We start from the raw sequence: 72,089 nt of genomic DNA, 5'->3' as shown, positions 1-72,089 counted from the left end.
TTTAACCTGTAACATAGCAACATCTAAATCTTGTCTCTGGGAAATGTATGGGATGCCACTGGCAGTTTGACTCATTGTGTAGGTATGTCAAACGGACTGTTCGTTACTCTATTACTATACAGGCTGGATCAGGAGAAAAGGTACATGAATTGAGGGTGGATAGTGATTCTGAACAAAAAGCATCATATGAACATGTGTTCTGTTCTTAACACTTTTTGAGGAAACTATTGAAGACAGTGGGGAAGAAGAGAAATGCAGGTGACAGTAAGTGAAACATTGTGATCTAATGTTTTGTTTAATTGTGTGGCTTTCTTCACAAAATACGTTCAAAATTCCACCATCAACTGCAATGCATTTTGCAGATGTGGTAGACAGTTGCTTCCTTGCTGATCTCAACTCATTCGTGTGGTCCTTTACTTGAGCACACGCATGTAAAACACGAGTAAGGAGTTCCATTTAGTAAGGAATGTCTTGACTGTTGTTTCCGTCGAAATGTCAGTAAGTGGAATAGCGAAATGGTTCAAATGGCTCTGAGCACTATGGGACTTAACTTCTGAGGTTATCAGTCCCTTAGAACTTAGAACTACTTAAACCTAACTAACCTAAGGACACCACACACATCCATGTCCGAGGCAGGATTCGAACCTGCGACCGTAGCGGTCTCGCGGTTCCAGACTGTAGCGCCTAGAACCACTCGGCCACTCCGGCCGGCGTGGAAAAGCATCAGCGCAACTGGTGTACATGTCAACTGCCGTGAAGACGTATCGGAACACTTATGCTGGAAACAGCTGGCCCATTAATTCATTGTGTACGTAGGAAAAACTTGTGCTTTCAGAAGGACGATCTGTGGTCAATAACACAACACTATATAGCCTAATGTTGCTTTAGCTGTATGCGCATATGAGTGCTAGTGATTTTGAAATAGCTGTATGTCGGATGCGGTTACGAAAAGGGCATACGTTCATTTGAAGTTCTTTGTTCAAATCACCAATACTATCATCCCTCAAAGCATGTACCTTTCCTCCTTACTCACCATGTACGTCGCGTCACAGTTTGAGAAGGTTCCAACTCCTGGAAAGTACTTCTTTTCCGTCTTGATCTGGACTTGGCTCTTCACAACTCGCACAAAACTCGTGAAATTAATTTTTCATCGCAAGAGGTTGACAGCCGTTGCATGGGATTTATTTTTAAAGACTAATCATCTGAAACATCTTTAGAGGGTGCCATTGAAGATCGACATGTGGTCCGATACAAATCTGGCATATTAAAATTCGGAAATAAATACTATGCAGTTAATGTCGACTTTTATCTTCAGAGCTGAAGGTCCTACTACCACCACTTTTCGCGTGATACAGCTGCGTCCACACATGAAGTACATATAAACTTATCTACAATATATCACACCCGTGCTCTTCTTCTCAATCACGTTGCCGTGTAAAACTAGACGTAATCTCAAAAATCCTAGACCAGTTTTCTTTGTCCACAGGCAAATCGTGAAGTAATGAATCAAAAAATAAAACACGCTTCAGTTACGTTTTTTCATGCAAAGTACGATACGTTTCAATAATTTCTTCCCCTTTTATGCACGAAAAAACATAGCTAGTGCAGTGCGTCATTATTAAAATCATTATGAGGCAATTTTACACTTTCTAAAAGCATCGATTATGACGAATGAAATGAACTAGTGAAGTTCTGTTACGCTGGCGTTGTTTAGCAGTGGAGGAGAACCCGAAACAGATCTTGGGCTGGTGTACTTCAGCCATATTTACTTTGTTCTGGCTGCTGGAACTACATTGTTCAAATCATCCATGACTGCAAAACAATGCCAAGGAAACGGTACTATTTACCGTCAGCTGACTGAAAACCAAAGGAATCCAAGTTACATACTGTGTGATGAAGCCGTAGTGTTTCCTCGCCAATGCTAAATATGTAGTTTACACTATCATTACTAAGAGGGTGTGAAAACTGTATTATGAATGAAAAGTCTGCACTCCAAATTTCCAGAAGGGAGAAGATGTCCCCTCTTGATCCCTCCCATACCTAGTCAGCTCCAATGCTCACAGGTATATAAAAAACATTTGGCGTCATAGCGTTTATTTACAAGTCCAGCAATGTACTAAACTATTCTGTTATACCCATTATAGTATGCGAAACACTTTTCCATTTTAGTAGTACGTTATTGCATTGCAGGCCATCCCACCGTATTTTAACAATGTACAACTAACGTGGATTTTGACAGGTAGCTACGTAAATCCCTTTTTAATTTTATTTTTATTTAATTTTTTATTCTCTCCACTAAATAAAAAAACGTTTGTTTTATATTTATATCTTCAGGATGTTACTGTTACATTTAATATGTGTGACTTTACAGCCAAAATTATGCATCATTGAGGAATACAAAATTCAATCATATTTTAATCAAAATAACGACAGGCAGTTCACCAAATTATTGACATTCAGGTAATGCATAAGAATGTTTCATGTAACATTGCGATGGGTGTCAATATTGTTTCTCCCGACAATTTTCGGTGATGAAAAGATGCACTGCAGTCGGTTCGCTTTCAGGCAACTTGGTAGTAGAGTAGACGTTGCTTGGACTTCAATAGTACGTGCACTCCTGCTGGTATCAATGTCGGTAGCTCTCAACGGAGCCATTCGTCCACTGACACTACATGTTCATTGAAGAGGGATGCTAAATTGGCCGTTTAAAAATACTACCTTCTTGATCTGAAACGCAGATTCTTCTTTAAGCTCTGACCTGTGCTTCTCGCATTTGTGTTATCATCATATGAGATCTGAGTTTCTCACGGCGTATAAAATCTTCAGCCGGGTGAAATCGTCGACAACCGCCGATATTTCGACAGGAGATCATCCTGCAATTTCAAGGCATAACTGCAGCAAGTAAGCGCTGTGCAATTCCCTTGCACTTGCTGCAGTTACGCCTTGAAAATGGCAGGGTGTGGTCCCGTCGAAATATCGGCGGCTGTCGACGATTTTAGCCGGGTGCATTCCCGTAAGTGATTTGAACAGTTCGATCATATAATAGAAATGTAACAAACATACAACTATTTAAATGTCATTCCTTCACTTTCTTTTGTTCCCTTTACCACAGTTCGTGTTTTTGGTTTTCAAGCTCTTAATAGCAGTAATTTAAAATAAGATCATTACAGTAGTAATAGCAAAAGTGTTGGTCTGACTTTTGAATCAATCAAATATAAGTTTGCACTTACCGAAAGGAAATAAAATCAAGATCTCCTGATGACGGGAGAGATACGCCGAAACATATGTAAATAAAGCGAAAAGAAAAAAATTGTATTTTGGTAACATTGATGGATTGCACTGATTTTGTTTTTTTCGTGAGCATTGTGGAACATCAGCTGCGACATTCAGGAATAATTAACTGCTAGGGGTAGTAGAGAAGAAAAATACGGGGGCTGACTGCCTGGAGTACGAAAAGCATATCGCAGAGAATGTTGGAGGTGATACTCCTCTAAGGATGGGATCAGTACAAGTTTGGAAAAGACGGAGAACAGTTTGTAGTCGCTCGAATGACTGCTGATTTGGAGCAAACTACGGACACTGGAAGAAAACACAGCCGATTGACGATAAAGATTTACACTGCTGGGCAAAAAATTGCAACATCATATGGATTGCAAATGACGAAATTTTGCTTATTGCCTGTATACACATCGAAGAGCCAAAGAAACTGGTACACCCGCCTAATATCGCGTAGGGCCCACCCGTGAACACGCAGAAGTGCCGCAACATGAAGTGACAGGATGTCTGAAGTAGTGCTAGAGGGAACTGACACAATAAATCCTGCAGGGCTGTCGATAAATCCGTAAGAGTACGAGGGGGTGGAGATCTCTTCTGAATAGCACTTTCCAAGACATCCCAGGTATGCTCAGTAATGTTCGTGTCTGCGGAGTCTGGTGGTCAGCGGAAGTGTTTAAACTCTGAAGAGTGTTCCTGGAGCCACTCTGTAGCAATTCTGGAAATGTGCGGTGTCGCATTGTCCTGCTGGAATTACCCAAGTCCTTCGGAATGCACAATGGACATGAATGGATACAGGTGATCAGACAGGATGCTTACGTACGTGTCACCTGTCAGAGTTGTTTCTAGAAGTATCAGGGGTCCCATATCACTCCAAATGCACACGCCTCAATCAATTACAGAACAGTCTCCTGCTGACATGCGGTCCTCCGTCATCGTACTGACATAGCGACACGGAGACCCCAAAGACAGGGCGCAGTCACCGAAATTAACCTTTAAAAAGTGCAACGCCAACTGTCCTAGTTACCGATTATGCGAACCATAATTGTGTACTCAATGGAACCTATAATATCATGACACAAACGATGATGACGAAAATAGTCAGCTTTCGTTCTCTTTGGTGCCTCCACACAGAGATACGTCCGTCTTCATCCTGTATGAAGAACCAGGACTTGGGAGAAGACTGTGTGGTGCCAGTGACGTCACTGGGTGCAGCATTGTCGGCGCGCCTCCGCCTCCTCTTCGTTGCCGCGTCAAGGGATACTGCAATAGCTGCCGCTGCGCCGGCAGTTGGCAGACAGTCCGCGCGCATACTTGTCTCGCTGCGATTTGGCCCATTCTCTCACTTCAAGTACGCGACACGATATGACTGCACGATTCAGACAGGGTCAATACAGCACAGCGAAAAAATAAATCACACTGGCCCAAAGCTGCTAGCTTGACAAAATAGAGCGTGTGAAAAAATGATTGATACATGACGCCCCAAGAAACGGCTCCTGAAGTAATCATTAAAGAAGACTTAAACTTCATACGGAATATTCAAACATATGTGGACATTGTATCTAGATTGTTAGATCACATATATTTAAGTGGTTAATATGACACTTAATACTAGTTAACTCTTCTGGGAAACAGCAACGCTGCAGCTGATGATTGTTAGAGAATATCTGCTTTTAGACACTGTTCAGGGAAGATATTTTAGTTGTATTCCGCATCTGGTACACGAACTTGGTTAATGGTTTACGTCTCCTTTTTCATTGCATACATCGCAAAATGGAGAGTCCTTCAATCCTTTTGGGAACAGGATGGATGGACATTTGCCATTTCTTAAGCGCATCTGTGTAACCGTCGTTATGAATCTTATGCTTCTAATCCAGTCAGTAGACCCAGGACATAATGCACTCGTTTTGAGATGTTGGTTGAATTCCGTCTGCCATTCGTTTCACCTTTTTTCACTCATTAAGCTAGGCATTTGTTTATTAGGATTTTTAATTTAGGATTTCGCGTAAGTTCATTTCTCGCTTCACTAATATACCTGCTGTTTCATTGTGAAAGCTGCCACAGCGTCCTGAAACTCATAAAAAATTGTTACCGTTCCTTTCTTATTTATTTGTGGTCACTTGAATAATGTCTACATGAGAAATTTCTATATATAACTGAGTTACTGACTCGTCGTCGAACAGCCCAGATTGCTAGGGAAGAAACTTGAAATCTGGAGAAGGTATGGATCTTATACTGTAGGCGCTGTTTAAGAAGGGATTTTTCGAGATTCCTTAGGCAGTGAATAGGGCATGAACGGATTGTTTGAAAAATTTTGCTTTTAAGGCAGTTTAGAAGCCAGACCTACGAAAATTAAAAAAAAAACGTGTTTCAGCAATTTTGGAAATTTCACATATGGGGTGAAATGGTTGGTGAAAGCTTTTATTTGGTAATATATCATTATTAAAGAACTACTAAAGTATTTTTAAATGTACTTCTCAGAAAACTGGTATTCGAGTTCACGGTTGCAAATAAAAAAATACGTGTTTCAGTATTTTCGGAAATTGAACCCCGAAGGAAGTGACATAGGAGATGAGATTTCCTATGAGAATATTTTATTATTAAAGCATTTTTAAAGCTAAATCAATAAAAATTTAAAATCTATTTCTCTGTTAGAAATAAAAAATACTTGTTTCATTGTTTTTGGATATTCAGCCCTTATGGTGGTGAAACAGTGGATGAAGTTTTTATGCGAATACTGCATTGTGCAAGGATTTTTTAGGCTAAATCTAAGAAGATTTGTATTTGGCTTCCCTGTTGCAGATAAATCATACGCATGTCACTGTTTTTGGAAAGTTAACAATGGATGAAGGGCAACAGGCAGATTCCATATTTCTAGATTTCCGAAAAACTTTTGACAAGGTGCCCCATTGCAGCGTGTTAACGAAGGAACGAGCATATTGAATAAGTTCACAAATATGTGAGCGGCTCGAAGCCTTTTTAAATAATAGAACCCAGTATGTTGACCTCGATGGCGAGTGTTCTTCAGAGACAACAGTGTCATCAGGAGTGCCCCCGGGAAGTGTGATGGGACCGCTGTTGTTCTCTATATACACAAATGATTTGGTTGACCGGGCGTACAGCAATCTGCGATTGTCTGCTGATGATGCCGTGGTGTACGGTAAGATGTCGTAGTTGAGTGACTGTAGAAGGATACAAGACTTAAACAAAATTTACAGTTGGTATGACGAGTGGTAGCTAGCCCTAGGTATGGAAAAATTTAGGTTAATACGGATGAGTAGGAGGATCAAACCTGAATGATCGGATACAGTATTACTAGTGTCCTGCTTGACACAGTCAAGTCGTTTAAATATCTGGGCGTAACGTTGCAAAGCGACATGAGGTGGAACAAGCACGTGAGAACTGTGGTAGGGAAGACGAATGGTCGACTTCTGTTTATTGGGAGAATTTTAGGAAAGAGTGGTTCACCTGTAAAGGAGACCGCGTACAGAACTCTGGTGCGACCTTTTCTTGAGTACTGCTCGGGTGTTTGGAATCCGTACCAGGTCAGATTGAAGGAAGACATCAAACCAATTCAGAGATGGGCTGCAAAATTTGTTACCGGTAGGTTCGAACAACGCGCAAAATGTTACGGAGATGCGTCGGGAATTTAAATCGGAATCCCTGGAGCGGAGGCGACGTTCTTTCCGAGAAACGCTATCGACAGAATCTAAAGAACCGGCATTTGAAGCTGATTGCTGAACGATTCTACTCCCGCCAACGTACGTTGCGCATAAGGATCACGAAGATAAGATACGGCAAATTAGGAATCATACGGAGGCACACAGACTTGTTTTTCCCTCGCTCCGTTTGCGAGTGGAACAGGAAAGGAAATGACAAGTATTGTTACGGCGTACCCTCCGCCACGCACCGTAATGTGGCTTGCGGAATATCTATGTGGATGTAGATGTATTTCGTTGCGAAAGCGTTTTTAAAGCCAAAGTTCTTGATAATAGATGTTCAGCACCTCGGTTAGAAATGAAAAAAAAAGTGTTTCAAAGCTTTTGGAAATTCAACCCCTAAGGAGACGAAATACGGCTAGAATGACTCACTGACTCATCATTGCCAAGACCAAACCTCTGAGGATAGAAACTTGAAGATTGGAGAGGGTGTGGATCCTGTGCTGGTAGGCATTGTTGAAGAAGGGATTGTCAGAAATTCCACTCCTAGGGAGGGGGAGAGGTAATAGGGGATTAAAGGCTTTTTGAAAGTATGTGGCTATTTTGTAGCTAGAACTGCGAAAACTGGTATTTGCTTTCTCCGTCAGAAAATTAAAAAAACGCATGTATCAACATTTTTGGAAATTCAACCACTGAGGGGGTAAAATCGTGGTTTAAAGCTTTTTTGAAAATAAATAATTACTGGAGAACTACCACAGGGATTTTAAGCCGACATCTATGACAATTGGTTTTTGACTTCTCTGTTAGAAATAAAGAAAATACATATTTCAGTGTTCCTGAAAATTCAGGGAGTGCAATAGGGGACGAAATTTTTAAGAAAATATTTCGTTACATAAAAAAATTTTAAAGCTAAATTTATGAAAATTGATCTTTCACTTCTTGGTTAGATATAAAGAAATATTTGTCAGGGGATGAAAGTTGCTATGTAAAAATCTCGACAAGAACGCAAAAGGCATGATTACGAGTAATAACGCTCCAGCTACCAGAATCGCTTTTTAGTCAGAAGCGTATTCGGAAAATATCGTGATTCTATGGACTTAATTAGCGTGAAAAGCTTACAAGGTGTTGCAGTTTTTGAAGAACATAAAAAAAACGCCATACAGTCTACGCGAGCGAGGCAGCGGGCACTAAGCTAGGGGTATGTTGTAACGGTCTTTTAAAGCAAAAACTTCACATGAATATATGTTCTATTCCAATTGCTTTCCGAGACAGAGCACATTTAATGTACATTGTTGTTTATTTTCTATATTATTCAATACATTCTCGGGTTTATACATGTAGATATGCAAAATAATTATCATTACAACATGCGTCTCACAAAGGATCAATTGAAAAATATGTATTTTTAACACATTCAACTCTAAGCATTACCATACACGTCACATTACAGCTGTCGTACAGTTTACAATTAATGTTCTAATATCCCACCGTCAACTTCAGTGATTTGTGCGTGCTTGGGAGAACACGTCATGTTGCTTTTCTGATTGCCGCTGCACGTTCACCAATGGCGGGAACTACGCCCACGATATGACCAAGCAATTCATCTCACGTATACTCCTTTCGTTTGTACACCGCAGACTTCATCCACCCCGAGCAAAGAAGTTGAAAGCAACAATGTACATTGGGCTGGAATAAAACGTCATAGAGGTTGGGTGAGCAAGGCAGATACGTGCGCATCACTAGCTCAAAAACAAATGTACATTAAATGTGTTCTATGTTGCACGCCCTTCAGAATAGGGCATATGTCAATTTGAATTTTTTTTGTTTCAGATGAGTGTTCCTGTCATATCCCAGAATATTGATCATTCCTCCTGGGACGTCTGTTTAATTTTTATTAAAGCACTGTACTTAAGATTTTATATTTATTTGCCAAATAAATATAAAATCTTAAGTACAGCTGGAGGAATTTCATCTTAATAAAAATTATACCAGCTGTGTCCCATCTTCATCCAATTTAAATATGGATGTGCGAAGATCTGTGTAATTCTCTGTGACACTCTTCGCTTTACTTCTTTGGGCCTTTAAGAACACTTCGCGAACGGCCTAACATCACGGTGGTGCTTCGTGAGCTAGAGCTGTCGTATTATATTGCTTTCCTAATTGCGTTGGCTTCAGCATAAGAAACTGTTGGCACCTTAGCGAATATAGGGCGTAAGAATGTTTTCCAAAATCGTATATTGCTCTCCTTGCCTTGTCGCCGTCGACGAACATCGATGCATCAGTACAAATCTTTGTCGAATTTGGGGAAATGATATTTGGCAAAATGTTGAGCACAGTCTTCAAGCTTGGAGGATGTTTATATTGTATCATATTATCGAGAATTGGGTGTCTTCATCTCGGTTGTTGCATAGGATTAGAAATTTTAAGATTTCGTATTTCTGTGTATTATTTTCATACAAGGTCCATCATTCAGCCTTGCATGGAGTTGAGTATGGTCCTCCTGAAAGCTTGGATTCCGACCAACGTGGGCAGCAATACTGTGAATGATATACCACTTTCTCGATAGACCACGATCCTGTTACTGTCTGCATTTACAAGAGAATAGCTCGATATTCTCACAAACAAACATTTTCAAATGTGATTGCTGAACGAGAAATCCACTGTGCAGTATTTCGTTATATATAGAATGTAGGTAGATCTACTTTTACCTGTTTTGTCTGACTACGCTGAAATACTAATCAAATGTATATCCTAACATGCAGAACACTGTATTTCAATTTGAAGCTTATGTCATGTCTTATGGTGTTGCAATTTCAACTGCCAGTAGTATGTGAAATCATATCTCTACGAACAGTTGTGGTGCTAAGTTCTACTGTATTCTCGGCGCTATGCCGAGTCCGAGACAAATTGGCTGGGTGTGGTATTCGGCGGCGGCAGCGATTTGATAGCGAGCTAAGTTGGGGAGGCTGCGAGGGCGGCCGCCGTCCGCCAGGCGCCGCGTGGAGCCCGTCTTAAGGGCCTAGGGGCTGTTAGATGGCCGGCGGGAGCGGCGGAGGCTGTGGGCGGGCGGCGGGGGCGGCGGAGGCGGCGGGGGGCGGCGCCACGGCGTCACACTCCGGCTCCAGGGCCACTGTTCCAGACAGAACTCCGCGTCCCTTGCGCAGGCCAGGAATAGAGCGGCGGGCATTCAGAACTACTACACTACTCCCTTCTAGCCTATTGCCCTTCACTGCTCGCCGGAGTAACCTTCCCAAGTTCAGCACTTCCCCTTATCTCTTTTGGATGTCGCGCACGTCTCGCCGACAACTTACTCTTCTTCTCTGTTCTGCTAAAGGCTGGTCATGCACCAGGGTGCTCCGACAAACAAGCTGCAAGCGTACGCTGAAGTATGTTATGGAGAGACCGTATTTGCTACTTCAGTAAAAGCGATAGTGACTAGTGTGGTTATACCACTGCAGACAATCACTGGTAGCAGTCACATATCTAGATGTATATGTACGGAGCGATTAAAAGCGGAACGACCACATAATGCTAATAGCCAGTAGGCAGATGTCAGTCAGAGATTTACTAGATAAATCTTAAGAATATACAATCCACATAGTACTCAATAATTCACTCTTATGTGCTTGGCAGAAATCACTACAGTTCCACTCTCAAATCGCACGTGGAAAACACGAACACCTAAATCTTTCCACGCTACTTCAGATTTCTCTTATTTTTAGATCATTTCTCTCTCCATGTAGGTGGTCGTTAACAAGATATTTTCTCATTCGGAAGAGAAAGTTAGTGATTGAAATTTCGTAATAAGATCTCGCTGCAACTGTAAAAAGTTTTGTTTTAATGGGTGCCACCCGAACTCGAGTATCATGTCTGTGACACACTTTGCCCTATTTCGCGTTAATACACCACTGGCCATTAAAATTGCTACACCAAGAAGATATGCAGATGATAAACGCGTATTCATTGGACAAATATATTGTAATAGAACTGACATGTGATTACATTTTCACGCAATTTGGATGCTTAGATCCTGAGAAATCAGTACCAAGAACAACCACCTCTGGCCGTAATAACGGCCTCGATACGCCTGGGCGTTGAGTCAAACACAGCTTGGATGGCGTGTATAGGTACAGCTGCCCATGCAGCTTCAACACGATACCACAGTTCATCAAGAGTAATGACTGGCGTATTGTGACGAACCAGTTGCTCGGCCACCATTGACCAGACGTTTTCAATTGGTGAGAGATCTGGAGAATGTCCTGGCCAAGACAGCAGTCGAACATTTTCTGTATCCAGAAAGGCCCGTACAGAACCTGCAACATCCGGCCTTGCATTATCCTGCTGAAATGTAGGGTTTCGCAGGGATCGAATGAAGGGTGAAGCCACGGGTCGTAACACATCTGAAATGTAACGTACACTGTTCAAAGTACCGTCAATGCGGACAAGAGGTGACCGAGACGTGTAACCAATGGCACCCCATACCATCACGCTGGGTGATACGCCAGTATGGCGATGACGAATACACGCTTACAATGTGCGCTCACCTCAATGTCGCCAAACACGGATGCGACCATCATGATGCTGTAAACAGAACCTGGATTCATCCAAAAAAATATGACATTTTGCCATTCGTGCACCCAGATTCGTCGTTGAGTACACCATCGCAGGCGCTACTGTCTGTGATGCAGCGTCAAGGGTATCCGCAGCCATGGTCTCCGAGCTGATAGTCCATGCTGCTGCAAACGTCGTCGAACTGTTCGTGCAGATGGCTGTCGTCTTGCAAACGTCCCCCGTCCGCCGCTCGTGGTCTCGCGGTAGCGTTCTCGCTTCCCGAGCACGGGGTCCCGGGTTCGATTCCCGGCGGGGTCAGGGATTTTCACCTGCCTCGAGATGACTGGGTGTTTGTGTTGTCCTCATCATTTCATCATCATCCAGGAAAGTGGCGAAATTGGACTGAGCAAAGATTGGATAATTGTACGGGCGCTGATAACCACGCAGTTGAGCGCCCCAAAAAACCAAAACATCAACACACAACACCCAAACTGCAAACGTCCCAATTTGTTGACTCAGGGACCGAGACGTGTCTGCACGATCCGTTACAGCCAAGGGGATAAGATGCCTGTCATCTCGACTGCTAGTGATACGAGGCCGTTGGGATCCAGCACGGCGTTCCGTATTACCCTCCTGAACCCACCGATTCCATATTCTGCTAACAGTCATTGGATCTCGACCAAAGCGAGCAGCAATGTCGCGATAGGCTACAATCGGACCTTTATCAAAGTCGGAAACGTGATGGTACGCATTTCTCCTCCTTACACGAGACATCACAACAACGTTTCACCAGGCAACACCGGTCAACTGCTGTTTGTGTCTGAGAAATCGGTTGGAAACTTTCCTCATGTCAGCACGTTGTAGGTGTCGCCACCAGCGTCAACCTTTTGTGAATGCTCTGAAAAACTAATCATTTGATATCACAGCATCTTCTTCTTGTCGGTTAAATTTCGCGTCTGTAGCACGTCATCTTCGTGGTGTAGCAATTTTAATGGCCAGTAGTGTAGAAAATGAGCTTCCCGTCTTTCAACTTTTTCAATGTACTCCGTCAGTCCTATCTGATGTGGATCCCACACCACGCAGAAGCGTGGTGTAGGCAGACTCTTTAGTAGACCTGTTGCATCTCCTTCTGCTAGTAAATCGTAATCTTTGGATAGCTTTCCTCCACAACGTTATCTATATGATCATTCCAATTTATATTATTCGTAATTGAAATCCCAAAGTATTTAGTTGTATCGCAGCCAGATTTGTGTGATTTGTTGTGTAACCGAAATTTAACGGATTCCTGTAAGTGTTTATATGGATGACTTCAGACTTTTCACTATTTGGAGTCAATTGCCACTTTTTGCACCACACAAATATTTTGTCTAAATAATCTGTCAATAGGTTTTGATCTTCTGATGACTTTACTATACGGTAAATGATCGCACCATCTGCTAAGAATCGAAGGGGGCTGTTCAGATTGTATCCTACCGAATCCTACAGAGGTTAAATAAAAATACTGAAAGACCGCGAGAAATGCAGTTGCGAGGCATCTGCATGTTGCGCTGTGATGTTTGACCACGAACGGCAACTGTGCAATGCTCTCCGTAGGTTGCATGAGTCAGTCGAGGTCGGAATAGTGGTCTTGTAGTTGCGTGTGCGTTATATAATAGGTAAGTGATTTCTAACATGGACAAACTGTTGTTAAGCCTATGATGGGCGCCTCCGTAATCTATGTAACCGAAGTGTTTGGTATGAAGAGGCACCGTATCGAAAATTTATTCCGCATGCAGGGAAAGCGGAAAAACATCACACGCGAAACCAGAATGCGGACGAAAGAGTGGTCGATTTATCTTGTCGGACGGTCAACACTAAGGGAGCTCCCTAAGCAGGGGTTTTCAGGGTGTGCTGGAATTCCAAAACCACTCATCAAAGATGTACATGCTCGTAACAATAAATGTGTCAAAGCCATAAAGCCTGGTCTGTGGAGCAATGAAAGAAAGTCATTTGGTCGAATGAGCCTTGTGTCACACTGTTTCCAAATTTTGGACGAGTTTACATCCCGAGAGGGAAACATGGCGGGGGTTTCGGTGGTGATTTAGGCAGCTGTACCGTAAAATTCCATGGACCTCTTGGTTGTCTTGCAAATTGCTACCAAGGATTACGTTACTATTTTGTCAGGTTCATCTCATGGTACAGTGTTTGTTATCTTCTGATGATGCTGTGTCGGACTGTGTTGCAAGAAGGTAGAGCTCCTGTTCATATACCTCATATCGTCCAGCACTGGTTTTAGCATCACGAGGATGAATTGTTGCATCTCCCTTGGCCACCACAGTTGTCAGATCTATTGAGCCTTTGTGGTCCACTTTGCAGAGAAAGGTAAGTCATCGCTATAGGGGTTTCAGAAACTGATACAAATACATCGAACCCGTGTTTGTTTTCTGATTCGTGTATAACACACTATCTCTGTATCGTGCTGTTTCATTTTGGTAATACACTTCTGGAAGTGTTTTCAGTCGCCGGTAAGACGTCACGTAATTTATTCTACTGATCTAATTTCATGTTGGACCTACAGAATTCTTACGAGAGCATTGAGGCGGCGCAACGGTTAAAATTCTGGACTTACAAATAGGATTTAATATCCCAATAATTCACAGTAACTCTGGTATTGTTAAAATGTTGTTAACTATATTAATGTAAATGCTTCTGTGGAGAAATCAGCATAAAACATGAACTACTGATCAACATATACACGTAATGTAGTACGATGAACCTGCTGTAGACTTATTTCCCATAGTATATGCTTACGTATTGAAAGCAGCAGAATTCTAGAATACAGTCTGCGTTCTTAAAACATTTAAACTCGTTGAGATTAGACAAAATAATTTGGCAGTGGGTTAACTTTCGTATGTAGCTTTCAATAACGCCCACAATTACCCGGAATGTGTAGGGAATTGGGAAGATATAAATGGTTCAAATGGCTCTGAGCACCATGGGACTCAACTTCTGAGGTCATTAGTCCCCTAGAACTTAGAACTAGTTAAACCTAACTAAACTAAAGACATCACACACATCCAAGCCCGAGGCAGGATTCGAACCTGCGACCGTAGTGGTCTCGCGGTTCCAGACTGCAGCGCCTACAACCGCACGGCCACTTCGACCTGCTGCGAAGGTATAGAAAGTCGTCTTAGATGAACATGTATAGTCATTGGTATTAACAATGTTTCCGGCAGTAGATTACAGGTTTCAATGTGGTACTATCCTCAATCGCACAGATGACTGTCATTAGCAAGAGTATGAAATAACATAGCTTGCTTAAAGTGCAGTTTTTCGACTTGAATGTCAAGGAATCAGTATTATCTGCAACGGAAAAGAATACATGTGTTAATGAATTAGAACAGGAGTTATTTGCAAAGCCTGTGCGTATCAGTCGCTAGGAAAATTAGGTTGTGTTTAAAGCGAAGGCATCATAGTATTTTCTCAGTATACTTCAATGCGCATTATGCCAATCTGCGTCTTCCATGTTCACGAACCACTACAGGACATAAAGGCCTTGATAAAGAATACTGTGGATGTAGTAGATGAACTATGGACTTTTACTCTGGTACTTTCCAATGGAACCAGCAACTGGCTGAAACTCTGAAATTATATTTGGGAAATGATGGGAAAAGTTAAAGCTCCTCAATAAATGGCTTTAAAATTCCGAGTAATAAATTATTAGGTCGTAGCAGCCCAAAGCATTCGGAGGTTTTAAATAAATGTTTCTTTTCTTAATTGTGCAAGCTCTTTTATTGTTAACAACTTTGGCTCCAACTGAACTTTAAACTGTAAACTTGTGAACTATCTTAATTCCTTACTTTAATTTCATTTTCGCAACGTCTTGGTGCATCTAGTCTAAATCTATGCTTTGCAAGACGCCGTACGGTTTGTGCCTGAGTGTACTTTGTGTACCACTGTCATCTTGCCCCTCTTTCTGTTCCAGTCACGAATGGTTCGAAGGATGAACGATTACTGGGAAGCTCCCGTGTGAGCTCGAATCTCTTTAGTCTTACCTTCATGGTTTTCTCTCGAGGAATATATCGATTGGCACTTCTAGGAACGTATTGTCTCGAAATTTTAACGGCAATCAACACCTTGATGAAGAACGCTACTCTTGCAGCGTCTGAAAACGGATTTGGTTGACCACCTCTGTGTGGCTTCGTACCTAATAAATAAACCTGCAACAAAATGCGTTGCTCTTTATTGGATCTTCTCTGTTTCCTCTATAATGCTGCCCGGTACAGATCTCATAATGACGAACAATATTAAAGCATTCGTTGCCCATGGGCTATGTTAGTTACCTCTACTTTAAAAAACAGGACACAAATTCACTCGATACCTTTCTAAGAACAACACTCCACTCCTTCCGAACTGATCATGTAAGTGTAGACCAGACATGGCTTGAAATCAGAGAAAAAGTACTGACGGCAGCTGAGAGATTTATAGCAAATAAGTTAGTAAGAGCCATAGGAGATCCCCCACAGTACACTAAACAAGTCATAACTCATTTGCTGAAGTAACGAAAACAACATGGCAGATTTAAAAGAACACAATGTCTCCGAGATTGGCGACGTTCTATAGAAGCTCTGAATTTAGCTCAGACTTCAATGCAAGATCCTTTTAGTAATGTCCACAACGATACGCCGCTTCGAAATCTCGCACAAAATCCTAACAGATTCTAGTCGTATGTAAATTACTTCAGCTGCAAGACGCAATCAAAACCGACACTACACGATAGTATAGTAACGCTACCGATAACGGTGCCATAAGAGCGGACTTACTAAATCCTCTTTTGCGAAATTCCTTTACCAAAGAAGACGAAGAAAATGTTCCAGAATTTGAAACAAGAATAGCTGCCAAGATGAGTAAAGGTACATAGCTTCGATGAAGTGAAGCAACTAAAACCAATAAACGCTAGGTCTCGGGTGCAGCTTGTATACCTATTAGTTTTGTTTCAGAGTATCCTGACACAATAGCTCCATACTTATCACTGATATACAAGCGCTCATTCGACGAAAAATCCGTACCTAAAGATCGGAAAGCTGCACAGGCCACACGAGTATTCAAGAAAGAAAATCCCCTGAAATACAGACCTATATCACTTGCGTCGATTTGCAGGAGAGTTTGGGAACATATATAGTGTTCAAACGTTATAAATTACCTGGAAGAAACAATAATCCATTGATACCTAGTCAGCACGGATTCAGAAAATATCGTTCTCTTGAAACACAGCTGGCTCTTTATTCACAGGAGGTAATGAGTGATATCTCCAATTGACTTCATATTCCTAAATTTCAAGAAGACTTTAGACACCGTTCTTCACGAACGGCTTCAAATCAAATTCCGTGCATGTACAAAAATGGTTCAAATGGCTCTAAGCACTATGGGACTTAACATCTGAGGTCATCAGTCCCCTAGACTCTGCGTTTATTGATTCCCACGAAAATGTCCACTATAGATTTTTCGCATTTTATTTACTGTTGCTCAGGATACCGCGTCCCTCCCCTAAGAAACGTCAGGTGCCTTTGGTTTTTCGGTACACGTTTTGAGATTAATTTCCGAGTCAGATGAGGCTAAGACTGCTCATCGTGGTGAGAGTTGTAATGTGCCTCTTCAACGCTGCATAATCAATGACCTAGCCTCAGACTGGACGTTAGTTATTATTTTCAAATGTGTTGATCAAAGGACACATCTACAGATAAAAATGTGTTTATTTAGCTCATTACATTGACCTTTGCTTGGCTGTCTTCTTTGGAGGCGTGAAAACATCCGCATGTTTTCTTCTACTATGGAGAAAATTAACTGAAGATATGATTGTGAAAATCGGGTAAGACTTGAAAAACTAAATGAAGTAAAGTATCTGAACGTTTAAACGACTGTATTCTGCAACATTTCACATAGTATGACGGTACAATGTGAAAAACGTTACATCTGCTTTCTGCACCTTCATATAAGACTTGACTTTCATTTACCACCAATTCCCATCAAATCCCTACACAACGAAGATGAACAGAGGTGCCATACAAGGCTAAGATTTTACATCTTTCTCAGAGACAATCACTAGTATATTAGTAGAAATAAAAAATTCAATTTCATATTAAATTTCACCATTATGTTAAATACAGTAAATATAAATTTTAGGCATTAAATAACTGATCTACATGGACAGTTTTTTTATATGAATCGGAAGCTGATAGTGGCTGGTATTGCAGGATTCCTAATGTATCTTTGGCTTGATTACATCGTAGGGAACTGACAAGAAATTTCGAACGTGGCATTTGACTTGTGCAGCAGCCTTAGTCGCCCGATGCTGGGACTGATTACTCTTCGTATTTTACTTTCACTGCTTGTAAATGTGCTTTAAATGCGTGTCCCGTAAATGCGATAATAGCTCGTGCTACCGACCATCACATAATGTTAAACTTTAAACAATTTGTTTGCAATGAGAACTAAAAGATGTTTTACATTGACTATGATCGTCGTATTAAACACAATGACCTCTTGCTTAAGCTGACACCACCTACAAAAGTAAAACTGAATACCAACCCAGGAGAAGCAGAGACGTCCGGTATATACCCCGAAGAGCCAAAGAAGAGCCAAAGAAACTGGTACACCTGGCTAATATCGTGTAGGTCCCCCGCGAGCACGCAGGAGTGCCAAAACACGAAGTGGCATGGACTCGACTAACGTCTGAAGTAGTGCTAGAGGGAACTGACACCATGGATCCTGTACGGCTGTCCATAAATCCGTGAGAGTACGAGGAGGTAGAGATCTCTTCTGAACAGCACGTTGCAAACCATCCCAGATATGCTCAATAATGTTCATGTCTGGGAAATTTGGTGGCCATCGGAAGTGTTAAAGCTGAGAAGAGCGTTCCTGGAGCCACTCTGTAGCAATTCTGGACGTGTGGGATGTCGCATTGTCCTGTTGGAATTGCCCAAGTCCGTCGGAAAGCACAATGGACATGAGTGGATCCAGGTGCTCAGACAGGATGTTTACGTACGTGTCACCTGTCAGAGTCGTATCTAGACGTATCTGGGGTCCCATATAACTCCAACTGCACTCGCTCCACAGCCCGCATCTCGTGGTCGTGCGGTAGCGTTCTCGCTTCCCACGCCCGGGTTCCCGGATTCGATTCCCGGCGGGGTCAGGGATTTTCTCTGCCTCGTGATGGCTGGGTGTTGTGTGCTGTCCTTAGGTTAGTTAGGTTTAAGTAGTTCTTAGTTCTAGGGGACTGATGACCGTAGCCATTTGAACCATTTTTGAACTCGCTCCACACCATTAGAGAGCCTCCACCGGCTTGAACAGTCCCCTGCTGACGTACAGGGTCCATGGATTCATGAGGTTGTCTCCATACCCTTGCACGTCCATCAGTTCGATACAATTTGAAACGAGACTCGTCCGACCAAGCAAGATGTTTCCAGATATCAACAGTCCAATGTCGGTGTTGATGGGTTCAGGCGGGGCGTACAGCTTTGTGTTGTGCGGCCATCAAGGGTACACGAGTGGGCCTTCGGCTCCGAAAGCCCATGTCGATGATGTTTCGTTGAATGTTCCGCACGCTGACACTTATTGATGGCCCAGCAGTGAAATGTGCAGCAGTTTGCAAAAGGGTTGCACTTCTGTCACGTTGAACGATTCTCTTCAGGGACTGTTGGTCCCATTCTCGCAGGATCTTTTTCCGGCCGCAGTGATGCCGGATATTTAATGTTTTACCGGTACAGTGGTGAAATGGTCATATGGGAAAATCCCCACTTCATCGCTATCTCGCAGATGCTGCATCCCATCGCTCGAGCGCCGACTATAACATCACGTTCAAACTCACTTAAATCTTGATAACTTGGCATTGTAGCACTAGTAACCGATCTAACAATTGCGCCGGACACTTGTCTTGTATAGGCGTTGCCGACCGCAGCGCCGTATTCAGCCTGTTAACGTATCTCTGTATTTGAATACGCATGCCTATACCAGTTTCTTTGGCGCTTCAGTGTAGAAACTCCAGTAAATATCGTTTTATGTTATAAACTTCCGGCGTCGAATACAGCGAAACTAAGTATTAATATTGCAGCGTGTAACACCCCAGAATTTTCTACGTATTTAGAATCACGTTACCAGAAGTTAATTGTACTTGATGGTCTAGGGGCGTTTGGTATGTTAATCTGTTACTTTCCTCCAAGTGATGTGCGCCTGTTGTTACACATTCATAATATTTTCTTGGGATCCCCTAATTGCTACAGGCATTTTTATTATCGGTTTCAGCATATTTTTACCATATTCAGGTGTGATAGAAAACCATTAACAGTTTCTTAACGATGTATAGTAATATGAATATTCAACATCATGAAAGTGGTATGAAATATTTCAATAATATATGCATCATGCCGTCACGTGGTCAGTGTATATAAAAGTAAAGTCGTATGACGTTGTTGGCTGAGAGGTCTCAAAGGGTAGTTCGAGGCGCCGAGTCGGAAACAGTTTTCTTCCGCCGAGTACATTGGCCTCTTTCCTTGCAGATACGTGTGAATGGTATCTTATTTTGTTGAGCGTGAGTGAGTGTAATGTATGCTTTTATAGTGTGATGTTACGTTTGCATTGTATGATGATGATGATGATGATGACGATGATGATGATGATGCAGATATGTGTGAATGGTATCTTACGTTGTTGAGCGTGAGTGAGTGTAATGTATGCTTTTATAGTGTGGTGTTACGTTTGCATTGTATGATGATGATGATGATGATGGTGAGAGAAGGAAGAGAGTGAAACCCGGTGCCAGCACACAATCTACTCCTCTCTACTAATACCGTAGGTAGTGCTGGGCTTAGCGTCCTCATCCAACGGACGGGTCACCATCAACAGTGTCACATGTCCTCATTCCATGAGACATTGCAGACAAGTTTGGAACTTAGTTCACGATAATGGCACAAAGACTTTTGATCACAAACTTTACGCCACCGTATCCCCTGCTCCCGCCAGGCAAATTGCCAGTGAAAATTTCATTCACCACCAGGAATCGAGCCGGTTGTGATGGCCGAGCGGTTCTAGGCGCTAAAGTCTGGTAACGCACCACCGCTACGGTCGCAGGTTCGAATCCTGCCTCGGACGTGGATGTGTGTGATGCCATTAGGTTAGTTAGGTTCAAGTAGTTCTAAGTTGTAGGGGACTGATGACCTCAGAAGTTAAGTCCCATAGTGCTCAGAGCCGTTTGAACCATTTGAACCAGGAATCGAATTGGCTTATCTCCGAACCGATCTTCACATTGAAAGAGATACGTCTTAAAGTTTTAAACATGGCTGTGTGGTTAGCGACCGTTTACAAAGCAAAATCAAAGCAACAACAGCCCTTGGTCGCGAAATGTAAGTCCTTTGACCTGGTTTCGGCACCACTGTGAGTGTCTTCATCAGAAGTAAAACATTCAAACTGGCCTATAACACAGGTACAAAAATTATGGGAATTTTTTTTATATGTAAGTGTAAGTACTGACTGACAGTACAAGAAAGAAACAGTACTTACTTGTCACGTCAGTACTTGCACCTACATAAAGAAATTCCCATAATTTTTGTACCTATGTTATAGGCCAGTTTGAATGTTTTACTTCTGATGAAGACACTCTTAATGGTGCCGAAACCAGGTCAAAGGACTTAAATTTTGCGACCGAGGGCTGTGGTTGGTTTTGATTTTGTTTAGAGATACATCTTTTTGTCTCCTTTCAAATTTTTTTCGTGCTTTAATAATGTCTTAAGAATATTTTGGCTCTCTAGTCTAGCATTTTTCGGTACTTGGGAAAAGATACAGCGCTACTGCTCTATTTCTTTTAATATCAGCAACCTCTCACATTACATTTCCCGGCCCTTAATAATCTCTGTACAGTGTAAAATAATAGTTGAGTTTTTCCACAGGTACAGGTGGATGCGACAGAAGTTTCCATCCCTCGGAGTATAGCAATACCAACCTCTCTGGGTCCATTCCGTAGATATCCAGCATCATAGCATGATGCTAACTCAAAACATTTTCCATTTTTTTTTTGTCCGATCTATTGTCTGGGTTCGCGGCCCTGTCTCATAATGCCTTCTGGGTGCTGTTTTTTTATGGTTCCGTACCTCAATCGGTATAAACGGAATCCTTGTGGGACCACTTGTTGTCCGTCTCTCTATCTGTTTGTCTGTCTGTCCGACTTTCCAAAACGCTTTCTCTCAGGAAAGGATAGACGCATCGAGTTGAACTGTATGTCACATAGTAAGGTCTACGGTCTCTTACTCACGTAAAAACTTGAAGCTCGTACGTCGATGCAATCGAAAGAAAAGGCTATGTACGTCACATACTTTCATACTCGCTAACTCACTCATTAAAGCCTATAGGTTACTTCCCCTTGACGTACAATCGTGAAATTTGGCAAGAAGAAAGGTTTCACTGTAAAAGTATATCAGGAAATTGGTAAATTGTGTTCATATCACATGAAAAATGTTTCTTGTGTTCTTTGTTTTTCGGCTTCAAATTTGAAATTAAAACGTTATCGAAAGTCTTGGAGTCCCTGCGATCAATATCTTGCCAATATAAATGTCTATAAAGACAAAAATCCCCGAAATTCTCGATTCCCAGAACGGATGGACTGTCTATATACTGTACATAATTACGTCTGTACGGAACCCTCAGTACGTGAGTCCTACACGCACCTGGCTAACTTTTTAAGACCCTCCAGCTGGGATCGTCGAATTCTGAGCATGTCTGTTCTTCAGAACATGATCTTTTGTAAATGTGTAAATGCTTTGTGTAGGCTAGATTGCGTTTACATTCAGTCTAGTAACCAATAATGCTTTTTGTAAAAATAGCGTTTTGTTTACGGTTAAATTCGCTTAGGCCATTTTATATGAAAATGTGTGTTTTGTCCTCAGTACCAGTCAGACCACTTGCCGTTAGCACAGTGCTTTGATTAACATGCTGTCCGCACCTCCATGCCTAATTGGCTAACGCGTGCGACTTCATGGAGTGCTAATTAGTTGCAGAATTTAGTTAAATGAATGAATTTGATCAGATGTAAGAGATCTTAGAACGATAAACCCATGTGCTGATTTATATTAGTTTAAATGTCACTAATCATTCTCATTTAATCGCCCTAAACCATACATTCAATCGTGTTTCCCATCAGTTTAACATGTTTTTAATACCACATGTCAACTGGGTCAAACTTGCCCTTTATATGGTACTGACCGCTAAGTGCATGCTAATCGGTGATTTCTGGTTAGGAGGTCTTGCCATTAGAATGAGCCCAATCTACTGAGAAAAACGAACCACCATATCGTTGGTAACAGTTTCATAAGATGAATTTTATCCAGATTACTGTAATTTTATGTGGTGGCTCTGATCCTTTCATTTGTCCCTAACCACCTCTAATCACCTGACGCTAAAGTTACCGAGTGGAATGAAAACATGCAAATATGGCAATTCTCTACATGTCGAGTTTGTTAGACTATTTGGGTTTTTGGCACAAGTAATGGGTTTTGGTTTGTCATATGTGATGCTCTGTAACCTTTTAGTGGTATAGCATGCTGTGATTTCGTTGATCCCTACCTTGTGTGATTGATTGATCAGACCATTCAGTCATACACAATTATAAGATTCTCAGGTGTTATATCCTGATTCCTCTCCAAGAGGCCTTTGTTGTTGATCAGACTGATGAAGTGTATAAATTCTTCTATAGTTTCGTACGACGTTGCACGTACAGTGAATGAAGACTCAATTGAGAAATCAGAATGACTAAGGAAAAATTCAATCCGTCTTGTGGAAAAGGTGTTATCACGAATTTCGGCAACCTGCGTCACGCAATTATAGAAGCCCCACGGCTATCTTAGAGACCCTCTTTTTACCTGTAGTCTCTTGAGTGAAAATAGGGGCCACTTTTAGTTGGTGATGCATACGAATATCGAGCTTCTCAAAATAACGTACCTCTTTTGACTGCACAGGCGTGCGTTAGCGATCTAGTCTACGAAGACGTGTGGCTAGTCTCATCACTATGTGACATCATGATGCAAATTGTATTGTAATATTTTACCCGATTCTCATGATGTTCGGTATGCTTATAACGAGAGCACATACGTCATGACGAAACTGATTGTAGGTTTGGGTTACGCTGAAACTGGTAAGGTGAATGTTTGTAGTAATTTGGCGATCTTGGCGTGACAAATTGTTAAATGAACGTTTAAAACATCGCATGCTTCCATTTGACAATTTATAAATTCTTTAAAAAAATTCTGGCTAGTTTTAAATTTTTTGGTATCGCGTTGTGCAGTCTATAACTTAACACGCAGTTTTTCCGTGATGGCCGCTCAGCGGACATCTTCACGCTAAAGAAAACTGTCGCGCAAGGGCAAAATGTTGGCTTCACCGTTAACAGCAGGCCATACATTGTATGGTAGGTCTTCTGACACGGAATCACGACGTCGAATATAATCTATGTACGAGGTGGAGGAAAGGACATCACACCCGGTAAGCATTCCAATACAACGTTCTAATTCGTATCTGATCATTTTGAGTTAGGATGGCCATGCTTGCCCTAAATCGATGTACGTGTTTCCAGAATGATTTCTTGAACGAGGCCAAACCCGGTTTACGTTAAAAGTCTTGTCCAGTATAAATTTATATCTCAAAACCCCCGTGTCGACGACACTTTAAACTTTTCCTGTAGTTATTCAAAGACACTTATGTGAGAGACTGAAGAAGTTGTGTTGCTCCAAGACAATTTTCAGAACTTCGTTTCTTTAATATCATGTTGTTGTTGTCGTGGTCTTCAGACCAAAGACTGGTTTGATGGAGCTCTCCATGCTAGTCTACAATGTGCAATCCTCATCATCGGCGAGTAACTACTGCATGAGAAACAGAAAAGAAAAACACATTACCGCTATTAATTTCTTACACCAGACGTAGCATGTTTTCTGTCATATAATCGCTAAACGTCCTATTCAATCAACAACTGCATATGCGATGCGACGAAATACAATTTATATCGGCCGGCCGTTGGTGGCCGAGCGGTTCTAGGCGCTTCAGTCCGGAACCGCGCGACTGCTACGGTCGCAGGTTCGAATCCTGCCTCGGGCATGGATGTGTGTGATGTCCTTAGGTTAGTTAGGTTTAAGTAGTTCTAAGTTCTAGGAGACTGATAACCTGAGATGTTAAGTCCCATAGTGCTCAGAGCCATTTTATAATTTATATCGTTGCAATCCACTTAACAAGGATAATCTTTTATCATTTATTTTCAATGTAGCTCGTTACCTGGTATAACTTTTTCGACTGTAAATCAGTTCGGCAGGATGCGTTTCCAGTATTAACAGAGATAACGTACTGAAAACAGAAATTTCATTTTCTCACGTGGACGTACCCAGAAAAGATAGCTCTTAAAGTATATTTATTTTAACTGCTGAAAAGTAGTACGGTTTTTCAGTACTATTTTGCGGTGAGATTAACGTGTAATAGTAAGATTAGCGTCCTGTTTTCACAACTTTCTCAATCTGAAAGTATAATTATCTCTTGGAATAAAGCTTCCGCTAGTTTCTTTGGGAATTTTAAACGTCTACGGTTAGAGAGATCAATAAACTGTTGTTTCAGTTATATTTATTCTGCTATTATTATAATTAACTGCGAGCTTCACCAAAAGACCAGTAAGAGCTATAAATGAGATGAACTTGTAGACGCATAATTTTAGAAACTACTGACAGTGCACTTCAGTGTATGAATCGTTACGTGCTATTTATTCTACACGGTGGGGGTCCGTGGGAAGTTCTCAGTAGAAAGAACTAAAGACAGACTAGTATAAACAGCACAGCGGGCTTCAATAAGGGTTCGTAAGTTTAATGAACACTTTATGGAATTTATACGGAAGCCTTACCTTTTTCGATAATCTTATCATTTCAGTATTTCTCTCTCAGTGTTAAAATCAAACAAGATGCAATGAGTAAGTAAAAGGTGACTCACAAGTCCGTCAACATTTGGAAATTCACTGCTTCACGGGATAATGAAGGGAGAGAGGTAAAAATTGACATGGCGCTTTCTGAAACAAGAAAGGACACAAAATGACTAACAGATGGCGCTTCATATGATAGAAAAGCAATAACTAGCATAACAACTGATTTTTAGCAAAGACGATGTTCTTTATAACAAATGCTTAAGGGTGGTAGGACGTCAAACGGGCCGTCTTGGAGCAGGAGAGACGCCACAGGACATTTTAATTTCTACTGTCTATACTTTTACGAAAAAGTTCATAAAGCTTTGTCAGCATGACCAGGAAGGTCATAGCAGTAAAAGTTCAAAAAAATTGCAAAATAAATTTTTTGTGCATGTGAAATTTCATCACTTTTTCACTTCTATTGGCTGCGTTTGTTGCTATAGTTACACGTTTCTTCATAAGGAAGAGAGATTCTTCGATGAATTTTGCATAGCATACAAACCATACTTACAGGTGTATGAAACTCTAGAAATTATTTAATTTATGAAAAATGAATGTGCTGTTACATTTTAAACTTCATGCTTAGAAAAAACTCAAATTTCATAGTTAATTATCTCAATTTTTACCACAGTTTTTAATAGATTTCGAAAATTCTAGAGTTTCGTACACCTGTAAGTATGGTTTGTATGCTGTGCAAAATTCATCGAAGAATCTCCCTTACTTACGAAGAAAAGTGTACCTATAGCAACAAATGCAGCCAATGGTAAGTGAACAAAAGGTCAAATGCAAATGTAAAAAAATAAATTATTTTCTTATATTTTTGAACTTCCACCACTATAAGGGCAAATCATGAATCCTTTCTGGTCATTCTTACAAAGTTTTATGAATTTATTTTTAAAAGTATAGACAGCGGAAATTGAAAATTCCTGTGGTGTCTTTCCTGCTCCAAGTCGTCCCGTTTGACGTCCTACCCCCCTTAATGTATCGGCCATCATTCATTATGTGTATCGAGGACAACGTTTTGAATAGCACTGTACAGTGTATCAGTAGGCATGTTGATAAATGCCGTCGGATGTTGCCTTTTACTATCTCTAACGAGGTCGGACGATCGCAGTAGACTTGCGACTCCAGGTAAATCAACAACCAAAAATAACACTGATTGAGGTCCCGGGGCCTGGGAGGTCAAGCATGACGGACGTGGCGGCTCAGCACGCGATCCTCACCAAACCACGTGCGGAATACGTCTTTCACACGTGTAGTGGTGTGGGGTGGAGCGCTAGCCTGCCTTTTTTGGTAGAGTCAACATGCCGCGACTGCTGGCGCGTCTGACTCCCTCTTTCACTGCAACCCATTTTATACACGACTGCCTGTACCCGGGCACTCTTTGCTGTGACTCAGTATGCTTAAATGGAAACGAAAGAAAAAAAGAATGCAGACATTGCTTATACGTATGAGAATTGGATAACGTCATAATCTCATTCTCTCCCCCGCCTCTGTCCATCTGCCCCTCCCCCTTTCTTTGTCCATCTCCTTCTCCTGCCCGTCTCTCCGTCCCTCTCCCCTCCCTCTGCCCATCTTCTCCTCCCGCTCTCTCACTGTCTCCTACTGCCCCCAGTGTCCATATCCTCCTACCCCCTTTTCTCTGTCTATCTTCTTCTCCCCACTTTCTCTTCGTCTCGTCCTGTCCCTTTCATTCCTTCCCATTTTCTACGTCCATTTTGCCTACCCCTCTAACCATTTCCTCTTCTCCCCTCTTTCTGGCCTTCAGCCTTGGAGCTTTGTTTATCGTTATTCCACATTCACATTTTGTAGTAGTATTCTTATCCTAATCATAAACCAGTAAGTCATAAATGCAGCTATTTTGCTTACAACATTTCGATATACATACACATTACGCTTTTATGCGTTACTGTAATAAACTTATAAAAGCGTAATGTGTGTGTATATCGAAATGTTGTAAGCAAATAAGTAAATTGGAGAGGTACATAACGATGTTTTCCCTTTGTATCCATACTGACGGGAAGAAATCGCAACATCAGAAAATAATTAACGTAGAGTAATGAAATTTCGTGATCACGTTGGTTTGGGTAACATATTTAAGTGATTAACGTTTTAGGATGCAAAGTAAGCCATTGCTAATGTGAAATAGTGAGTCATTAATAACCAGTGTAACCACCACAATGTTGGGTGGAAGCATGCAAACGTGCATATGTTGTGTTGTACAGGTGCCGGATACCAGGGATGGAGTTCTCTGCCCGTTGCACTTGGTCCGACAATAAAGCGACGGTTAATGATGCTATTTGTGTATGATGCTCGAGTTCTCGTTCCTTGATGTCCCATATGTGATCCCTTGTAGACAGATCTGATGATCGATCAGACCAAGGCAACATGTCGACCCTACAACGTTAAAAAGTAAATGTTGGTTTGTTCAAAATTGTAGTTCTCCGAAAGCTCTTGACCAATTGCTTTTACATTTCGACACAACGTTGCATTCTAATAAGGACGTGGTTTGGTACCTATTTCTTTAATATATGTATATTTTTAAGACATATGATACACTGGCGGAAAGGAATCGCAAACAAAGAGGGAGCTGTGCGACATAAATGGAAGTTGGTAGGCGTCTTTCTACAGCTGAAACAGGATGTCTATTCCAATTACACGCCATTTACATAAGAGTGGCGCTGGTAGCGGCACTATGAGGATGCATATCGGGTTTACTTTAAACACACACCGTAACGGTCGTCAGCTTTAGTTACATTTGAAATTGGGCGTGGTGAGATGATGTTAGTAAAAAAATACCTTTAAGGCGACAAAGTTGCCGTTATCAACAACTCAGTGAGTTTGAACGACGTCGCGTAGTATGGCTACCAGAAGCTGGATATTCCTTCTGTGACGCAGCAGAAAGACTTGACAGGGAAGTACGCATGTACGTTATTACTGGCAGTGGTGGTCACGAGAATGTACGGTCACAGGAAGACTGGGCTCCGGACAGCGACGTGACAGCACCGAGCCTGCCAGAGTGGCCGAGCGGTTCTAGGCGCTGCAGTCTGGAACCGCGCGACCGCTACGGTCGCAGGTTCGAATCCTGCCTCGGGCATGGATGTGTGTGATCTCTTTAGGTTGGTTAGGTTTAAGTAGTTCTAAGTTCTAAGGGACTGATGACCTCAGAAGTCCCATGGTGCTACGTAGAATCAGGAAGGAAAGGAATATATGGAAAACACTGAGAAGACGAAGGGACAGAGTCATAGAACATCTGAAAAACTGTAGAGGGGGACAGAGATTGGAATACATCCAACTAATAAGTAAGGACGTAGTTTGTAAGTGCTGCTCTGAGATGAAGTTGTCACAGGAGAGCAATTTGTCGCGGGCTGCATCAAACCAGTCACAAGACACATGCCCCCCCCCCCCCCAAAAAACGAAAACTTAACGATTTCTACCGGCCACTGTGGCCGAGCGGCTCTAGGCGCTTCAGCCCCGAACGACGCTGCTGCTGCGGTCTCAGGTTCGAATCCTGCCTCGGTCATGGCTGTCTGTGATGTCCTTTGGTTAGGTTTAAGTAGTTCTAAGTCTAGGGGACTGATGACCTCAGATGTTAAATCCCATAGTGCGTAGACCATTTGAACCATCCCTAGTGTAATTCCTGAGGTTTTCTTTCATATACAAGCCGAAAAATCCTGTGGGGACCTTAAATTAGTAGTATGTGTAGACGTAGCTAGGAAATCGCTGCCAACCATTCTGTGTAATAAGAAGGAAGAAGGATGAATAAAAAGTCGACAGAACTCACACTTAGCATACAGGACGACGGAAGTGACGCAAAGTAAAGAAAAGATCAGTATTCCACTAATAGGTGTATTTCAGATAGTTATGAAACCGTTAATTTATGCTACACGTTTGAATGGCGCCTACGTTGTTTGCCAATGTCGAGAACCGTACTAACCTGAAGACATACTATTTGGCAAACGATTTTGCAAACCCATGAAACACCGTCTCGTTAGATGAGAAGAGAAGCGTTATATAGCATTGTCAGATAGATATCTCCTAGGCCACTGCACTTGCCAAATCTATAATGTACCGAGGACTCCGGTATTTTCATTTAAGGCTTGTTGTGTGTAGTGACCAGTGAAATCGTCGACCTAGGTGACCCACTCGTTGAGAAATTCGACTCTTGTTCGGAAGCAGCGGGGTTCAAGTAGGCACGCAGCCATCCAGATTCAGTTTTTCAGTGATTTCTTTTAATGGCCTTAGGCAAATGCACATCTTCCTTCTTCATGAAAGGGCACAGACAATTTCCTTCCTCATCCTTGTCCAATCTTTCGCTATTGAAGTCTTCGCCAGTGGGACATTAAATTTAGATTTACCTTCTCTGAGAAGGAACTCATTACTGGCAACGTGTAATTGCCTTTCAACTGAACCAAAGTTGTAATGTGATGTACATCAGATATTACCTCTCTATCATTATTGACGCAGTGTCTTTTATTATATGAAGGATTGCAGACATCCCGAGGCAGCACTTTATTGGTGCTGATTATTCATACGACATATCGAAAATTTCGGAATACGTATTCCATCATCAAGTACTGCCGCGCGGGATTAGCCGAGCGGTCAGTGGCTCTGCATTCATGGACTTTGCGGCTGGTCCCGGCGGAGGTTCGAGTCCTCCCTCGGGCATGGGTGTGTGTGTTTGTCCTTAGGATAATTTAGGTTAAGTAGTGTGTAAGCTTAGGGACTGATGACCTTAGCAGTTAAGTCCCATAAGATTTCACACACATTTGGACATTTTTTTCAAATTTCTTTGGGAAACCAGTCACATCTGTATGTATTCAATGAAATACGTCCATGCACCGATAGCAACTAAGAAACTATATCCTGCGTTATCACTTTATCACGTCGGTATTATTTTTATTTTTTATGTTATTTTACGACACATACGAAACCCAATATGACCGTAAAGTTTTGACTGACATGCTCCGCAGTTTGCTTGGGTGTCGCTAACTGATTAAGACTATAGGCCCCTACTCCTTTCACGTTAATGGGAATATTCACCGTGTTGTGTCAATCCCTCACCAAGTTCTTGAGACAAAAAGGGTATAAGTAAACCTTGTTGATATAAGTTTGAAGCAATATGACGCATATTAGCTTAAAAACGTTCCCAAAACTAGTCGCAATTCTTTTGCAGCCTATTCTTGCAAATAACCTTATAAACGAGTGCACAGACGTAATTGTCACAATTAGAGCTAAGAGAAAAAAGGATTCACGCGTCAAAATTAATACTAACTCGACAAATGGTCTAGAATATTGTTAATACATTGTGCAGCCGCTGTTCCTTAGTTAGTACTTCAATGCTGTTTATATGTGACGTAAGAGTATTACTCGTCTTCTGCAAACATAAAGTCGTGGCATGAAAGGCTGGGAGGCCTCGAAGGGCAGGTTGAGCCGCCTAATTGAAAAGGTTTTTCCTATCCTCTGCTCCCACAGCCACCTTTCTTTCGCGAAGTATGAGAGCTTTGTGCATAAGTGTAACTGCTAAGTGTAGGCGCCTGTAACGGGCGTGTATGTAGCGTAGTGCCATGTCTTGGAGATGATGAAAGAAGAAATAGTGACATCCGCTGCCGGCACATAGCCTGCTGTCGAAGAGTAATAAAGGGCCCTCGAGCTTAACGTTCTCACCTTACTGGCGAATCATCATCAATAGTGCTGCATGTTGGTTCAAGACACTGCTGCAAGATTCGGAATTTAATTCAAGGCAATAGCGCAAAGACTGGTGACCGTGAACTTGATGCTATCATTCTCCTATCCTCCCTGCTTTAAGGGCAAAGTGAAAAATATCAACAGCACATGGAGTACCCGGATGGTCGGGCCACTCTCGACAGAGGTTAACATCGTGATCTAACGGGAACCGGCGTATCCAATTTTTGTTATTATTATTATTATTATTGTTATTATTTCCTCGCGTCCATCTACTTAATGACCAGGGGTTGATGAAAAATACGCTGTTTGAGCACCATTTGCAAAAATGGTTCAAATGGCTCTGAGCACTATGAGACTTAACATCTGATGTCAGCAGTCCCATAGAACTGAGAACTACTTAAACCTAACTAACGTAAGGACATCACACACACCCATGCCCGAGGCAGGACTCGAACCTACGACCGCAGCGGTCGCGCGGTTCCAGACTGAAGCGCCTAGAATTGCTCCGCCACACCGGCTGGCCACCATTTGCATCTACATGATTCCTGTAACTACTGATTACTTGAAATTCAGAATTAAGTGCCTAGCAGAAGGTTCATCGTACCAAGCTATTTTTCCAACGTTCCACTCCTGAATAGCGAGCCGGGAAAACGAACACTTAGATCTTCCCGTGCGAGCTCTGATTCTTCTTGTTTTATTATGATGATCATTTCTCCCTATGTAGGTGGGTTCCATCAAAATGTTTTCTGAGGAGAAAGTTGAAGACTGACATTTCATGAGAAGACCCTGCCGGAACGAAAAACGGATTTGTTTCAGTGGATCGCACCAAAGTTCGCGCATCATATCCGTGGCACTCTCTCTCCTATTCCGCGACAGTACGAGACGTTATCAGGAAGTAAAGGCGTCTCGATCCGTAAGATCCCTTCCTCGACTCGGCTTTTGACGTCTTTTGCAACGGCTTTTTATTATTGTTTTTAACGAATCGCGTTTCACAAAGTTGTGGTTTTTATGTCTCCTTTGCTTTACGTGTGTCCATTGGCTCTATGGTAGACACTTCTGAAGTCAAACATATTTGGTAAGTTTTCAGTCATCTTTGTGCCGCTACATGCTTTTCTCTTTCTGCTTAAGACTTGCTGACCAGTGCAGTCTGTGTTGGCCTCTGAAATGGATGCTCTGTGGAGGTCACAAAGCAATTTTGAGAAACTAAACAGAGAGTAAGCAGAGGGTCTAAAATTGAAGATATAGCGCAGACGTTTGCTCATGGCAGTTTTAGGTGGGACGTGTTTTGAGCTATGGTTGGGTAAGGTACCGGCGGAGGACGGGCCTAAACTGCTTCGTCTACGACACTACCAACCTGAGCAAGTAACTACGGTAGTCATTGAATGCTTCATATGCTCCGCTTTGCCTTGCATCGCGCGTTGATGGGTGTTTCCTCATTTTGAAATGAGAGTAGAGACTAATGCTGGATCCTGACGGAGTTCGGGCAGAACAAAATGATTTGCGACCCCTATGACAGACGTCAGTCGTGCTTTCGCAGAAGCACAAGTCACAGGTCTAAGCCGCCAGCCCTGCGACAGGAAGGCGGGGCTCGCTTCCCTGCATCTCTCCGTCTTCCCACGGCGATCTAGGTTCTCGTTTGACATCGCGTGCACCCTAAGCGTAGACAGATGTCACTTTTTTCTGACGCCGGTGTAAACGGGGTCAGACTGATAATAAGCGCTGTTCAGTCGGCAAAGTGCAAACGTAAAACAGAGGAATGTGAATCTGGCTTTGATTGTTACCGGCCTCCAAGTATGAGATTTTTGCCGGATTTTCACACATATGCAGGCAAACACTTTGTTGGTATGTAACATCCGCTTCAGAACTACAACATAAAGTTAAAAAACTATTCAATGCAGAACAATTTTTTTGTTGCAGGTAAACCTTTCGATTGCAGAGTGAAAGAAACCGGAAGTGGCACATCATGAATGTCCTTTTCCCTTCCTTCGTTTGGAACCACAGTCATAACGTTTTTTTCAATGAAATTACCACCATTTACTGTACGTTTTTTAATTATTTATTTCACACTATCGTGGTTTCGTCTTTACAACCGCTACCAACTACAAAGGCGGATGTCCTTACATTAACGACCTATCTAAATGGCCTGCCGTCGTCGGAATATTAAAAAAAATATGTGGTCATCTGTGTCTGCAGTTCGTGGTCTTGTGGTAGCGTTCTCGCTTCCCGTGCACGGGATACCGGGTTCGTTTCCCGGCGGGGACAGGAATTTTCTCTGCCTCGAGATGACTGGGTGTTGTAGTGTCGTCTTCATCATCATTCATTCATCCCCCTTATGGTCGGAGGAAGGCAATTCCAAACCACCTCCGCTACGACCTTGCCTAGTCGGCGGTGCGTGTCTCCCGCGTCGTCCCCTACGCTCCTCGGAGTATGGGACATCATGATCATCATCATCATCATCATCATGTGGTCATCTACAACAGTACCCGCATTTTCAGGTCACGAATTAAAAATAGGTGTAGTAGCAGGCACTGTGCTGTGCTTATGATGGATAATACAATACAGCGTTCACGAACGAAGTGCTATAGGCACTCTTCTGCCTGTAATGTATAAACGACTTACATGACAGTCTGAGCAGCCCACTTAGATTGTTTGCCGATGATTTGTCTTTCATCACACGATTAAAACCGATTGCAAAATGATTTAGACAAGATATCTGCATGGTGGGAAAAGTGGGAATTGACTCTGAATAATGGAAATTGTGAAGTCATCCACATTGGTCCTGAAAGGAACCCTCTAAATTTCGGTTACACAATAAATTACCCAAATCTGATGGCCGTGAATCCAGTAAAATGCTTTGGGATTACAATTACGAATAACTTAAACTGCAATGATCCCATAGAAAATATTGTGGCGGAAAGCTAAATAAAGACTGCGATTTACTGGCACAACACTTAGAAGATGCAACAAGTCTACTAAAAAGACTGCTTACACTACGCTTGTCCGTCCTCTTCTGGAATATTGGTGAGCGCTGCAGGCTGGCACTGAGCACTATGGAACTTAACATCCGAGGTCATCAGTCCCCTAGAACTTAGAACTACTTAAACCTAACTAACCTAAGGACATCACACGCATCCATGCCCGAGTCAGGATTCGAACCTGCGACCGTAGCAGTCGTGCGGTTCCGGACTGAGCGCCTAGAACCGCTAGACCACCGCGGCCGGCAGAGCTGCAGGATTCGCATCAGATGGAACTGGCAGAGGATATCGAAAACGCTCAAAGAAAGGCAACTTGTTTCGTATTATTGCGAAATTTTGGAGACAGTGTCATTAATGTGATACGTGAGTTCGGGTGGCAATCATTAGAACGACGGTGTTTTTCGTTGCGGCAAGATCTTTTCGCTAAATTTCATTCACAGATTTTCTCCTCCAAATACGAAAATGTTTTGTTGGCGTTCACCTTCGTAGGGAGAAATGATCATTGCAATAAAAGAAGAGAAATACTAGTTCGCTCGGATAGATGTAATTGTTCGTTCATCTCGCGCGCTTTTCGACAGAGCAACAGCAGAGAAGTAGCTCGAAGGTTCTTCAGTGAACCCTCTGCCAAGCACTTGAGTGTGAAATGCAGAGTAATCATGTGACTGTAATTGTGAAATAGCTGTAAAGACGAAATCTCGATAGTGTGAAATGAGTAAGAAAGTACTTGCAGTAAAATCGTTGGTGTCTGTTGGATTGATCACTAACGCAGTGCAACGTAGGAGGAATAAAATTATTTTAGAGAACTCGGCATGCTGTGAGGAGTTTGTAATTTACTATCTTTAGCGGACTTTCTGTGAACTGCCTTTGGCACAAAAGCCCTGTGCAATGCTGGTAAATCATAAAGACAGATCAAAATATATTTATATTCAGTGTTTAAACAAAAATGGCTGGCACCTGCTTTGCTATAGAACACCTTCGTACAAATTAGAAAACGAAGGCTATAGTTATTTCTAGAAGGTCGCCTAACGAGGATATGCATAATGTGCATAATGTAGTACGTTGCTATCATTTATGTCCTGTGAATTGTAATGAGCATCCTTGAAACGCGTAAATACCAGTTTTTGACAAGCGCGCCTTGTCCTCTGTTGAACATCCATAGTTTTTCCTATGGACTACACGGTCATATTGCTGCGCCCTTACTCGTAATCTGTTCATAACTGTTTCTGTGCTCTCTGTGTATGGTCTGCAATGTAAGTAATTACTTTTAGTGCCCGCTCTTTGGATAATGATTGTCCTTTACAATGTTTTACTGGAGACGGATTTGTGGATCCCTGTCCGACAAGGATGACGAACTACATGACTCGACAACTGTTTCACTATCATATTCACTTGTTAACCACATATAGTCATCATTGTATTCCTTATGTACTTTGTCCGCACAGACGAACATATACAATATCACACATTCCACTGACTCATCTTGCAGAAAGGCTAGTATTTCATCCGCCACTTCTTTCTCACTATGAGATATTCCTTGGGTACCTTTCTGACGAAATGTAACTTCGGCGACTGTTTTTATGGGTACAATGCAATGTTTGCTTTGTTTATCGCTGCCATTGCCCTGCATTGTATTAGTACCACCAGCATTGTAGCACTGTTGTGAGCTACTTGTCTCTAAGCAGTTCGAGTACGCTCTGTAGCCTCAAGCTGTGCTCACCATAAACATCTTTAACCACGCCCCCTGTTGCCATTAGCAACCAATATCATGGTTGAATGGTAAACAATATTTGGGTGTCGAATACCGTACACATTATTGGGGTTTTGCGACCTCGCTTTGAAGGGATTCTTTGTTAGATACGGAAAAATACCCGACGTTGCTTGACAAAACTATGGCATAGCTGTATTGCCGTTACTTGTCACATTAAGTCTCTCTCTGGGAAACGAAACAGAAAGATTTAAAGTAGTACAACCACACGCCTTTCATTGTGGAGAAAACAGATGCCTGAGTGAGAGAGTATAGAAAATTTTGAAGTCTAGGTAACTACCAAGCTAAACAAATTCAAGCTGCAATGAAGATTGTGAGACTTGCACGGTTAGGAAGGAATCATACTGCCACGGAATTGCTCAACAGTTTTCAACAGGAGACGTTATATAAAAGCCCTTGTGCTAATGTACGACGGCTTTCGAAAATTAGTCATGGAGCATGTTGCTTCCTGTAGTAAGCCTAGTAAGCCTCTTTGATAATAGATGCGACTACAAGTCGCAGCGATTCAGTTTATATTGAGTCGTAACGACAGCGATTCTTTCACAGCAGTTTTTGTTAGGTACACAACATATTCTGACAAAATAACTACGAGCTTTAGCGCTGGTCAGAGGGGAGGTCCTCGATGGTGGCGGCGTGTTGCTTCTGTTTAGCTACAGCGGCAGGTTTCCCCTCGCAGAGGCTGGGCCCACAACAAGGCCGCTAGACGGCGCTGAGAGGTTCCGCCCATTTAGCCAGATGAAGCCCGGAGTGGCCTCGCCAATAGCCGCCGCCTTTGTTTCCGCGGCGCGGGCCACTTGCTGTGACGTCACGAGGCGGGCGCGCTCCCACGTCCTGCCAACGTTCCCATTACGTTAACAGCGCAAAACCTCCCACCGTTGCTCCCTGGAACGACGACATCAGACGCCGAGGAATCTGCTGCTGCAAGCGGCGCAGACTGTTTCAGCTTCCTAACCAGACACCTTGTTCTGTGTTCTGTGTATCGCTGACCTTTCGTCGTGGACAAGCCACGGCATTCAGTGTTTCCTTGATATACCGGGTGATCAAAAAGTCAGTATAAATTTGAAAACTGAATAAATCACGGAATAACGTAGATAGAGAGGTACAAATTGACACACATGCTTGGAATGACATGGGGTTTTATTAGAACCAAAAAAATACAAAAGTTCAAAAAATGTCCGACAGATGGCGCTTCATCTGATCAGAAGAGCAATAATTCGCATAACAAAGTAAGACAAAGCAAAGATGATGTTCTTTACAGGAAATGCTCAATATGCCCACGATCATTCCTCAACAATAGCTATAGTCGAGTAATAATGTTGTGAACAGCACTGTAAAGCATGTCCGGAGTTATGGTGAGGCATCGGCGTTGGATGTTGTCTTTCAGCATCCCTAGAGATGTCGGTCGATCACGATACACTTGCGACTTCAGGTAACCCCAAAGCCAATAATCGCACGGACTGAGGTCTGGGGACCTGGGAGGCCAAGCATGACGAAAGTGGCGGCTGAGCACACGATCATCACCAAACGACGCGCGCAAGAGATCTTTCTCGTGTCTAGCAACATTTTTTTTTTTTGTTCTAATAAAACCCCATGTCATTCCAAGCATGTGTGTCAATTTTTACCTCTCTATCTACATTATTCCGTTGTTTCTTAAGTCTTCAAATTTATACTGACTTTTTGATCACCCGGTACACTCTTGGAGACGTAGTTATAGTCTGTGTATCCGCTTGGTAATAGGATCTGTAGTGCGTATACTGTACGTGGCATGTCTTCATGCATACATTGTTTGATCAGAAGTATCCATACAACCTTATGTATTGCGGAATTGGCCATTAGATATCACGACAGGTGTACTCGCCAATACAAAAAATGCGAGCATTATTGTGTTGTTAGTGGAGAAGCAGTAACAGGAGAATTAGTCGACGAGGAGGCCTTGGCAACATTGAACGCGGAATAGCCATTGGATGTCACCTAACAAATCTACTAGGGATATCAAACCTTCTAAAGCTGCCCAAGTTGGCTGTTGGTGACATGAATCGAGAAACGGGAATTCGAAGGAGCGAAGACACGCGGACCAGGACCAGGCAGACCTCATGTAATGACGGAGAGGAGCCATCCAACATTGCAGAGGGTGGTTATAAAAATTGCATGTAATCAGCTAGCGGCAATCCAGCCAGCGCAGTAACTGTGCGTGTGGAGTTGAAAATAATGGGCTACAGTGTTGGAGCAGCTCCTCACAAGCCACAGATTTCTGTAGTTAGGTCCAAGCGAGTCTTGAGATAGTGTAAAGAGCGACAATACTGGACAGTGAATGACTGATCTCGAGTGATGAATTGCGCTGTATGCTGTGGGAATCCGATGGTAGGGTTTGAGTTTGCCGAATGGTATGACAGCGTTACCTACCAATATGGGTAGAATCAACAGTGAAGACTTCAGTCCGTCATAAAAGCGAGGGATGAACAAGCCCCATAGTAACGTCCACAAATAGATGTCCGTATCCTTTTCATCAGATAGTGTGTGTTCATAAAACACTTACTAATGTTCTGATGCTAAGAACCATCGTCCAAAAATACTTAAAAACACTCTATGTAGTAGCGAAAGGTGACAGCATAGAAAACCAAAAGATTTCATTTGAGTTTACAGTTGTACTAATGATACATCCTCCTATTTTTACAATAAGAGCCTGCTAGGCATTTTCTTTAGTAGCGTTTGTAACTGGTAAACGTGGACTGCTGTATTTTCGTACTTGCTGTAATGCGTACACTTTGTTAAAGAAGGCTAGGTACTCAAATCCACTAGTAACGTAGTTATTTACTTATTAATTGAGTAAATATTGACGAAGTATCGGTTTTCGTTGATCGTAACATAACCCTGCTGTTTACTTTTTAGCCATCGGTACCTCGGTTACGAGAGGATTATATAATTTGGTCAGATTTACCTGGTTTATGGTAACCGTATTTTTGCCTTTTATAACAACTCAAATCAAACCGCTTCCATACAGTTGCCAGAAATTTCTGCTCAATTTCAGGCAAATATTTAAACAGTAGAGCTGTTTCGAAGAAGAAAGTTTACTGCTTTTTTGTGGACACCTTACAAGCTTCACGCATCGAATACAGTCCTTCTGCCTACACAAAATATTTTTTTTTAAACTGATGTTAAGTAAGTTTCTACATTCCTTTGCACTACTTTACCTTTAACACATGTTTTGTCGTAACTCGCTAGACGATTCATTTGAAGGGGTGGTATAACTTAGTTCCCCTAAGAATGGTTAAATAGTTAGCGTCGTTGCCCGTTGTTATTTGCTTCCTTTGCAATTTCATTGCTCTTCTGAAATTTTGTTCCACATCCTCCAATTGTTCTCCGATGTAGAATTTAACAGTGGCAATAAGCTTTGACCATGCCTTTAAACTTCTCTGACGCGGACTGCCATTTATTGAGCACCCAATTTCATTGCTTACAATCAGTTTTTTTTGTTCTTTCTCTTTTTTAACTTAAACAACTATCTCATAATTTACCCGCACTGACCTCGGGCTACTGAACATTTTGTTCACTTTTACATTGATGAGGCTTTCTCAGTATCTAGAAATACTGTGGAGTTGTCCTGGCAGCAATGGAGGAAATACACTGTAAGGGGAAAGAAAATGTCGCACCACGAAGGAATTATTCGAATGAGACAGAAATCGGTAAGTATGATTTACATGTACGGGCAAACAAATTTTGACAATTTCAGAAACAAAAAATGGATGGATTATCAACAGAAAGAGCTTCACAAATTGAGCAAATGAAGCTGGCCGGTGTGGCCGAGCGGTTCTAGGCACCTCAGTCTGGAACCGCGTGACCGCTACGGTCGCAGGTTGGAATCCTGCCTCCGGTATGGATGTATGTGATGTCGGTAGGTTAGTTAGGTTTAAGTAGTTCTAAGTTCTAGGGGACTGATGACCTCAGACGTTAAGTCCCATAGTGCTCAGAGCCATTTTTTGAGCAAATCAGTGACGCGATGCTCAGGCTCTGGCCAGTTATTCGGCTTGGCATTGATTGGTAGTTGTTGGATGTCCTCCTGAGGGATATCGTACCAAATTCTGTCCAATTGGTACGTTACGTCTTCGAATCCAGAGCTGGTTGGAGGCCCCTACCAATAATGCTCGAAACGTTCTCAATTGGAGAGAAATCCTGCGATTTTGTTGGCCAAGAAGGGTTTGGCAAGCATGAAGGCAAGCAGTAGAAGTTCTCGCCATGTGTGGGCGGGCATTATTTTGCTGAAATGTAAAACCAGGATGGCTTACCACGAAGAGCAACAAAACGGGTGTAGGATATCGTCGACGCACCGCTGTGCTGCAAGGGTGCCGCGGATGACAACTAAAGGAGTCCTGGTATGAAAAGAAGGTTGTCGGACCGTATGGTGAGTGACAGCCTTGTTGGTATGCCACTGCTATCTGGGGCATCTCCATACACGTCTTCGCTGGCCATCGGGCCATCAGGTCTAAGCGAGTCTCAACATTGAACACTGTTTTACTCCAAGCTATGTGATTCCAGACCCAATGTGTCCGATTCCACTGCAAATGGGCTTGTTGGTGTACCGTGAGTCCAGCCCCCTTTCTGCGAGCCACCTATTAATGGCCCTTCTGATTACTGAAGCACCACTTGCACGTCAGATCGACGATAATGATGAATCCGTCTCTCCGACGATTGCTCGGTTCTCACATTCTGTCGTCTCTCTAAGTCGACCGCTTCCTTCTTGACATCCTCGAATATTGGCATCGCCCCTATCCAAGTGCCGATGACTCGTCGATTACTGCAACAGACTTATTTGAGCCCAACTACGCGTCCTCTTTCAGATGCTGACATCTGCGTATATTTTTCACGCACCTGTCTACGAGGCATAGTTACTATCTAACTGAATACATGGAATGAAATTCGCAAAGACTTAATGCCTTGGTATGGACACGTCACTTGTGTACTATCCTTGCCAGCTGCATGGTGGAATTGTGCTGCAGAGTCTCACGTTCATCCATCAGCTATCAAAATTTACGGTTTTGCAATTCCCGTCGATACCTGTATGAATATCAATCTGTGATCAGTCTGCATAGCTCCATCGTCGTGCGTCGTTTATATATATGTATGTACTGTGTTGAGGGAATGTGAGGCTTAGGGACTCTCAAACCGGTATAGACAGGCAGACCTGCACCGAAGATAACTGCAAATCTGCATCTAAATCTACATACATACTCCGCAATCACCCTACGGTGCGTGGCGGAGAGTACCTCGTACCATAGGTAGCATCTTCTCTCCCTGCTCCACTCCCAAACAGAACGAGGGAAAAATGACTGCCTATATGCCTCTGTACGAGCCCTAATCTCTCTTATCTTATCTTCGTGGTCTTTCCGCGAAATGTGAGTTGGTGGCAGTAAAACTGTACTGCAGTCAGCCTGAAATGCTGGTTCTCTAAATTTCCTCAGCAGCGATTCACGAAGAGAACGCCTCCTTTCCTCTAGAGACTCCCACCCGAGTTCCTGAAGCATTTCCGTAACACTCGCGTGATGATCAAACCTACCAGTAACAAATCTAGCAGCCCGTCTCTGAAATGCTTCTGTGTCCTCCCTCAATCCGACCTGATAGGGATCCCAAACTCTCGAGCAGTACTCAAGAATAGGTCGTATTAGTGTTTTATAAGCGGTCTCCTTTACAGAACCGAAGACGACTATCCACCTTCCCCACAACTGCCATTACATGCTTGTCCCACTTCATATCGCTCTGCAATGTTACGCCCAAATATTTAATCGACGTGACTGTGTCAAGCGCTACACTACTAATGGAGTATTCAAACATTAAAGGATTCTTTTTCCTATTCATCTGCATTAATTTACATTTGTCTATATTTAGAGTTAGCTGCCATTTCTTAAACCAATTACAAATCCTGTCCAAGTCATCTTGTATCCTCCTATAGTCACTCAACGACGACACTTTCCCGTACACCAAAGCATCATCAGCAAACAGCCGCACATTGCTATCCACCCTATCCAAAAGATCGTTTATGTAGATAGGAAACAACAGCGGACCTACCACACTTCCCTGGGGCACTCCAGATGACACCCTCACCTCCGATGAACACTCATCATCGAGGACAACGTACTGGGTTCTATTACTTAAGAAGTCAATGTAGTGGAAGAGATGGGCGTTATTGATGCAGAAAGGATGGGTAGGATTCTTGGTTGGACAAAAGAAGAAGAAGAACCGATGGTCGCTGAAAACGAATCAAGAATCAATCTGCTTACGCGCTCGCTGGACAAATCCCTCCCCTTGAAAAAGCACACTGGCACTTCTGAAGCGCTGTAGATGGTGTGTAACTGCTACCGTGCGGCCATGTGGCCCTCCATTGCTAGAATAAGTAACGGCAGTAATGTAGTGAGTATGTGAACAGATGGTTGTATCGAGACAGCGCATTAAGATGCGTCGAAATGGAGACACGACGAATGGCGGAAAGGAGGTATCGTGCTCCATTAAATTTCGGGAATGCAGCCGCATAAATTCTGCTTCTTCTTCTAATATTTCGGCTGTATATCTTTCAGCCATCTTCAGAGAGAGCCGTACGGCTCTCTCTGAAGATGGCTGAAAGATATACAGCCGAAATATTAGAAGAAGAAGCAGAATTTATGCGGCTGCATTCCCGAAATTTAATGGAGCAGTCTTTGCGCCGCGAAAACCTGAAGATTCACAGGAGGTATCGTGTTTGGAATGCCCGTGAACACTTCGTGAAGGAAGTTGCCCGATTTGTTGGCTTATCAATGAGGACCGTACGACGTGCCACCAAGAAATCATTTACCTCCCGCTGTAATGTAACACGGCATAATGACATTGGACGTACGAAGATCCTAAACGAGACGAACCGGAGACGGGTGTCACGCCCTGTCAACGGCAATTACACTTCATGTCCGACAGAATCAGACGGTGTCAGTGAAATGGTTCAAATGGCTCTGAGCACTGTGGGACTTAACATCTGAGGTCATCAGTCCCCTAGACTTAGAACTACTTAAATCTAACTAACCTAAGGACATCACACACATCCATGCCCGAGGCAGGATTCGAACCTACGTCCGTAGCAGCAGCGCGGTTCCGGACTGAAGCGGCTAGAACAGCTCGGCCACAGCGGACGGCACGGTGTCAGTGAATTGAGATCCATATCAACTAGTTCCAGAATGAGTAATGCGAACGGAACTGCAAGCATTCGACGTTTGGAGACGAGTCCCTCACAAACGTTTATTGTTCACGGTGACATATGAAGCTGCACGTATTGTAAGATGACAAGAGCTGTGTTTCATAGGGCTGCGCGCATATGTTTCACCCTATTACAACTCGACTGGCCCGCAAAATCATCCCATTTTAATACCATAGTAACCACTGAGGGGAACTGGCAACAGAACGACTATTGTCGTTGGCGTGTAGAATGTATGAGTTTGGCTATATACCGTCTGATTTTCGGAAAAACATCATTCACACAATTTCGCAGATTGCAAGTGCCGGCAAGTGCGAGAATTATTGCACAGTCAGCTTAACCGTTCGCGTTGCTGACAATAATAATATAGAGAAGAAGGGAAAAGGAAACTGAGAACGCGTTAGATGTCGATCACTTTGGCTTCAGGAAAGGTGAAGGTACTAGGGAGGGAATTCTTACGTTGAGGTTGATAGTGGAAGAAAGATTAAAGAAAAATCAAGAAAGATTCATAGGATTTATCGACCTGGAAAAAGCGTTCGACAGTGTCAAATAGTGCAAGAAGTTCGAAATTCTGAGTAAAATAGAGGTAAGTAAAATATGGTTTCGCAGGACAGAGCGTATCAGGTTGTGGAAAGAGGCCAAGATCAGTTACTGTTAGTTACACAAGAACACACAACTTTATTCCTCGAAAACCAAGATACAGTTTTCTCTTTAAAAAAACAAAAAAATGGCTCTGAGCGCTATGGGACTTAACAGCTGTGGTCATCAGTCCCCTAGAACTTAGAACTACTTAAACCTAACTAACCTAAGGACATCACACACATCCATGCCAGAGGCAGGATTCGAACCTGCGACCGTAGCGGTCACGCGGTTCCAAACTGAAGCGCCAGAACCGCACGGCCACACCGGCCGGCCTTTAAAACAACAAGTATCAATTCACGGATGAGGGCCCAAGTAACTTCTCAATAATAAAGTTTAAATAATTCCTTTTAAAACACAAGGATTTAGAAAAAAGGCTGAAGGCCTCACTTAAGTAAAATTAAAATATCCTTAAATAATTCCTTTTAAGTCACCAGACTTTAGACAAACGGCTGAAGGCCATACTTAAGTAAAATTAAAATATCTTCTCGGCTAAGGGCCCAAATAATATTTCATATCAGCAAAGGAAATTCTTTAAAAGGCAAGCATTTACAAATCTCGGCTTAAAGGCATATTAAGGAAAAGTTAAATTAATTCCTCGGCTGAAAGTCCAATAATTTTTCAACATAATAAAATGCAACCTTTAAAGACAAGCATTTACACAGTACAACAGAAAACCATTATAAGAAAACTTAAAATATCTTGACGGCTGAAGGCCCAAACAATTATTCAAAATAATTTAAGACAAACCTTAAGATAAGCATTTACACAGTACGGCTGAAGGCCATTTTAAGAATTCAAGGTAATTAAAGACAAACCTTACCGACAGGAATTCACACATTACGGCTGAAAGCCACAGATTTTAAAACAAACGCGGCTGAAGGCCTAAATACAGAGCAAACATGAATTTTAAATAAAGCACGGCTGAAGGCCTAATCTTAAAATACTTCACATAAGGTTCGGCTGAAGACCATATACTTTACATAGAGCGGACAAAATTAAAACACGGCTGAAGGGCTGGCACAGTACTTGCGACAAAAGAAAATGACAATCACAAAAAACAGAGCAGTGGTGCTCAGAAGTGTTCGAAGGGTCGGGCTGGGGAGGAAACTCTAACAACAGTTTAGGTGAGACAGGCAGCCAAGCGTAACACTAAATAACCGGGTGGCACAACGACCTTGGGACGGCTGAAGAACCAACCAACAACCTAATCAATTCCACCGACCAACTCCTACTCCAGTACGCAGACAGCATTCATAACTGGTCAGTGGAAATCACAGAAGCTATACACAGTTCCACGTAAACACTTGAACCAAGAACTCCGACAATCCTAAAACCAGCCCTTTTGGAACAACAAGGAGAAATCACAAGTCGACACACAGAGCTTCCATAAGCGGTCGGCGACCAAATACACGTCGTCCGATATGACGACCGACCGAACGGCCAACCAAGGTCGTCCCCACTCAAGTTATGAGTGTCGGCAACGGTCGGACAAGTCTTGGCTGTCCGGAGCTCACTGCAGCTCCAACCCGACTCAACTCCCTGTTCGTCCGGAACTCGGAGACACGGCGACCCGGGCACACTGGCACTGACCCAACCATGCAGAGGGAACACTTGCCCATTGACCACCCTACATCTCTGCGCAAGGAAGGAACCGACCCACGTCCGGCAGCTGACCAACTGACGAGGCCCAGAAAACGGTCAAAAGACCAAATACACGTCGCCCGATGAGACGACCAACCAACGGTCGTTCCCGTTCCAATCTCCTTCCGTCGGACATTTCACGCGTGTGGCCAGCGGTATGCCAGTACTGGCTTTCCGCGCTTCACTGGTGCTCCGTCCCCGACTGAACTCCCGACACACGAAGAGCCGGAAATATTAGCGGTCGCTTCAAACATAATACAATAGCGCTCTTATCGATAAGAGCTGCTACTGCAGCTCACGGGCAGGTAAGACAGGGACTTAGTGACGCCAGTAAATCGAATAAGAAAACGATGCGACAGTACCGTAAAGAGAAGATGACAAACAATAAATGGCATGAACCCGAGCCCCGCACCGCTCAGTAACCTATAGGGACAGACGGAAATATAGAATACGTGCCAGAATCAGGAGGGGACAATAGGAGTGGAAGAGCAAGAACGAAGTACTCAGATTAAAAGGGGTGTAAAACAGGAATGTAGCCTTTCGCCCTCGACAGAACTAAAAGGAAGGTTCAAGAGCGGAATTAACATTGAAGGTGAAAGGTTATCAATGACAAGATTCGCTGATGACATTGCTGTCCTCAGTGAAAGTGAAGAAGAATTACAAGATCCTCTGAATGGAATGAACATCTACTGAGTACAGAATACAGATTGAGAACAAATCGAAGAAAGACGAAAGTAATGAGAAGTAGCAGAAAAGAACAGCGAAAAACTTAACATCAGGATCGGTGATCAAGATGTTGATGAAGTTAACGAATTCTAATACGTAGGCAGCAAAATAACTTATGGCGGACGGAGCAAGGAGGAGATTAAAAGCAGACTAGCACTGGAAAAAGGGCATTCCTGGCCAAGAGAAGTCTACTAGTATCAAACATAGGCCTTAATTTGCGGAAGACACTTCTGAAAATGTACATTTGGTGTACAGAATTGTAAGGAAGTGTAAAATGGACTGTGGGAAAACCGGAAGAGAAGAGATCGAACGTTTTGAGATCTGGTGCTACAGGCGAATGTGAAAAATTAAGTGGACTGATGAGGTAAGCGATGAGGAGGTCCTGCGCAGAATCGGGGAGGAAAGGAATATTTGGAAAACACTGAAGAGAAGAAGGGACATGATGATAGGACATCTTTTTAAGACAGCAGGAAATAACTTCAATGGTACTAAATGGATCTGTAGGCGGTAGCTGAGGACGCAGGCTGCAAGTGCTACTCTGAGATGTGGAGGTTGGCACAGGAGAGGAATTCGTGGCGGGCCGCATCAAACTAGTCAGATGACTGATGACTCGAAGAAAATTTGGTACAGCTGGTGAAGCACAGCAGTCAACACCACCGCTGTTTGGTAGATCTATGAGACCTAATCATCAGTTAATGACTTCTGACTGATACGATGTAACTCTAGCAGTTTTTGGGCTCTCTTGACGCCATCATCGAGGCTAGAGGCTGTTTCAGGCTGGTGTCTCTGGCGTGAGGGTGACTAACGGTTCGTCTGGTTAGTTTAGATACTACATGAGGAACGGACAACGACAGACTAGGTACAATCCTCGTAGAAAATTACTCATACTGTAAGTACCGGCGGTTGGAATGAAGCGAGGCCCGCGGTGGGAGGCTAGGGGAGGACCCAAGTAGGGCAGCGGCGCGACCCTATGCACCTGCCAGGGCACCGGCCACAGGCCACACGGCTCACGGAACAGGGCAGCCTCTGACCGACTGCAATCGATAGCAGACACCCCCGGCGCTGCCGCGGCACACTTTTGGGACACAAACAACTATCCCAGCATCGAATTGGGTGACTAATTTCGTGTCCATGCCTTTCCTCTGCAAATCCATCTGCTCTTGCGTGTAAGGGTTATTTGATGTTTAATGGTAAACAGGGGAGAGTTTAGAGTGTAAAAGTTTGTATACAGATGCAACCACTTAGCAGTTGTAAATGTTGGATGTTAAGCGTGAAAGAAACTACACATTGACAATGGTGCACAAGTAACTTACTGCATGTATTTATTAACGCTAAAATACATCAACAGTTAACACTTACTTGAACTATTTTTGAAATTTTCTTTACGTTGTGCTCTACAACTTACGTAAAAAACATATTTATGTATGGTACCAAACGCTGCTACAGACTTTGTTATTCTGTATCTAGTGCCGACACTTACTCCATCATCTGGCAGACTTTATAGTATCAAACAGTGTACACCACATGTCAATCATTGCAAAGTATGTTGCGTGTCTAGTTAGCAGCGTGGAAGCGCGTTGCCTGCTGTGTGGCGCATCGCCCAGTACCCAAACTGGACGTCTTTCATGTTTATCTGCACGAGTCGCAAAATGTACACTGTCATCCAGAAACACAAGTGATTCTGATATGTTCCTTTAATACGTAATCGTTCTTCTTTTTTCGTTTCTTTGAATACTTCCACCAGGACTGTTGGGAATAGTTTCGGTGGTATCTAATATCCTCGTTTGACTTCTCTTTCTGTCGTAAATTACAAAAAAACAGCACAATTTTTACACAGACTCTCAAACCGCCTCTAGCATATAGTTTCTGTCTTTCTTCGAATTTTCGAGACTTTGTTCACAAGAAAAGAAATAATCAACCAATCGAATTGTAGGACTCATGTAAACATTTATCATTATACTCACATAGGATGAATGTCTGCCTTCGTTCTCTAGGGCTGCTAGTCTAAATTTTGTTGAAATTGAACTAACACCTATTTCTAAATGTATTGGTCCCAGCCCAACTAATACAGCAATTCGTATTCATTGCTCCGTTCTGTAATTTCAGTTATAATTTGTAGTGATCCAGTGCGATAGTTCAACGTCTACGCCATATTCAGTTACAATCCACTGTTTTCCGTATGGTAGAAAATAGTTTCGGTGGATATCTTATAGGCGAGGAAGAGAAGGTGCATATCTTTGTAATTTCTTTTATCTTGTCTGCCTCCTTTCTCGTGAAGTGCAATAATTACGACATTGTTATATTTTTGAGGAATTGTCTCTTTAGCAGATATTCTTAAAACAATTCCACATGTATGTTTTGTATAACTATTAAGATAGTGTACAGAAATTGATTTTCTTTCCCAATAGTCAGTTTACACAGTTCTCTCATTTGATCTGCGTGACAGTCACCCAACCGCAGTCGACATACATCGACAGTAAAGAATCGCAACAGCAAGAAGGAGTTGTGCAAGATGAACGAAACTTGGGAGGCTTGTTTCTATGTCCGAAAGACGATGTCTATTGAAATTTGGTGCAAGTAGGACTGTTGGACTAGTGGCGTCACTATGAGGACACAAATCAGAGTTGCTTCAAATACGCGCTGTAAAGGTCATCAGCGTTTGTTACTTTGGAGACTGGACATAGTGAGGCGATATTGGTGAAGAATGTCTTTAAAACAATGACGACGCCATTATCAGCAGTTCACTGCGTGTGAATGATGTCGTGTCATATGGCTACTAGAAGCTGGGTATTTTTTCCGCCATACTGCACGGAGACTTGGAAGGAATGTAGCCACTGTACATGACTACTTGCAGCGGTGATCGTGGGAAGGTACGGTAGCAAGAAAACCGGGCTCAGGACGGCTACGTAGCGCTACCAAGAGGGAAGACCGTCGTGTTCTCGGCTATGGCCGTGGCGCATCATACTGCATCTGCAGGAGCAATTTAACAAGTACTTTGCACCACAGCGACAGTCTGTTTTCTGTTATAAATCGGTTACTTCAAGGCCAGCTCCAGGCCAGACGCCTTGTAGCCTATGTTCAATTGACACACAATGAATCGTTACAAAACTGTTACTTCAAGGTCAGCTTCTAGCCGGTGCATGTGTCCCACTGATTGCAAGCCACCGCTGTCTGCGAATTCAGTGGTGTGAAGCGAGAGCTCGCTGGAGGGTGGAGTGGAAGAGTGTTGAGTTTCCTGTTAAAGCCAGTTCTGCCTCTTTGCCAATGAAACGCCTTCTGTCGTTAGGAGGCCAGGTGACCAACTGCAACACACCTGTCTGCGGCATAGATACACTGGAACTACAGCCGTGCTTATGGTCTGGAGTGCGATTTTTGTGACAGCAAGAGCACTCTTGTGATTATCCCACCTCCCACGCACCCTGAATGAAAACTTCTACGTCAATCTGGAGACTCGGCCTGTTTTGCTGCCATCACGAACGACATTCCAGGGAGTGAAACCTCCTGGCAGATTAAAGCTGTGTACCGGACCACTCGGTCCGACACACAGTTTTAATCTGCCAGGAAGTTTCATATCAGTGCACACTCCGCTGCAGGGTGTAAATCTCATTCCAGGGGTTGTTTTCCAACACGATAATGCTCAACCAAATACCGTTGCTGTAACTATACATGCTCTACAGAGTGTCGTCATGTTGCCTTGGCCTGTTCAGTCATCAGACCTGTGGTCGGCAGGTGATGAAGTAATCACTGTAGCAAATATCTACTAATACCAGTATTGCTAGCCCCTGTTTTGATCACAGCATAGGTAGATTCTCCCTACACGTCGGCAGGGACCTGAAGTAAAACGCTGAAACTGGTTGCCAAATAAAATAAGGTTGGAAATTTGACGGCTGAAAGATGTTTGATTTGACATCCTCTATCGAACAGCTGTGTCCCGCAACCATCTCTAAAAAGATAGACATACAGAGATCTGTCTCCAGTTGACCACAAATGGTTCGTCGTTGGACGACAACGCTAGCATTCTCCACAACCAGCATTAACCGTTCTTGTATTTACCTAACAAGTGCAACAAGCGTGGAACTCTATCCCACTGATATCCTGCACCCGTACAAACAATGCACGCACGTTCCCACGCTTGCATTCAAAACTTGGCAGTTATCCCGGTTATTAATGTAGCAGAATTTCACATTTGTAGCGGCTTATCTCGATCCTACATTAACCTGTGATCTTGCAACGCCAATCACTTAAATAAGTTACTTAGGCAAATGTGTTCTCGAAATTTCATTACTTTACATTACTTGGTTCTTGGTGCTGAGATTTTTTTCCGCCAGAGTTTAAACTGCATAACACTTCTGAAAACGGGCTCTTTGAATATTTTTCCCGCCTGTTCATCAAAAAACACACAAATAAATAAACAAAATATGTGAACAACTATAGGTGAAAGTCTATCGGTTCTCCGTATTTCATTCAAAACGTGGCAGAGCCGCTGCGAGAATATTGAGACATTACAGTTCAATGCATATTTTTAATTGGGAGGCAAGTAATGGAAAAAAGCAATTAAGAGGCGAGTGACGTCTGAGCGAAAGGCGGGAAAAACAAGAGTGAAGCCTGACTGGTTGTCGGGTGCTTCCTCCATCACGCTGGAGCGAGACTGGTATACGCCGTGCTTCAAGTTCGTCGAAAATGAAGCCGCAGAAACTGAAACAGCTACCTTCTGAGGAAAGAAAACTGAGTTCCAGTATAAACTGGCAAGTTCCTTCACTAGTATTGTATTTGTTTATAGGGTAGTGAAAATTTGATAGTATCTGGCAAAATTACCTTCGGCTTCTTAATGCGTTACATTAGCTTTTCACTGGGCTCTCGTTTTTCGTATCTCGTGGTCGATGGAATCCGAGTGTCAGATGTCATCAGTAGGAATTACTATGACAAATATCATTCACTCAGTCAGGTATTAGGTAGTTATTAGCTATTAGCCTCAAATGACACAAAAGTCGCCTCGTCATTGCATTGGTTTTTGTCGTTAGTTATGACTCATATAAAGCTATTAAACGTGTTCGTCATTTGATAATATAGTAAATGTATAGCTTCTTGTGGTTAACACTGATCAACACCGCACTACTCGCAGGACGACGAAAAAAACCGATATTTCACCTAGTGTACGTACAATTGAAATGGGTCGGCGCTGAATTTGTGCTCCTTATCATGTTAACAAAAGAACCAAAGTGTAGCGTACTACTCGTAAACGCCTAAAACGTTTGAGAAGATATTTACGACTTGGAGTTTCACAAGGGATTTAAAAATTCAGCATAAGTAACTGATCGTGTGGTTACTGATATAGAAAAGGAACACTGTCGTGCATCTGAAAAATAACTTGGACTGTCTGATCATTTCCTCCAAATAATGTGAATAAAATCTGGCTAGAAAAGTCTGTCAAACTGAAGTCCTACCAAACACCTTTTCTAAACATGAAACGCAGGATATTTTGACGTTATTGATAATGTACAGTAGCTGGGAAGAAGTGCGTACAGTAAGCCATGAAGATGCAAACTGCGTCCTCAATTATTTGTTGGATGTATTCCAATCTCTGTAGTCCTCTACAGTTTTTCAGATGTTCTATGATTCTGTCCCTTCGTCTTCTCAGTGTTTTCCATATATTCCTTTCCTTTCCTCAATCCTTACCTTATCACTCCGCATAATTTTCAACATTCCTCTGTAGCATCACATCTTAAATGTTTCGATTCTCTTCTGTTCCGGTTTTCCCAAAGTCCATGTTTCATTACCATAGAATGAATGCTGTGCTCCAAACGTACACTCTTAGAAATTCCTTGCTCAGATCAAGGACTTTGTTTGATACTAGTAGGCTTCTCTTGGTCAGGAATGCCCTCCTTCCAGCTAGACTGCTTTTCATATCGTCTTTGTTCTATCCGTCATGGATTATTTTACTGCCTAGATAGCAAAATCCCTTAACTTCAGCTACTTCGTGACCATCAATCCTAATGTTAAGTTTGTCGCTGTTCTCATTTCTGCCATTTCTTATTACTTTCTTCTTCCTTCGATTTACTCTCAATCCATATTCTGTATTCAGTAGACTGTTCATTCCATTCAAATGGTTGAAATGGCTCTAAGCACTATGGGACTTAACATCTGAGGTCGTCAGTCCCCTAGACTTGGAACTACTTACACCTAACTAACCTAAGAACATCACACACATCCATGCCTGACGCAGGATTCCAAACTGAGACCGTATTAGCAGCGCGGTTCCGGACTGAAGTGCCTAGAGCCGCTCGGTCACAGCAGCCGGCGTTCATTCCATTAAGCAGATCTTGTAATTCTTCTTCACTTCCACTGAGGATAGAAATGTCATCAGCGAGTCTCATCATTGATATCCTTTCAGCCTGAATTTTTGTACGCGTTCTAGATCTTCCATTCATATTTTTACCTCTTGGCTCTTGTACATGTATCAGACCACCCGCCTCTCCCTGTAGCTCCCCCTATTGTACTCAGAATTTCGAAAATCTTGCACCATTTCACATTGTCGAACGCTTGTTCGAGAGCGACAAACCCTGTCAATGTGTCTACCTTGTTCTTTAGTCTTGCTTCCATTATCATACGTAACGTCAGAACTGCCTCTCTGCTGCCTTTACCTTTTCTAAAGCTAAACTGATCGTCATCTAACACATCCTCAAATTTCTTTTCTATTCTTCTGTATATTATTCTTGTCAGCAACTTGGATGCATGAGCCGTTGAGCTGATTGTTCGGTAATTTTCGCACTTGTTGCCTCTTACAGCTTTCGGAATTGTGTGGATGATATTTCTTCGAAAGTCGGGTGGTATATCGCCTGAAATACGTTCTACACACGAGCGTGTATAAAATTTTTCTTGTCACTTCTCCCAACGATTTTAGAAATTCTGATGCAACTTTATCTATCCCTTCAGCCTTATTTGACCTTAAGTTCAAAACATGGTTCAAATGGCTCTGAGCACTATGGGACTTAACATCTGTGGTCATCAGTCCCCTAGAACTTAGAACTACTTAAACCTAACTAACCTAAGGACATCACACACATCCATGCCCGAGGCAGGATTCGAACCTGCGACCGTAGCGGTCACGTGGTTCCAGACTGAAGCGCATAAAACCGCACGGCCACACCGGCCGGCTGACCTTAAGTCTAACAATGTTCTTTTAAATTCTGATTCTAATAATGGATCCCCTGTATCTTCCAAATCGACTCCTGTTTCTTCTTCAATCACATCAGACGGTTCGTCTCTCTCATGAAAGCCTTCAGTGTACTCTTTCCACCTATCCGCTCTCTCATCTGCATTTTACAGTGGAATTATCGTTGCACTCTTAAATTTACCACCCTTGTTTTAAATTTCACCAAAGGTTGTTTTGATTTCTCCACATGCTAAGTCGGTCCTTCCTACAATTAATTTTTTTTCAATTTATTCACATTTTCATGCAGCCATTTCACCTTCGTTTCCCTGCACTTCCTATTTGTTTCGCTGCTAGGTAACTTGTATTTCTGTGATCCTGAATTTCCGTGAAAATTTTTATATTTCCTTCTTTCATCGATAAACAGAAGTATTTTCTCTATTATCCATGGTTTTTTCGCAATTACCTTTTTTGTGCTTTCATTTTTCTTTCCAACTTCCAGTTTTATAGTATCTATTCTTCTTCAACTAAACTGTCTACTGAGCTATTCCTTGTTGCAATTCGATAGCCTTAGAGAAATTCAAGCGTACGTCTTCTTTTTTTAGCCCTTCCGTATGCCACTTCTTTACGTATTCATTCTCCTGTAACTCTTTCTTCTACTTGTTCACCTATACCCGCATTCTAATCGCCCATGACTATTAAGTTTTGACCTGCCTTCACGTATCTAATTACCCGTTCTGTATCTTCATACACTTTCTCTGTCTCTTCATCTTGTGCTTGTGATATCTGGATAATATTTATCTGAACTATTGTTGTCCGAGTTGGCTTGCTGTCAATTCTGATGAGAACAACGCTATCACTGAACTGTTGACAGCAACTCTCTCTCTGCCCTACCTTCCTATTCCTAACGAATACTTTTCCCGTAATACCATTTTCTGCTCCTGTTGATATTACCCTACATTCACTTGACTAGAAATCCTTGTCTTCTTTCTATTCCACTTCACTCACCCCCGCCATATCTAGATTGACCCTTTGCGTTCCCCTTTTCAGATCTTCTAGCTTCCCTATCACGTTTAAACTTCTTATTTCCACGCCACGACTCTTAGAACGTAATCTTTTCGTTGGTTATTCGATCTTTTTCTCATGATCACTTCCCCCTTAGTAGTCCCTCCAAGAGATGAAAGTGGAGGACTATTCCAGAATCTTTTGCAAATGGAGAGATCATCATCAATTTTATGCTAAGTGTCCTGTGGATACACATTATGTGTCGTTAATGTAGTAGTTTCCATTTCCATATGAATCCTAATGCTGTTGATTATTGCTGGTTCTTCCACCTTTAGGGGCAGTTTCCCACTCCAAGGGCAAGATAGTGCCGTGAACCTCTTCCGCTCCTCCGCTCTCTTTGACGAGGCCGCTGTCAGATTGAGGGTGACTTCTTTTGCCGGAAATCTTCGGCCGTCAAAGCTGAGGATATTTTGATTACTGATCAAAGGCGCTACCCCTAGACCACGGGTTAGTTCCAGTCCTACCGGATCCTAAAATAATAAAATTCCTCGGAGCCAGTGTGGCAGAGTTCGTGAACTTATATCACAGTTACAGACATGCTGCAGGGTACTGCTCGTTACAGAAAGGTCGTCAAATAATAAAATTAAATTTAGTGCTGAAACTGGAAACAAAGCCTTATGGAAAGATGTAAAGCAGTAAATTGGGAAAAACAAATGTAAACATAATAACACTTGGAGGACATCGAAAATAGGGGAAACTTCTTTCTCTATAAAGAAGACATATAACGATGCACGTTATTTCTGTTAATACCACTCTCGACCAGAGGAAGTAAAGGATGAACCACAATCGGTAGGAATACGAGGATTAGCAAATCATATGATCTTTGATTATCATAATGATTACAGTGGGTACCGAAACTCCTGGTGGAGAAAGCCAGTGAAAGCCTCAGGACTGCTTACACCTGGTCAGTAAGCGATAAACTATCAATTAACAGTAGGAGAACAGCAGTAGGACAGCTTCAGATCACATTGGAAAAATAATGGTAATGGTACTCTAAAGAAAAATGTGGAAAGTTTCATGGCTTTTCTATCAAACACATTTGTTTTAGAAATTAATATTTGTACCAGTTAACGAAGAATGAGCACATAAAGGTGTTAACATGCTGTATATCCCAGAACGAATGTAAATATTCAGGGGTATGACAGGAACTATCATTGGAGCAAAACACTCTAGTCAACACGGGCTCTAAAACGCTTACCTTAAGAGGTATGCGCACTTCTTCAGTAAAACAGACGAGTTTCACGGTAGCGAAGACGAACAAGTGCTCATAGCTATTGAGGTACTGGTATGTACTTTACAACCCATGTGTACTGGATTTTTTCCTTGTTTTGGTCCATAATACCACCTCTCAAAGTATCGAAAGCAAAGAGCTTGCTGTAGAAGAAATTTATCTCACGGTAGGTGAAGTGCTCACGGGCTTTAAGGTATGCATTTTAGAGACCGTGTTGACTAGACTGTTTTGCTTCCAGTGGTCATTCCTGTCAAGTCCCTTCATATTGATCATTCCTCCCAGAACACGCTCTATCAAATATCATCAATGTGTAATGAGATATTAATCAATAATGTAACGCTAATTTTGGCATTAGTAGCAAAGGTATTTGCAAGCACCTATATAAAAATGAGCAGTATATATAATATAACAACATATTTTTAAATTAATTCACTGACTGCGTATTCTTTGACACTAGCTGTATTAGGTATAGATCTACTACCCAATAGTGACATATGAAGATTTCTGCCAGAGAGGTACTCGAACCCAGACTTCCCGCTTATAGTGATCGGTCACCTTAACTTCAGCTATCTATGCACGCTCCCAGGACCGGCCAAGCAGGTATTATTGCGAACGTTAGGTGATGAATAAAAAGGACTGTGATATAAGGATGTAGACAGCGTGACATATGGGAATTTGGGTCAGTTCGGGGAGTGTGCATGAATTGCCGAAGTGGTTGAGACGACCACTCACAGTGGTCCTCACACATCAGCACATCAGTATACACATAGTGGCAGAATGAAACATTTGAAAGCAAAACTTGAGAAAGTTGGTGGCGGTTAGTGAAACAAGTGACACTATACACACAAACTTGGCAGTTAAATTGCTATACGTTGGAAACAGTGACAAGAAGGTTCAAATGGCTCTGAGCACTATGGGACTTAACTTCTAAGGTCATCAGTCCCCTAGAACTTAGAACTACTTAAACCTAACTAACCTAAGGACATCACAAACATCCATGCCCGAGGCAGGATTCGAACCTGCGACCGTAGCGGCCACGCTGTTCCAGACTGTAGCGCCTTTAACCGCTTTGCCACACCTGCCGGCCGTGACAAGAAGGAAAAGCGTCAACTTTCACCCAGTGTGCCACCGTAGGGCAATCTGTTTGGCTTAAAAATAATGAATCAGACGCTGATCTCTATGCACTTTTCCATTTTATTGTAGAAATCTCAGCGAACTGTTTAAAATCTATAACCTAAAAGTGCGAACGATAATCTGTATGTGAAAACGAAGAGATCGTGAGATATTTCGAGACACCCACTGAAGATGCCTTGTAATTAAAGCGAAACGCATCTGGATGCACAACATAAAAAAATGTGCAGCATGCAAAGTCGGTTTCTTTTGAACCACTGTAATTTATAATTTCAAAATATTTCGTACAGCTGAGGATCGTAAACAGTATCTGTTCTTTCAGACGTGCATATAACTGGTAATATTTGTACACATACTGCGAACAGCAGCAATGGCAATGAACTTGTAACAAAATTTTATACAGAACAGTACTGATTGCATAAAGTCATTTTTATTCATATGTGGTGAACAGTTTTGACATGATGTAGATCATCTTCAGCCAGGGACTGTTAGACCAACTTAAGTAAAAAATGTCTGTTAGACTTCAGTTTTGACAGCACTTGGTCACAACAGCCAAGATTAGGTATTTTGTGTATGATATATAACGTAACTATGTTTCATTCTTCCAGTGTATTAATTCTGTAAATATTAGCAGTTCCAGTTTACTATAATGTATTCACATATTTCGACAAAATGGTTCAAATGGTTAAAATGGCTCTGAGCACTACGTGACTCAACATCTGAGGTCATCAGTCCCCTAGGACTTAGAACTATTTAAACCTAACTAACCTAAGGACATTACACACATCAATGCCCGAGGCAGGATTCGAACCTGCGACCGTAGCAGTGGTGCAGTTCCGGACTGAAGCGGCTAGAACCGCTCGGCCTCCGTGGCCGGCCTCATATGTTGACAATCTCGAGAAAAATGATCAGAGAAATAAGTATTATATCCAGATGTTCAATGATTTTTACGTTATACTTTCTGACATGCCGCACACCCGCGAGAATCATCTCATTTTTGGGTCTGTGGAACGAAAATTGAATCTAATCCAATCCATACTCTGTAATTTACAGTACAGCAGAATAGATGGAAACATTTATTGTAACAAACATTAAGTTAAACGTAAAATATGTGTGTGGAGACGATGGCATCGAGCAGAAATTGCGAAATGATGTAGGGTGACAGGCAAGTGGCAGGATTTCAGCTCTATGACATCGCCATACAGTAAGCGGTCGATATCAATGGGTGGCATCTACAATTCATGCTCGGTTCCATCGTTTCTTCATTCCATCACAGAGCACAGTATCGCATATTTTGTGTTTATCTTAATGTTTGTTACATTGCATGTTTCCCGCTGTTCCGTTGCACTCTAAATTACAGAGTATGGTCCGAAGATCATGCACATCAAGTCGAAACTGGCCACCACTTATGAATAAAGGTGTTTTATGTGATCAAGACTGTTCTACATATTGTTTTATTGCTGTGCATGTAGTTATAAAGGTTTATAAAACTTCTTGACATTAAACCTGTAAGTAATTATATGCATGCAACATGCATTTGCCAACTTCTAATTACACTTTACTGTGACTTTTAATTCAGTTTCATTGTTCGTTTACCAAAACAAGAATAAAACTGTGTAATACATTGACTAAGGATAGGAAAAATATTGTTAAAATTCATCTGTTCAAAAAAACAGCTAACATAGACTTCATAAGGAATGTGTACGACACAACTGAAGTTTACTGGGCTGGACTCAGAGTGTGGTTAATAATGAAAAGGGACAGCTACAACGTCCTGTCACATTACAATACGTGATCATTGTGTAATTCCCTTACGAGGAAATCATGTAACGTGAGCTCACTCACCACAGTATGACGAAGATGACTAGGTTTTTTCGACAGGTTGAAAGGAGGACATGAAGGCGTGCTTGGAACGTAGTTACATGTTTATGAGTCAGGAGTAAATTTTCGTAACACACTGGAGGGAGAGCAAGAGGAATAGCAGATGCCTGTGATCCAGGAGCATGTGCCCATAGTGTGCAGGGCCACAATGCTTAGGATTACAAGTATTGTACTGCAGACACTGTATGATGAAAAGAACGGTATACAATAGGCACCAGATGAATGAGGCAGTGCAGTTGTTGAAGCACTGACCTCATATTCGGGAGGATGGATTATGCTCTGTCTGGCTATTCTGATTTAAGTTTTCTTAAGTCATTTCAGGTATAATATGGAATGTTTCATATATGAAAGTCACAGCTTACCAAGTATACTATCATTGTTAAAACATACTTATCTTTTCTATGTATATCATGCTGATAGGCTGAGGACAATATTTTAATGGTACAGCCAAAGGGGTTTTATATTTCCTCGAAATATTGTCAAATGCTTCCTTTCCAATTTTTTCCAATATTCCTTTTGCTGTCATACTGCCGTTCCTGCTTAGGAGAAATGGTAGCTTCTCCTTAACATCTTTTCTCAAAGAGATAATCCTGGAGAATTTGCTGTGTAGATGATTGTTAAGTGCACCAGAAGCTCCCTTCTTCAACGAAATAGACCACCCATCATCCAATTGTTCTTGACAGTCCACTTGATCATATGTTCTAACCACCATAATATTGCACAAAAGGGTTCTGCTATGGACACACCGACATTTAAATTCTTCTTAGTGAGGAGCCTATCATGTTCTGTGCAATTTATGTTACCAATGCCAGTAAGGGATTTATACAGTTTCTCCAACAATAACCATACCCCATGGTACTGTGAGCGATATATTTTACTTTCTTTATCAAGATCCTTTTATAGTTCAAAGAACGTAAATGTTGGATACTACTGCCACGTGATCTTGTCATCACTTCTGATTATAGCTCTTAAATTTAGATGGCTGCTGTGTACTGTCACCTAGTTCCAAGCAGTTAAAAGGTCGCTGCATAGTGTATGTGTGGGCAAAATATATGGAAAATAATAATTTTTTAAAAAGTATCATTATTTTTTTGACGTGACTTTATTGAATATAAAGCCCTACAGTCCATCTTAAGTCGATGTGCTTTTTGGAGGTAAGCATGCATTCAAAACAGATGCAGGTTGTTCATCGTAATACAGATGTATGATTATATATATCCGATTGTGAATGAAAATAAGAAAAGTTTATTCTTTGTACCAAAGTACAAATTATCTGAATTATTTTGTCAAAAAACTCGTCATAGTTGTGATAAAACTGATACCCGGGTTATCCATACATTATAGCAACCGTCCATGCTAGGGTAATTCCAACATTAACTATTGGTTGGCAGTAAATCATGTTTTTCTGCTTTGGTTGTTCCATACAGTTGACAGGCTGTATGCACTACTCGCCAGGGAGTGACATCACACGTTAAAAAGACACTCTGGATGACGCTTTAATACATATCCCTACGCTGAGTGATACGGAAATCGGTTGCTATGTGAAACATGCTTGTTATGACCTAATCGACCGGCCCTTTCATTTTCTACATTCATTTCATATATAGCGTAAGGAAGCACGCAATGAAATCTTGCTTCAGCAACGGAAATTCACTGTATTACGGGACAGTCGCTTCTGGCTTCAGTATTACGGTCTGGCTCATTCTAGTTATTGCGTTGCCCGAGTGGCAAGCTGTGGTCCTGGTTTTCCCTAGTATATGATGAGTGTGGGGCCCATAGTGATTACTGAACAGAAAAATTCTTTAGGTGACGCCTTCCAAAGAATGATGTTGATTGTCTAGGTGCCAGTCATGGCTAGTACATAGTGAGTGACGTATTCCTTGACAATGGCGGCTGGCAGAGGATGAACACATTGCTGATGCAGAACTTCTTGTCAATTTGGTGGCCTAAGACCAGGCCAGGCGGTGGCGAGCGCTGTCGGCCGTCTGTGACGGTGGGAAGTGCAAGCGCTCAGATTGAACCCACAACTCTCAGAGATTGGCGGAGCGTTAGGCAACGACATCCATCGGGCGGCCCCACGTGGACGTATCCGGTTCAAAGCCCAGAATCATCAGAGCTAGCTGACAGTTCATAGATAAGCTTCTTTAACTAGCTAGTGACGCTGCTCAATGAGGATGGAGTAGGTTAGCCATTACATTTGATGGACGACTGATGGGGGGACTGCGCCCTTCGAATGCACGACACCAAGGGAATGATGATACCTGCCGATCTGGAATCATTTACGGTCTCTCTGGTCGGCTGTGTTATGACATATGGTAGGATCTAGTCAGTCAGATGTGGAAACGTTGCGTTGCGCGACACCATGTAGCAACACAGTGTGCCTCTCACGGCAGAACGCTTAATTGTAGGGTGCTGCACCATCGCTTTTGCAGTGCCCCGGTGCAGAATTATGTCGGTAGCTGGCCTGGTGGATGGTTCAAAAATGGTTCAAATGGCTCTGAGCACTATGGGACTTAACATCTATGGTCATGAGTCCCCTAGAACTTAGAACTACTTAAACCTAAATAACCTAAGGACATCACACAACACCCAGTCATCACGAGGCAGAGAAAATCCATGACCCCGCCGGGAATCGAACCCGGGAACCCGGGCGCGGGAAGCGAGAACGCTACCGCCTGGTGGATGGTTCAGTTCTGCCAGAAATTCAGACTGCAGCAACTGGCACCAACTATCTATATGGTGTTGAAGGGGTACAACAATGAAGTTTTGCGATAGAGGCACAATAATGCGGACTTTGAATTGGTTGATTGATTTGAGGGAGGGACCAAAGAGCGAGGTCATCGGTCCCATCGGATGAGAGAAGGGTTGGGAAGGAAATCGTCCGTGCCCTTTCAAAGGAACCGTCCTGGAATTTGCCTGAAGCGACTGAGGGAAAACACGACTTTGGAACAACGCAGAAGTTGAAATTGGTAGCATTTGAAATATTGTTACAGTGGAATCAAATAAAAAATTAAATAGATGCGTTAACAATAAATTTACGGGAACTGTAAAGAGGAAAAGAAAATAGTCTGCTGGTAATCTACATCACAAGATGGGACACGTTGGTTCATAATATTGTTAAAACATCCGAGAATACTCGTGGCCGTAATGAAAAGGACACACTGTAGTGACGGGACAAGACTAGAGCTGGCATTACGGATCAATGAAAAAGCCTCTGTGAACTAGAAAATGATGGGTTATGTGATGACAGGTTTCGCCAATGCTGGAAATGTTTTCGTGCTATTTTTACGAGGGGCGTTTAATAAGTAAGGCAACATATTTTGCTACGAAAGCCGGTTTATTTTATTTAGGATTTATGTACACCATATTATTCCTCACTCCTTCTGCTACAAAAAACTGCTTTTCAACGTAATCTCCGTTCAATGTGGCGACCTTGTATCATCTTACTGCGAGGTCCTGTATGCTCGCATGGTACCGCTCCACTTATCGACGTCAGACTCAATGTCTTTCTGCATTAATAACCTCCCCGCCATCCAATTACTGTTTCCCACACTGTGCTGTCTTTATTGGAACGAATAGATGGAAGTCGAAAGGTGTGACACCCGGGCTGTAGGTTGGGTTAGGAAGAACAGTGCAGTGAAGTTTTGTGAACTCGACTGCGCAGACTTGTGTGAGGCCTTGCGTTTAATGCAGAAGGAATAGTTCGTCTGCATTTTTGTGGCGACGAACAAGCTGAAGTCCTTTATTCAATTTCCTGAGGGTAGCGCAATACACTTCAAGGTTGATCGTTGCACCATGAGAGACGACATCAAACTGAGTAAACCCTGCAAAGTCCCGGAAGAACGTCACCATCACCTTGCAGGCTGAGTAGGCGGCTTTAAACTTTTTCTTCGGAGGAAGGGTAGTGTGTTGTCACTCAGTGGATTGCCACCTTTTTCCGGTTCGAAGTGATGAACCCATGTTCCATCGCCTGCGGCGATGTTCGATAAAAAATTATCACGATAAGCCCCGTAACGCGCAAGTAATTCGGCAATGATGGTCCGTCGTTGTTCTGAATGGCCCTGTGTTAGCCGGCGAGGAACCTAGTGGGCACAAACCTTTGAGTATCGCGAGTGTGGTGGCACCACCAACAAAGATATCTAGTTTGTGCAGCGAGGTGTTCGACTGTGATTCTTCGATCATCTCTAAGGAGAGTATCCGTGCGTTCCAATATTGCCGGCGGTCACGCGGGAGATCAGAAGGGTTTGCACGATCCTGTTGCGATGGTGACGGACGCCTCGCCCAAAGACTGACCGCGCTTTTATTCATTCCCAGGTCTCCGTAGACATTCTGCGAGCACCTACGAATATATGCGATGCTCTAGTTTTCCGCCAAAAGAAAATCAATGAAAGCTTTCTGTTTGGAGAGCAGCTCCGTTACAGACGCCATTTTGAAAGTCACGTATGGCGCCGTCTCCTATCGGAACCTCATTAAATTTATCGCTTTCTATGGATCCCTTGGAGAGGAGTCTCTGGGATGCGGAAAGAGTCAAAGGCTTTTTTTTTAAATTATACCTCAGATACATGGATGTTGTACAATTCTAATGCAGACAGAGTTATGAGCTATAACTCTTGTGAAGATATTCAGCGATGGATTAGAAGGTGTTGGCCAACAGGAAGTTCTTTAATTCACTCTGAAACCGATCTTTATCACTTACGAGACCTTTGATATGCTCTGGTAAGTTACTCATATATGAGTACCCAAGTATTTGAGGCCTTTTTCTGAGACTATAGCGTCTGAAGCAGGAATATTCCGTGAAGTTCCCCAGCAAATTCTGCATTTTTTCAATCGAAATTAGCGGAGATAAAAAAATGCTTTACTTATTGAACTGCCCTTGTAATTTGTGGGGACCTCAGGCCTTGTACTCAAACGCAGAAGAAAACGAAGATTAGGATTTACTGTCCTGGTGACGATGAGGTCATTAGAGACGGAGGCAAAGATCAGATCGAAAAAAGAATGCGGAAGGTTATGATCGCACAGTTTTCAAAAGAACCAGCCTGAAGTTCGCCAAAACAAAGTTGTTGATATTACGAGAAACTTAAACATTGCTGGTCGGAAACAGTTTTCAACGCGGTTTATTTCAAAAGGGAGACAAGTGCATTAACAACCGCGCTACCTTGTTCGAAATATAAGGACAGACAGCTACCAGCTGTTAGAGAGACGAGCACTTAGAGAGACGAGCACGCTCTCCAAGCAGCGGGAGAAATATTGTACGGCGGGCAGCAGACGCGGTGCACCGCCGGGCAGCCCATGGGCTGCTGCGAGCGCTGTCGGAATGCGAATCGCGCTGCTGTCAGCTCAGCTCCCGGTGGCGAGCGGCGGTCCAATAGCTGCCACGGACGCAGCTGTCTGCCCCACTGCACGCCCCCGCTGGCGGCTGTGTTCACTGTTTGGCGCTTTTGCCGGAAATTTCAAATTGACGTGGAAGCAGCGAACACAAGTCTCTCGGAAGGAGAAATTCTGTAACCTAGAAATATGAAAATTGGTATAGACATGTATTTCTTCCAGCATGGTTCAGAAGGGTCTCAAGCAATCTTTATGAAACTTGGTATATATATATGCATATCTAAAAAGAAAAAGAAAATGTGATAGCGGATGGTGATCTAACAAACACCCCTATAATCGGGGATGGAGATGTGAAAGTAATTGTAACTCTGGACCCTCTTTATTAGACAAATGAGTTATATACCATCATAAAAAACTTTCTCTAAGGATTACACATCCATAACAACCATTGATGTGAAGGAAAGAAGATGGAAATTATGGAACGACGGGAGTTATTTCAGCCACCTCAGTAGATAAATAGTATACTTATTGGGGGAAAAAAATAAAAAGAACACTTTGGAATGAGGTAACCACGAGCCCTTGGATGTATCGTAAGGAAGTGTTTGGGATGGAATTGAAACTTAAACCTAAAATAAGCCAAAACTCTTGGTATTTGTAATGGACTCATAATTGTTGGCGGTGCTGGGCTGATTGTTGACTGCATAGATAATGTTTAAATTCCTGTTGAAACGAACTGGACAATAAAACTATGTCTATCCTTAGAAAGAAACAGAATTCTCTACAGCCTCGTGAAAGGAACTGAACGTACTGGGAAATAAAATGAAACATCTGCAGCCGTCGTTTTGATGTTGTTTTATTAAATTTCGACCAGTTTAGGTGACGCAATACACCATTTTTAGGCCTTAACTGACGCTGAGGCTGTGAATTCCAATCATATATATATACACACGATCCCATCACTGACCAACAGCTATGAACTGGCTTCCGCAGAACACTGTAAAATCGATGTTGTGTCTGCAGCCATTATTATCTTTAGTTGCAGACACAACATGTCTTTTACTGTGTTCTGCGGAATTCAGGTCGTAGATGTTGGCCACTGATGGGATCGTGTAGACGATTGGAGTTCACCCTCTCGACTTCAGTTAAGGCCTGGAGATGGTGTATTGCGTCACCGAAACTGGTTACAATATGTATAATAAAATAACATCAAAAGACGGCTGCAGGTGTTTAATTTTATTGCATAAGTGAAGGGCCAAAGTCCCACAGACCATCAGTCAGAAAAATGGGTGTACAAGAACTTACTGCAGGTTGGGAAAAGGAATTAATATGTGAGCACAACACGTAATTAATTGAAAACACAAGAAAAGGAAGGGACGAATGACTGAGAAGACTGCCTGACGCTCATCTTTGGCACGATATTTTGTCATTAACGCCTCTTCTATTCTGATACTAACGCAAACCGATTCTGTAATTCATTCAGTTAACATTGAAATACTGGTTGTGAAAGTAGACAAAACTGATACAGTGCTAAACTAATTGCATTTGAAGGAGAAAGGAGAATGTACTACCCCATTTTTACAATTGCCTCAAAAGATTTATTGGTGGAAAACAATTTCTGATCATTCACTTCCTTTCCTTTCAGGTGCTTTTGTGACCTCCACTGGAAAAACCCGAGTGTGATCGTTGTTACTGCAAAGGAGTGTCACCCGGGAATGGTTGTGGTCATAGCCTTGCTAGGAATACTGAGAAGCTATATGCAGGAGAATTAGCGTATCCACGTGTGGGAGGTGACATTACTGCTTGGGAGAACTAAACACTAACCATAAACACCTAAAATACTGGCGTCCAGTGACACTTCAGGAGGAGGATGAAGCAACGATCTGCCGGCAGTTGTGCCTGATCGCCTATTTACTCAGCTATCTGCAAGCACCTTCCTCCACTCGCCTTCTGATAACTGCTATTTCACGAAAGAAAGTCTTAAATTACGTAGCTGGCCAGGTTTAGTCACCAAGTCCTGGGCCTGTCAATAAATCATACCATTAAGTCTATTATCTCACAGCTATGTGATTACGGCACTGTCTTGCCCAAATTACAAATTCTCATTATCCTTTTTATGCAGCTGTGGCTTCAGAACTAATCACCTATTTCACGGTAGCAAATTTTGTGTACTGTGGATGCATATCTTTTCTCATCTTGCAGCAGGGATATTGCACAATTACATCACTGCATGTGGAAATTTAGTTGCTGGCAAGGATTTTCTATTCTCTATCAGCAGCATTTACATTTACTTTCAAATACACATACATTCAAATGTGCGTCGTCAGTTAAAATGGTTTCCCGGCAACATTCTCATCTTCTCTTTCCAGTTCTACAGCCCATATAACAAAGTGGCGGTGTCCAGAGTGACACATTAGTCTGACTTAGTCCTTTCTGGCCATGTGGAAAATGGAGTTCTGTGTCAGAGTTCGCTGCTTGCTGCTGCAAAGTCTACTGCTGGGAGTGCTTGCTATTAGATTTTTGTATACTCACACTAATAAAATCACGCAGAATTCTGCTATTGACCACGGGATTCCACTGACACCTTTGGTCTTCGGTTTTCTCCAGCTAACCTGTATTTCTTTAATCAGATTCGCGAAATGGCTTGCACACAGTCGACTTATTCTACACGTTATGACGCCCTAGTAGTGTACGAAGATGTACGACGTTTCATAGCAGACTGGTGAGAGCAATGACGTCAGCTGGCTTACAGTAAGGGAAAACCAAACGCTCTTTGGGCTCACTTTGCTCACTGAATTCTGGAATCTGAGTGGGATTTTATAGGTACTGTGTTACTGTACAGAAATTATAACTCATTACGGACACGTATTCGGGAAGACGACAGTTCAAACCCCCCTCCGGGTATCCTGGTTTAGGTTTTTCGTGATTTCCCTAAACCGCTCCAGGCAAATGCCGGGATGTTTCCTTCAAAAAGGGCACTGCCGATTTCCTTTCCTGTCCTTTCGCAATCCGAGTCTGTGCTCCGTCTCTAAGGACCATGCTGTCGGCGGAACGCTAAACTCTAACATCATTTCATTGGTTTTGCAACCATTAAAATGTGAGTTTTTGGAAGATCAAGATCACATCAAAGGTTTACAGCTGTCCTGAGATAATTACCTTCAGTTGGTGCCGCAAGTTGACTAGATATTATTCTTGTAATACGAATTGCAGTAAGAACCTTTTTTCAGAACGAAATGATAACTTGCAATGATGGTTAAACGTAAGGAGTCAGTGATGACTGTAAACAAACATCTTAGTCGTAAGAAGCATATTATCAAATTAATAAAAGTAAGTGTTGTCAATCTATCACGTTACACTCAGCAAAATTTTAATATTTCTTCAAAACACGTTGGGAGCTACTGGCAAAAACGAGTCAATTCTTTCGGTATCGATAACTGTGAGTGTCATCTGTTTTCTGTACATCAGTTTTTTGATCATGTATTAACTACTACAGTGATTATAGAAGACTCATTATTATCTCATTTCACGTACCTGTCTCATGAACTTGATTTTCGTGCTGGTCTTTGCTATAGTATCTTGGGATCTCGCGCAACAGAGAAAAAGTTTCGGTAAGCTGGCAAACACTACACTGTGCTTTGTTTCTCTTGTTCATTATGAACAGTGTTGTCACACTTACATTCAGTCGAATGTACGAATAATATTGCTTCTATGCTACGGGCACATTGTGTATGTAAGTGAATGTCGTATCAGCTGGAGGTCTAATAATCTGAACAAGTATCTCTTCCTTCTGTCAAAAAATGAATTAGCATTTAAGTATTTAAATCAGTTTTATAACGCTGTCCGTTACATCACAACCGCTCTTGAACGGAAGTTTTCCATCCTGATTTGTAGAAAAAGTTATGCATTCACACAAAGCGAATGGAGGGACATTTACGTTCTCAGAACAAAAGAAGGCGTGGGTGTGAACGTGTAGTAGAGTGAGCTACATTTATTGCTTGTGACAATTATCGACAGTGGACCAGGGCTCTAACTGTCTAGTTTAATGGCCGTTATGTATGCTTACGCTTCGCAGCAATATATATCTTGCATTTTATTTGCAATTTTTTGCTCTATGCTCTACTTACATTAATTGAATTGTTACTACACACGATGGAATAGAAACTTCTCGATCTTTGCATACAATCTTCACACCTCATCCATAGACTTCCTGAAAGTTTAAATGACTGTCATTCTATGACCAGAATATCCTTCGTCTAAGTATACCTCTGTCGTTTTTAGACAACATGACTACGGAAAACGCTAGTACAAATCCTTAGCTCTCGGAAGGAGACCGAGTCTCAGTTATGTAAAGAACAGATTTGGAAGACCAATATCAGATTCAAGACACAGTGCCTGACAACTAAAACCACAACTTCCTACTGGAAATATTTCATTTTACGCATCATGCAACTACAGCGAGCACCCGGCAACGTCTGTTCTCTCATTCCAGTCCAGTGCTGAAATGCTGTACGTGTTTGCACAACAATTAAGGCTGTTATCTGTCAGCAAATTACGTCTCCGATAACGCAAAACTTGAGTGTAAAATAACGTTATAAATTATCTTAGGACGTATAGGAAATATGGACTGGTTCAGAACATGAGCTAAGAAAGGTATGTTTTGGACGAGATTCTTCCGCACTCTAGTGCAAAACGGCCGTCGTATTATTTGTAACAGCTGAAGTTTAATTTGATCATTATCGCGTGTTATTTGTAATGCTTACTGGTTTACTTGCTGTTAAATTCTGTAAACGTGAATATACAATGGTTTTGGGTATTGGTGGCAATGTAATCTCTCCATAAGTGTCCGAGTTAACACTCTTAGAACAAACAAATCTAATTTGATCCAGTTGCTTATTGTGAGTGGTGTAAAGGAAAATACCTGTTTTTCCAAGTTTGTCACCAAAGATTGTACCACTAATTTATTTTTTATCGGTAATTACAAAGTAATATGGACAGACTAAAGAAAATGCAGTGGTAGGCCATTACAGATAATTTACATACTTAAAGCAGATTGTTTGTGCATATGTGTGTACGTCAAGAATCTCCTCCCAAACATCTGGAACGATTTCAACCTCATCTGGCGCAGAAGCAGCAGACCTCATGAGTATAATCTCCTAGCTCCAATAGGAGAGGAGATATGGGTAAAAGTGTTTTTCTTTCAAGCCCCTGGCATACAGGCTGCTCTGAGCAACAACCATGATATGTGGGAACAGCACTGATCTGCCATTTCTTCTTCTTCTTCTTCTCCTTCTTCATCATCTTCCCCCTTGCCTTTTCCTGTTTGCTCTCGGAGTCATCATTATTACGTGGACTGTGGAAATGCTAGTAACATTGGGTGGCCGAGTGCTCTACTTGATGCCATCACTCCTTGGTACAGATTCTGTATATCCAGGTGTCTGTGAGTATGTAGAGTAAATCTCGATTACAAGTGTGAGAACATTTTCTAAACGGTAGTGTAGCATGTATATGCGGTGGGACGTCGGTATCAGACCGAAATTTATCTAGCTGGTTGCAGGAAACGGCCTAAAAACCACATTGAGGTTGGCTGGCCCACCAGTCCTCATCGCTAATCATTGAGGTGGACTCGATCCGTGGCATGATCACCTCCATGAATCCCAGAAGCGGCTCTCGGCTATCCGAGCACGTTTATACATATTCAACTGAGTTAGCGTAAATAATCAGATCTGTAATAGAATTTGGGCTATGAAAGATACATCGTAAGGCTATATTTGGTGAAGGAGAAGTGGCATTACAAAAGTTGAAAAAATACCACTAGAATAGTAACAAAGTTGTGTTAGAATGCAAGTCACGTGGAATGACCACTCGCAGCTTTTGGTCTTATAGTCGTTCCCCAAAACAAGAAGAGAAGTTACATTCAACACGAATTTGTAGCGCAGTTGTCACTGTCACCCTTTCTCCTGTAGAGCAACTTTGCTTGAAAAGAGGATGCGTACCATCTGACGATGACCATGTATATGCGAAACAGCTGACACTTCTTTTTCAATGAAGTAAACGGAAAGCATAATGTGGTTGATGCTGCTGTACGCTATCACATTCCGCTCTACAACAGATTGCGTCGAGACGTCTCGTGCTCCAGATTGTATGCTGTCACATGACATCCACTATCCACCCAAATTCTAATGAAATAAATTCATTTTTCCTGAACTGTCTACTTTGTGTCGCACTCACCACATTGGCTTTGTTCCACATAGTCATGTTGGGTATGGAGATATTCCTGCAGTCAGTATCCTCGTTAGTCCTTTTTGCTGATTCCAACATTCTGCTCCGTTACCTTTACTCAGTTGATGAATCAAGCTGTCTCAGGTGCCTTAGAACAAGTCGCAAAAATCTCTCTCTTTTCGAAACAAGTCACACCTGTAGATTTGTTTCTAATCTTGTTGTGTCAAACAGATACATTTAATATTGTTTTCTTCTACTGTTACAGTCTCAGTATTCAAACCTTAAAAACCTCTCTTCTGCGATGAAAGTACTGGTACATGATACACAACTTCACTTGTATCTGCTTATAATGTATGTGTTCTTTCTTTCTGTAGGGCTGAGTACTATCTCTCACTCTGTTTGCCTCATCTCGAATATTATTTCTGTTGTTTTCTCGGCACGATGATTGTTGGTATGATTTCAAAAAAAATGGTTGAAATGGCTCTGAGCACTATGGGACCTAACTTCTGAGGTCATCAGTCCCCTAGAACCTAGAACTACTTAAACCTAACTAACCTAAGGACATCACACACATCCATGCCCGAGGCAGGATTCGAACCTGCGACCGTAGCGGTCACGCGGTTCCAGACTGTAGCTCCTAGAACCGCTCGGCCACTCCGGCCGGCCGTGAACTGTGTAAATGGAAGAAATACCTACATGAAATAATAAATATGGACCAAAATGAAACCCGTGAAACTGTGAAAGAAAAAATATCCGAAAGATTTACTATTCTTGGTGGCCACAAAGTCCCATTCCCCTCCCCCCCCCCCCCAATTAATAACCAACGTAAACCCTTAAACGTGAATAAATAACACCAACGATGGCTTTTAGAGACTTTTCTTAAGATATGTAGAGTTGAATATGGGTGGTAATGCACCGTTATCGGTGGAAATCTGCGAGACTGGGCCCTCTGAATCGCAAGTGAGATGAACATTGCTGATTTCAAGTCTTCTTCAACAGGACATTCAAGAAAACATACACTACAGGAATTAGCAAAACAACAAAGTGTCAAGTAAAAGTGTAGAAGAGATGCCATTAATTCATAGCTAAAATGAAGACGGAGTGTGCTGTTATCCCCGCATCTGCTAAGTCTAACACCGATCAGCCAGTTTTCATGAAAGAACTGCGAGCAAACTGCTCTTCATCCTTTCAAGGAGAAAAAAGACAGCGTCTGCTGTGCAATCGATTAATGGTATGATTCACTCTTATACAACAATGATACTGATAGCTATGAGTGGTTCACTGTTTCCGCAGGCTTACATCTGTCTTCAGGTATCTCAAGTCAAATGTGGACAAAAAATAAAAGGGCTATTTAATGTCATAAATCTCACAGCTGACCTATCAAAAACTGGAGAAATAAGAAAGAATAATTTTCAACATTCCATTCGAAACAGTCTGTAACCAGTTGCACTATGGGACTCAACTGCTGTGGTCATAAGTCCCCTAGAACTTAGAACTACTTAAACCTAACTAACCTAAGGACATCACACACATCCATGCCCGAGGCAGGATTCGAATCTGCGACCGTAGCGGTCGTGCGGTTCCAGACTGTAGCGTCTTTAACCGCTCGGCCACTACGGCGGGCTTGCAGAAACTAATTCATCCTTTTTGTTCGGATCTTGGCCTAGATATAACAATTGCTCCATCTTCCAGGATAAGAAAGACTGTTGATATAATTGTGGTCCTACTCCAAAGAACCAATGTGATGCTCTGTATAGAAGCTTTTCGGTTGTGGATAGTTATTTTAAAGGACGTTTCTTCAGACAATATAATTTCCGATAGTCTTAAATTTCAGTAATTTGTGCATTATCAAACTGCATCGGCACATTTTATTAACTGCTTTAAGTATGCTCGGTATGCAGCACAATAAGCAGAGCAATGGCCAGGACCATTTCTCACTTCCCCAATTCTGTCTAAATAAGACTAGTAATTGCTGTGGCGTGCGGGAAACATCAATTTTTCTT

The sequence above is a fragment of the Schistocerca serialis genome, chromosome 2 (assembly GCF_023864345.2).
Source record: "Schistocerca serialis cubense isolate TAMUIC-IGC-003099 chromosome 2, iqSchSeri2.2, whole genome shotgun sequence".
Lineage (NCBI taxonomy): Eukaryota > Metazoa > Arthropoda > Insecta > Orthoptera > Acrididae > Schistocerca > Schistocerca serialis.
The sequence above is the reverse complement of the archived record's forward strand: the minus strand, read 5'-3'. Positions refer to the sequence as shown.